The following is a 70096-nucleotide window of genomic DNA, read 5'->3' as shown; positions in this document are numbered from 1 at the left end:
GCTTAGGTTTGTAGCAAAGTTCCCACATAGCCCTTGCTACCATGACACTCTTCCCCTCTGGGAGCATCCCACCAGAGTGGGGCTTCACTGGAGCATGGCAGCCACATTCATGTCACCATCAGGTAAAGTCCAGGGTGTCGTGTCACTCTCAGTGCTACAGGTTTTGACGAATACATAATGGCACACATTTACTACCACAGTATCAACGGGTATTTTGTGGCCCTAAAATAAATACCCTCATTTCTTCCCTCTGCCAATTGCCCAAAAGCCATTGGTCTTTGCACCATCTACATAGTTCTGCTCTTTCCAGAATATCAGAGCTAGACTCCCAGGGTATGGCCTTTCCAGACTGGGTTCTTCCACTCAGTCAAATTTATTTAAATTCCCTGTATGTCTGGCTGGGGGTGTGGCTCAGGGCAGAGAGCTTTCCTAGATATCCTAGGGCCCTGGCTTGTTCCCCAGCATCACACACACACACACAAAGAGAGAGAGAGAGAGAGAGAGAGAGAGAGAGAGAGAGAGAGAGAGAGAGATAGAGAAACACAGAGACATACACAAAAACATGCAGACATACAAATACATATAAAAAACACACAAACACGTGAACACAGACATAGAAACAGGATGAGGTTGTCAGTCACTTGGCATCCAGTTAGGAAGCCAAGAACAATGAATGCTGGGGCTCAACATACTTTCTTAGTCCTTCCCTTTCTATTGACTGTGGGACCCAGCCCATGGGATGGTGACGCCCACATTCAGGGAAGTCTTCCCTCCTCACTTAAGCCACTCTGCAAACCCCCTCACAAACACACCCAGTGTGTGTCCTGAGTCAAGTTGACAGTGGAGGTGAGCCATGACAGCACTGTATATCACCCTACCATCTGCGTGTACATTCACTCACTGCTGAAGGACATCCACTTTCATCCAAGCTCTGTCAGTCATGAAGAAATCAGCTCTGAGTGCCCACAGGCAGGTTTGCCCTCAGACACCAGTGTTCTGCCCATTCCACTCAATACTAGAGGACAGGACAGTACAATGGTTTTCTTCAAAGGCTTTGAGGCTGGACAAGCTTGATACACTGCTGGCAGATGGGAGTGTGCCTAACTGCTTTGCAAAGTGGCTGTGCCGTGTCGCTCTTCCTGTCATACCCAAAAGTTCTTGTGGCTCCCCGTTCTTGCTCACATGTGACACTACCAGGATTTGGGGTTTGGGCTAGTTGGTAATTATTTCTAACTCCACAGTCACATATGTTCCTGAACATGCCATTTGGTGTTGCTGGGGGTGGAATCCAGGACTGAGTACATACCTGACCAGCTCTAGCATTAAGCTCATCTCAGCCTTCTGTCAACCTCTGTGTGTTTGAAAATATTAGAATAAAGTGTTTGGAAAACAGCCCATTTTGCTGAGAAGAGTTAGGGTGAACAGGGAAACTGAGCTGCCAGTGAAGGGCGAGTGGCCCCTCCAGGAGGAAGCACTTTTGTTTACAGAGGGAATAAGAAGTGGGTGCTGGCCCGGTGACTGTTCTTGTCAGTAAGGGGCAGGTTGCTGCTCTTAGGGATGTTGACTAAATAGAAAGTTCCATAATGCAAAGGTGAGACTTCCTTCTCGACTTTTCTCACATCCTTTTCTGAAGAGACACTGGCAAATGAGGATGCATCAGTCAGGATAAACTAAGTTTTGCTGCAATAACAAAAGATCCCCACGTATCAGTGACTTCTCTCTCCTGCTCCCTTTCCCCAGGCTAGAGGTTAGGCTACAACTTTGATACATGTCAGCTGTATTCTGGGGTCCAAGGTAATAATACTTTTATTTAGAAAATCCTACTCTAAAGCTGAAGGAGCCAGGGAGAGGACTGGACCACTCAGGACGCTAAAGCAAGATCACCATGGGTTATACATAGAAAGACTGTTTTAATCAATCAATCAATCAATCAGTACAGAGGAAGACAAAGGGATTGACAAAACACAGATTGTAGCAACTTTCTAAAGGGGCCTAAAAGCCTGACAATTCTTCTACATAAATTCCAATGGCTAAAACAAGTCCCTTGCTACACCTTGACTCAGATGCACAAGTGCCCCATCATTTGGCTATGAGAGTGCTACATCCTGTGACCAATGATGACTAGTCCTGTAAGACTCCAGGGAGCCTTAGCTTACCGGAGACCCCCTGAGTGAACCACATGGAGCCAGAATTAATGCAAAAAGCAAGAGGAATTTATTGGTCCAATACACTGGGGTTGTCCCAGACCGGAAGGAGAGGCAGCAACCACCAGCACCAGTTCAGGAGTTTTTATATGGTTTCCAGGGGCAGAAAGGAGCATCAGCAACTAGACCACAATATGATTGGCAGAGCAGTGCACCCCTTAAACTGATTGGTCTTTAGGGAATGAGGTGACAAGGACTTCCCTTGTCTGAAGGTGTGCAACAGTCCATCGTCCTACAGAATGTGTCCCCACCCACAGGTCGGTTCTGTCCTGTCTGAGAAATGTTAATTAGCCTCTCCCTTTTGGAGGGGCAACTGTTTCATGGCCTTCCCAAAGTTCCTAAGCTGACCTTTTCAGTCCCACCCTGGGGAACTATCATAATGGTTGGCGATCTGGGAACAGTGAGAAGACTGGGTCAGGGCATGCCTGAAGACGGGACAGCACAATGGTTCTCTTCAAATGTTTTGAGGCTGGACAAGGCCTGTTCTGTGCCAACCTGGAGGCAGCCAGCCTGAGAACCTTACCACAGAGTGGAGGCTGCTGACCATAGGACTGTCCATAGCGATAGAGCACGTGTGAACTCTGGCTACCTCTCTGGGTCCTACAAAGACCAGTACAAGAAGACATCTCTATATTTCAGCATTCCCCTTTTCTGCTTGAAAACAAAGGATAGCAGTGAGCTCGTATCCAGAAGGATGGGAGCGGCTGTCTCCTGGGTGTTCACTGAGTGGTAGTGTTGTGGATAGAGCCCTAGGACAAAGAGAACTAGATAGGCCTCATCCAGGCACTGGTGTCTGTAAGAGAACAGGGTTCCCACCAAACACATTTTCTGAGAGGGACCACGGAATAGAAAACCCCAGCCTCCTAAATCTGCCCAGGGCCCTGAGATCTTGAATTCTGGCCAAGGCTATTACTGACCAGGGACTGACCTGGGACCCTGGGCAAGGGGCCTTGGCCTGTGTCTTAGAGTGTTTCCAAGTGAGAGCATTGAGCACTGGCCCTTGCCATGAGAAGGCATTCCAGTGACGCCACCTCCTACTGTGCCTGATGTCTGCAGAGAGGAGCTGCCACATCCATGGCTGCTTTGCTTCCCAGGGTTATCAGTGACAACCTTGTCATGAAGTCATCCAAAGTAACAGAGTCTTTGCAGGCTCCCAGCCTGTGTACTGACCAGCATGGAGCTCATCCTAGCCCCATTAGCTACTAGTCTGAAAGACAATGACCCTAAAACTAAGCAGACTTCTGGAAGCAGTGCCCAAGGAAGAGCTGCAGGTCCTAGTGGACCTCAGCTGCTATCCCTCACCCACTGGCTCCAGCTACAGATCTCTAAGCCTTCATTCTGAGCTCAAGAGTTTCAATCTTAGGACCATGCATGACCTTACTGTCACCCGCAATAAAGATGGTATGACCTGGAGCCCTGGGTTGCCCAACCAGCAACTCCCAGGACCTTCCACAAGCACACAACAGGAAATATGACAGCAACGTGGCTGGGACTGTTATCTCTAATGCAAGAGGGAGGTACCCCGCTGAGTTCCCTAGGTATGCTGGCATCATGAGGAAGTCCCATGAGGAGAGAAGATGGCTGAAACTTGGGGAAGGGGGAAGAGAATTTGATAGGTAGAGTCCAGTAGCATACTAGAAAACAAGCCAAGTGTCTCAGGGCAGATCTTGGAAGGCCTTGAATGCTGTTTAGATGGAGTTTAAAGGTTAAGCTGTAGGTCAAGGAACCTAAGGGGGTCTTGAACAGAGAGAGATGACAAGCTAGCCCATTTTGACTTGTGTGGTGCTAGGAATGGATCTACTATATGAATTCTTGGTTCTCCTGCCTCTGCTTTCTCAGAACCGCACACACAGGCATGAGCCACCATGAAAGGGTTTGGAAGCCTAGATTTCCTGAGTCCCTTTATAGACCCCTGTGCCCCAAGCAAAAGCACAAGTGGAACCTTCTATTTTCCACTGGCATGAAGTGTCATCAATTAATTCACACCTGTAGGCCATTCTTGTCATCTCCCACGCCTGTGTGCAGTGAAATTTACATGAAAACACTTGTGCCTGAACAAGGCCCACCCCTGTCCTCATCACTTTGGTAGAGACAAAGAATACACCTTGTTCCAGGCCACACCATGTGCAAGAGGCTCACAGAGCCCAAAGCCCCTTATACAGATCTGGGGCTGCCATGGGTGGATGAGAAACCCTGCTGAAGCCAGCACACCCTGAGTCAACACCAGCTCTCCTGGCAAGCACTGCACAATGTCACTCTAATTAGGAGACAGCATATGGAGGCCGCCAAGGCACTCACAGCAAACCCCTTCCCTCCCTGTCCCAGCTCAGCCTTTTGCAGAATGTGGTCAGCCATTGACCTCCAATAAGGTTATGTGAGGAGGAGGGGATGACAGGCCTGATGCCAAGAGCTGACCAGTCAGAGGCCATAGACCAAGAAGCCACTCACGTCTACACATTTCTGAGCATCCACAAGCCTTGACCTGCTTCCCCGGGGCCAAAGCCCCTACGCTTCACCCTACCCTTCAGAGCTGACTCAAGAGCTCTGGCTGGCCCAGCCTGGAGCCAGACCTCAGCAGACAGGCACGCAGAAAGCTCAGTCTTCCAAGCCTTCCCAGGCCCAGCCAGCCCTGCCTTAGGAGTACACAGTCAGGGCCTATGCCTGCTTAACTTCACTGGAATCCTGACTGCTCACTGCCATTCCAGTGGTCTTTGCATTTTTTAAAGGACACACCTCTGCCTACCTCCTTGCTCCTGCAGACTTTGAGACCCTGGACATGTCTATGGCTTTCCTTGTGCTGGAGCAAGGCATATGCCGGTTTGCTACCCACCCACCCTGCAAACCTTCCAGTGTGCCACTTGTGTGAGTTGGCTTTTCCTCTGCCCCAGCCCCTTGAATGCACATGCATCCTTAAAATTATCAGGTACGCCCATGTTTACTCAACCCTGTTCATCAGCACACGTTGGGCTACAGAGTCAGACATCTTTAACATGAGAGGGGCTGTCACTCAGCTCCCAGGCTGCCAGCACCATCCGTGGCACTCCGATTGGGGTGATGGGTTCCACGGCTCTGCAAACCCAGGCTGCCAACACTTTCCTTCAGTCCTCTGACTCTTGAAACCTGAAAGGGTAGAAAGTGGTCCTTCTGTCTCGGATTACAAGGAAACCAGAGTTTCTTCTCATCAGCATGTCGGTGACAGGGGCATGCATGAGTAGAATTATGTCCCCTCCCCAAATTGATTTGTTGGAGTTCTTTTAAAACATCCCCCACATGCGTCAGGATACTATTGCGAAGGGTTTGTAAATGGTGGTTGAGGAAGGAGGTAGAGAGGTGGCTCAGCATGCGCACTGCTCTTGCAGAGGATGTCAGTCATTCACTCTCCAATACCCGTGTTGGGTGGTTCATAACTGCCTTAACTCCAGATCCAGGGATCTGACACCCTCTTTTTGGCCTCTGAGGGCACCCATACATACATACATACATACATACATACATACATGGCATGCATACAGACACACACATACACACACACACACACACACACACACACACACTAAAAGTTAAACAATGACTGTGTTGAGTTACAGTGAGATCATTTGAATGGGCCTGAAATGAACAGGCCTAGAATCCTGCTGAGCAGAGAGACAAGAACTCAGGCACAGGCATAGGACAGACCTTAGGAAACCATGGATAGACAAGAGGGGCTACACATGAAACCAACCTGACCACCACCACCACCACCACCACCCCCACCACCCCCACCACCACCACCTTCAACACAACAGAGTCTCACTCTTCCCACTTCCGAAATTGTGAGAAATAAATGTCTGCAGAGTGAGCTGCTTGGCCTGTGGTGCTTTGTTCTGGTGATCCCGGAAAGCAACAATATTCAAGACTCATAATGACCAGAGAGGCAGGAGTGCCAACCAATCAGGAGTTTGTGATGGTTGATGCTGCCAACTTAACAGAAACTACAGCCAGCTAGAAGAGAAACCTCGGTTTCTATATTTGGTTAACTGAGCTGAGAAGATCCTCTCTAAATGCAGTGGTCATCCCATGGATTGAGGGCTTGTATCAGATAGAAACGAGACAGTGAGCAGAGCACCAACGTCGATCTCCTGCTTCCTGCCTTCTGATGCAGTGTGGCCAGTGGCCTTCCCTTCCTTGCCGTGACAGACTATGTCCCCTCTGATTGTTACACAAAGCAAACCCTTTCTCCCATAAGCTAACACCACAGCAATCAGAAAAGTAACTAATGCCGTGATAAAGAATCCACTTACCTGTGTCCACTGCGGCGACATCAGCACCATCTGGGTCCCCGGGTCCCACAGCCAAATGCAATGGTCAGGGTAAGTTTACACCCTCTTATGCCTCATGACAAGAGGCTAAGGGAGTTTCCATAGAGAGCATGAACTGTAACAATAAGGTTTTCAATGTACCAGCCATCAGGGAAGAATCTGAACATGCAACAGCTAATGTAGCTAGCTATGTTGGCCGACCCCACCCAGTGCTAAGGAGCTTGCTGCCGGACCACTTAGGGCCCTTCCCTAGCTGGCCCCCTATCATTGTGATAAGGGTTATGACCAAAAACAACTTAGGGAGGAAAGGGTTTATTCCAATTTACAGCTTATAGTCCATCGTCAAGGGAAGGCAGAACAGGAACTGAGACAGAGGCCACAGAGGCACATAGCTTATTCCACAGTGTGCTCATCTTACACAAGACCACTTGCCCAGAGGTGACACCAGCCACTGTGAGATGGGTTCACCCACATTAATCATTAATCAAGAATAACCACCAAACCCAGACACTATTGTGGATGCCAACAAGAGCTTGCTGACAGGAGCCTGATATAGCTGTCTCCTGCGAGGCTATGCCAGTGCCTGACAAATACAGAGGTGGATGCTCACAGCCAACCATTGGACTGAGCACAGGGTCCCCAATGGAGGAGCTAGAGAAAGTACCCAAGGAGCTGAAGGGGTTTGCAACCCCATAGGAGGAACAACAATATGAACTAACCAGTACCCCCAGAGCTCTCTGGGACTAAACCACCAATCAACGAACACACATGGTGGGACTCATGGCTCTAACTGCATATGTAGCAGAGGATGACCTAGTTGGTCATCAGTAGAAGGAGAGGCCCTTGGTCCTGTGAAGGCTCTATGCCCCCAGTATAGGGGAATGCCAGGGCCAGGAATGGGAGTGGATGGGTTAAAGAGCAGGGGGAGGAGGGATGGGATAGGAGATTTTTGGAGGGGAAATTAGAAAAGGGGATGACATTTGAAATGTAAATAAAGAAAATATCTAAGGGGGAAAAAAAGAAAATAAAATGCCCTACATGCTTGCCTACAGACCAATCTAATGGAGGCATTCTCTGATTGAGGGTTCTGCTTCCAGTACAATTAACCCCTTGCAACCTGACATGCAAACATATCATTATTAAACCAAAACTTTTCCTTTTTCTTTTTTCATCCCCAAGATCTCAACTAAATATCAGAATAAACATTGCTCAACTTTAAAAGTCCCATGGACTTTTAAACACTTAGGCCTTTTTAAACACTAAAAATTCAGCCTCTTTAAATTATCCAACATCTTTAAAAATCCCAAGTCTCTCAGCTTTGAGTTCCTGTGAAATTAAAGACAAGTCATATACTTCTTATTCCAAGATGGAGAAGAGGGACACAGTCACAAGCAAAGCAAAGCAAAGTCTGATTGTGTGCCTGATTCACAGTGCAATTTCTGGGCCCCGCTTCCTCATTATCTTCTGGGCTCTAAAGGGCTTGAGCAATCATACTTCTCTGGCTCTGCCACTACAATACACACAGTTTATCTTGTAGGCTCAGGCCGGCTCCACTCCACACCTGCTGCTGTTCTTGCATCTCTAAGATTCTTTGGTCTCCCCTGCAACCGAGTCTCCACTTTCACCAATGCTTCCTTAAGCCATCTCCTGGGGCTCTGACCCTTCCACATATTAAGCCCCAGCCTCTCTCCATGACCCCTTCAATCCTGGGGCTTCCACTGTGACTGAAGCTGCACCTTCACTCTGGCCTCTCCCGGCCTTTCATAGCTGCTCTTCATGACCTTCTAGCCTTCTATCCTTCTATCCTTCAGCCCTTATGCTGCCAAAACCAGCACCAACCTGAGAGACTTACGTATTACCAAGCTCAGCTGCCAGCTTGAGACATAGCCTTGGCTCCCTCTGGACCTCAGCTCCTATTTACAGACTCTAAGGAAGTACTTTCCAGATGGCTAATTCGGTGATGTTGGTCTCAATTAATCACAGTTAATTTCTTGGCCCCAGCTAACCAGCACTCATTGTCTCGGTAAAACCGAGGTTTCAGTACTGGTCTCTTGTTAATCACAGTTGATTCTCCCAGGTCTCAACTGGTCAGAACTGCAGACATATGTTTGTGGTTTTTTGGTTGGTTGGTTGGTTGGTTGGTTTTGTTTTGTTTTGGTTTTGGCAGAGTATCTCCCTTTTAAAATTATTAATTAGTGTGCATTGTGTTTTGTCTGTGTGAGAGTGCCAGATCCCATGGATCTGGAGTCACAGACAGTTGTGAGCTGCCACATGGGTGCTGAGAATTGAACTCAGGTCCTTTGGAAAAGCAGTCAGTGCTCTTAATAGTTGAGCATCTCTCCAGCTCTTTTGTAGCCCTGGCTGATTTAGAACTTGCTAGACCAGTCTGGCCTTAAACTCACAAATCTGCCTGCCTCTGCCCTCAAGTGCTGAGATTAAGGGCATGTGGCACCATTCCCAGCCCAGAAACCACATATTCTTAATAGAAAATATCACGTGAATGGCCCCAGTAGAATCTGCAGGACTCTGAAAGTTCGTAAGCCAAGACACCGTCATTGGCTCTCAGCACTCTTATCTCCCAAGCTCCTACAAAACATCCCATTAAGTTTGGAGCACTAATGGATTTTCCAGCCCAAAGTTCTAAACATTTCTCCAGCCCTTCCCAAAACATTGTGGTTAGGTCTGTCATAGCAATAGCCTACAGACTGATACCAATTTCTGTCCTGTTCTGCTTCCTAGGACTTTGATAAAGACGATAACTAAAAAACAACTTGGGGAGGGGTGGGTTTGCTTTACCTTAGAGCTTCCAGGCTGCCATGAAGGGAAGCCAGGGCAGGGGCTCATGGGAGGAACAGAAGTAGAGGCGATGGAGTAAACACGCTTACTGCTTTGTTTCCATGGCTTGTTCAGCTTGCTGTTTTTATGCAACCCTGGAGCTCAGGGCTGGTAATGCCCGTGGTGGGCCAGGCCCTGCCACCGCAACCATTAAGAAAATACCCACACACACTTGTCTACAGGCCAATATAATAGGACATTTTGTTACCTCTTTCCTAAATGACCCTAGCTTGTATTGTTGACAAGAACAAACAAACAAAACAAAACAAAAAAATCCTAACCACTACAGGGTCTGTCGTTTTTACGTTATTGGTTTAGTTTCATAGTATCAAGGGTTGAACCCATAACTTGTGCCTGCTAGGCAAATACTCTACTACTGTGCTATAGGACCCCCATTTATACTTCTTTAACAAATGTCCTGTTTGTGATGGGTTGAAGGCATGTCCCCAGACTCATGCCCACCTGGAGCCTGACTCTATCTAGCAATGGGGTTTTTACAGATATAATTGGTCAACTGAAGATCAGGTTACAGTGGACTATCATAGGACTCTTAGGGGAGATGGGGACAACATTTGAATATCAAACATACTGATAATATTACTATAATGTTTTGAAAGCCATTGAAGTTTGCTGTGTGTGTTTTGTTTTTTGCTTGTCTGTTTTTTGTCATTGGTTTTGTTTATTTGTTGCTGTTTAGCAGTGTTAGGAATTGAACCCAGCCAGGGCCTCATCCTTATGTGACCAAGACTCTACCCCTGGGCCACAGCCACAGCTCTTGAAATTTGTAGTTTATATGGCAGGCATCCTATATAACAATATATTTTGTCTTGCTTTGTTCTGATTTTTGAGACAGAGTTTTGTGTGGCCCAGGCTAGTCTTAAACTTCTAAGGTGTCAAGAATAGCCTTGAACTCCTGACCTCCTGGTCACCACCTCTCAAGTGTTAGGATTACAGGTTATGTGCTACCATATTCAGCTCAAGGTTTTTACAAATATTTTATGTTTATGTATGTGTGTGTGTGTGTGTGTGTGTGTGTTTGTACATAGTGTGTATGCAGGAGCCTACAAAGATGGCCTACCTGCTGAGCTGCACTCTCCTGGGTTACCTCCTCTCTGTGACCTCCATCTCCTTGCCTATAGGAAGGAGAGAGCACATAATTTCTTAGGCCTTCACCAGCTCCTCAGCTATGCAGCTCATGGGGTTCAGGCCTTTGAGCCACATCCCTGGTCCTGAGAACCCATGCTAGGTGCTACCCCAGTGGAAGAGATAACCCTGGGAGGGAAAAGTTCTAGGTTCAGCAGAAGTTCAGGGAAGCCTTTTCTGTCATAGTGAGAAACAGAAGCCAGCTGAGTTTCCAGCAACCTAAGAGCTGTCTGAATTATGACTGCAGCTGGGCCTACTCCACTGGGGCTATAAACAGGAGCACTGTGGGGAGACACTGCTGCTGTGTTGGCCGGAAGGTAGCACCTGGAGATGAGTGGGATGGGGGCTGTGATCACAAACACATGGCTAGTGGGGACCTGGGATGCTTGGAGAAATGTCAGGGCTGAGAGTATGTCCCCTCTATCATTCAGAGAGCCATTTGTGTTCACCATCATAACAGTATAACAGTGTCTGGATGTGCATATAGGTTGGAGAGCCCCCCTCTCAGTGTGTGATCTGTGGGCACAGGTTACCTGCAGGTTGTCACTGTCCCAAGGGGCAGGAAGAATTGAGACTGAGAGCCACTGGGCTAAGCCCAGGCTGTCTCTAATGTGGGGTCCCTAGGGGGTAGAGCTTACTTGGGGTAACTTCCAGGAACCTTGGTGAGCTGGGGTTGTGTATCCCTGCATGTCCACACTGCAGAGGATCCTCAGCCAGCTTAAGAGGAGCTGATCTGGATCCTGGAGAAACCAAAGCTCCCTCTGTGAACCATGACCTAGACACAGACCCCATTCTCTCCTGCTCTCTAGCCCTCCTGTGAGGCAGAAAATTGGTGAAGGCTGCAGAAGTTGGAGAGGGGTCATATTATGCTCTAGCTGGATTCTTCCAGACTTTTCTTGGAGGTAGAGCAGTAGCCTCAAAGGGCCAGCAGTATCCTTTCCTCTGGCTGTGCCAGGCCTGGCCCAACTTGGCTCAACTCTCTCCTCCTGTGCTTCGGCAAACCCCAAATTCAGCTGCACAGGAACCTCAGGCCTCCTATCACCACCGTAGCTTCCCCACCAGTCCACCTAGGCATCCTGAGCATAGGTAGGGATGTATCTCTCTGAGCTTTCTGGTTCTTCATCTGCATTCCATCCTTGGTGGAGGCCAAAAGGAGGAAAGCCCACTCTTCTAACTTACGCACAGGGAAGACTCTCTAGAGGAGGCCATGGCAGAGAGAAGGAGGATGGAGAAAGAAGGAGGGCTGGTTTACATCTGGGCTCTGGCGTGAGAACCCCAGGCTGTCTAGCAACTTCCTGTCCTTACACCCAGCTGTCCTCAGCTACATCTGGTCAGCTGCTGGTGAGTTCTAGAGTAGGGAACTATGACCAGGGAAGACCTCAGACAACAGCTGAGAGTGACCCAGGCTCCAGACTTCAGTTGAGTTTTACTAGGTGGCAATTGCCTCAGTAGCTACGGTCCTTGGGCTGGGGTGGAGGGGTGTGGAGAGAGAGACAGACCAGGATGGCAGAGAAGTGTCACAGAAGGGATAAAGGAGTGAGTCTCCTGAAGTGGGACAAGGATCTTTCTCACCTTCAAAACCTTGGTCCATCCCGTGCTGCTTGGCCCAGCCCAGAGCAAATAAGACGAGTCTCGTCTACAGATGAAAATACCATTTGTAGATCTTGTTTTGGATAAAGCTCTATGCAGACTGGTTGTAGTATCAGGCATAGCAGAGACAGGACAGAATACTAAGAAGGACACACCAACGGAAGTCCATGCAGAATGTTGGCTCTGGCCTCAGACCCTAGAAACGGGATTCCAAGGGCTGGAGCTTCAGCAAAGGCCTCAGCTTCAGATGGACCTAAAAGGGGCCTGGAATGGGAAGGGCAGAGGAAAAAAAAACAATCAAAACAAAACTCCAGGCAGATGCCAGGTGTGGTGGCATGGGCAGGGAGATGGCAAGTCTGAGGATACAAAGCAAGACCCAAACAGAAGAGAAGGAGAATAGGAAGAGAGGATGGGAGTGGGGACAAGAAAGGGGAGAGGGAGGGGGAAGGGAAAGCAGAAGGATGGATGTCACAGAAGCCTAGAGCAGATATCAAACCATTTCCAGCGCAGAGGGCTGTGACAGACGTAGGAAAGCATCCATTTGCCCCACATAGAAAGGGTACCAATGGCCCAAAGAAAGAATTCTGCCCAAGTCCAGCTTGGTGAACTGATGGGTTTACTTGCGTTGCTCACAAGGACTGTGGGTGAGTCACAGCTACACCACGAGAAGCCTCATCCAACTCTGTTACTTTTACCTCATCCACTGGCAACTGGGGTCTCAGAACCCTCCGTGAGAAAATGGGAATAGGCCTCACCTCCCAAGGCCTTGTCCAGGTGAGCAGGAGGCCCTGGTCATGTTCAACACAGAGGAAATTGCTGCAGTACAGCTGGCTAGGTGCCAGGTACCTAGGGGACCCTCCTTGTTTCTTCTTTCCTGTAATTCTGCAAGGGCTGCCACCTCATCTCACTGTGAGGAGGAAACTGCAGCTTTATTGCCCTAGTCACTTCTGGGTACCTTAGATTTCTGTATGTTGGGGTACCCTAATTACTGCAACAGACTCCCCAAACCTCTGCAACCAAGAACAGGTGAGTGCATATTCCCTCGCAGTCCAGACCGGGTCCAAGCAGTTAGTTACCCAGGAATCCAGGATCCACTTCCCTGGTGCTGTTGTTTTAAGCCTGTGGCCTTTAAGGACCCAGAGCAAGGGAAATGAGGGGGACTGTGCGTGCAAGACTTTTTTCTGTCAGGTAGAAGGGGCATGTGTCTTGCTGGTCCCTCTTTACCTGCTGACTCATTCCTAGAGGAAGGCAACACAGGAAGGGACCCCCACAGTGCCAGGACCTGAGCCTAAAGCTACTTCTGGTCTGCATAGGAGGACTGGGCAGAGACTGCTAGGCTTGCGCCTGGCCTTCATCATGTGGGCAGTAAGGAGCTGTAATCAGGCTATAATCTAGGAAGTGCCTGGGGCAAGGCTGGGCTGCAAGGAGATAAGGCTGCAGGGGAGGACATTGGGGAGGTAGGACAAGGGCTCCCAGGCTGTCCCTGTGACTCCACAGAGTACCTACAGCCTGCTGCAGAGCTCATCCTCTTCCATCCTGTCCATCCCAAGAGCTCCACCCTCACCTTCTCTGCAGGAGCACTAGGAAGGACCTCAGCCCACCCAGGGAATAGCTGAGGGAGCCACTGGCCCAAAGGACAGTGGACCACTGTAATTCAATTGGCAGTGTCTGGAAGCCACCGGGGCAGAAGACCAATAACACCATTTGCTCATGGAAGGCACAGAGGACATCACCGAAGCCCTGCAGGAACAATTAGCTCAGGAAGTGTGGCCTAGAGAGAAGCCACTGCCCAGCAGCCATCACCATCAGTCTCCTCGGGGAAGGGCCCTGTAGACTGAGACCCAGTAAGGACATTAGCAGAGCCATTTGAGAGACTAGGAGGCTGTCAGCTTCCTAAATCAGAAACACACCCAGAAACTGGAGAATCCAGATCCAAGAGCTCATGTGTTGCTTTTGGAGTCACGTCTATGCCATCAGGATTCTCATATATTAAGAACGTGATTGGGGAGGCTGAACAAGGATCTCGTGGTAGAACCTGTACTTAGCATGCACAAGCCCCAGGCTCCTCTATTCAATCCCTAGCATCACCCCCCCACCACCCCCCCCCAAAAAAAAAAAAAAAAGCAGCCTGATAGGTCTTCACAAGACTCAGCGTACTAGCACCATACAGAGGTGCATCCCACTGCTGGGTATATTCCCAGAATTAAAACAGGACAGCAAATGACTGCCACCATAGCCAACTGGTGGGGATTCAGATGCCCACCTGTGGAGGGAAGAGAAGGGGCTGCCATGTGACCAGATGACTCTCACAGAAGGAGCTGAATTTGCAGTTCCTACAAGGGGGATGAACCTGGAGGACAATAATGCTAAGTGAGAGAAACCAGACCCAAATGGCCACTTCCATTAAATCTTCCTGCGAGGTAAATCCAGAGACAGAAAGTGGATTCAAGGCTGCTGGAGATGGGGGCGGGGGGGGAAGTGTAGAAGCTTTGTGAGAGCATCTTCTGGTGCTGAAAGCATTTCAGAGTGAGCCAGTAGAGGAGGTTGCACAATTTGGGACAGCACCATCCACTGGCTGTGCATGTGCCTGTGTGTGTGTGTGTGTGTGTGTGTGTATGCATGTGTGAGTGCCTCTCTGTGTGTGCATGTGTGATATGTGTATGTGATTGCCTCTGTGTGTGTGATATATGCATGTGTGTGTGAGAGAGAGATGTGCATGTATATGTGTGTGTGCACATGTGTGTGTGATATATGCATGTATGTGAGAAAGATGTGAGTGTGTGCATGTGCCTCTGTGTGCGCATGTGTGCGAGAGAGAGGGAGAGGGAGATATGATGCGTTCACACCTGTGCTGGTACTTGTAAACACACACCATTGAGTATGTTCCTCTCCTGGTCTCCACCTTGTTATTTGAAACAAGGTCTCTTCCAGAATGTGAAGCTCACAGTTTCAACAAGGCTGACTGGCCAGTGAGCTCCCAGGATCCACTGGACTGCACCCAACCAGAGCTGCATTGCAGACACACCCACAGCCACACCAGGCTTTTATGTGGGTGCTTGGGGTCTGAACTTGGATTCTTACACTTGCACGGCAAACGCTTTCCCCACTGAGTTATTTCTCCAGTGCAAATTATATATTTTAAATGGTTAATTTCATGTTATGTTAATTTATGCCAATAGAAAATACATTTCCTTACCAACAGCTCCTAGGATGGTAAACTACCACAAATCAATAATGTGAGAACACAATTTTTAAAAATGGGTTAAAGATTTGGCCAGGTCCTAACCCAGGAAAGTGCAAATTAAAACTCACTGGATGGTTCTTGTTTTTAAAAATAAACAGAGAATAGCTTTCAACAGCTGCTCACTGCTGGAGAGAATGCAGTGTTAGCACAGCTGCCCAGCCTTGTGGCCCACATCTGTAATCCTAGCACTGTGGAAGCTAGTGCCGGAGGACTGCCACAAATCAGGAGCCAGCCGAGGCTCCGCACCAAGGCTGCCTCAGAAACACAACAGAGGGCTGGAGAGATGGCTCAGTGGTCAAGACCGCTTACTGCTCTTGCAGAGGACCTGAATTTTGTTTCCCAGCAACCATACTGAGAGGCTCACAACCACCTAGAACTGAAGTTGGCAGGGGAGGGGACAGACGCCTCTGGCCTCCATAGGCACCTGCACGCACACATACCTAACCACACACATACACTGTGGAGGTTTGAAAAAGAATGACCGCCATAGGATTTTATATTTACATGCTTAAGGAGTGACACTATTTGAAAGGATTAGGAGGTGTGGCCTTATTGGAAGTGTGTCACTGGGGGGTGGACTTTGAGGTTTCAAGGGCCCAACCCAGGCCCAATGTCTCACTCTCTTCCTGCTGCTGTGGATCCAGCTGTAGAACTCTCAGCTACATCTCCGACACCATGTCTGTATTCTACTACGCTTCTGGTCATGACAAGAATGGGCTAAACCTTTAACACTGTAAGCAAGCCCCAGTTAAATGCTTTCTTTCATAAGAGTTGCTGTAGTCATGGTATCATGCACATAATTGAAGACAAAAGAAAATCTTTTAAAACTGAATATGTTTTAAAAAGTAAGAAGTACTGTTGGTGTGGGAAATGGAAACAGTGGCTGCTCAAAAATTAAAAATAAAGCAAGGAGCAGTGGTGCACACCTGTAAGCACATTAGAGGGACGGATCTGGAATCCAAGCCCATCCTTGGCTACACCGTGAGTTCAAAGTCAGCCTGGGCTATATGAGACCTTGTCTAAGTAAATAAAACTTAACATAGAAAAAAATTGAAGCAAAATATGAATCAGCAATTTCACTTTTTGGTATTTGCTCATAAAACAGGATGGAGGGTCAGTGAAAGGTCCTTAGGGAATTAGGTAAAGAGCAAACAACCAAGTGTGGGCTTCTTGGGAGAGTTAGTGAGATGTCTTAGCAGTTAGCATATATACCGCTTTGCTGGCTTTCAAGTTCCATCTAAAAAGTTGCTAAGAAATTTGTTTTCCTCTTTCTCTCCTTTAAAAAGTCATTTTTATCCAGGCAATCATGGCACACACCTTTGATTCCAAAACTCAGGAGGCAGAGGCAGGGAGATCTCTGAGTTCAAATCCAGCCTAGTCAACAGAGTGAGTTCCAGGACAGCCAAAGCTACACAGAGAGACCCTGTCTTGGAAAAAAAATTTTTTAATTACGTACATGTGTTGGGGCATATGTTCGGGATCAGGTGCCCATGGAGGCCAGAAGAGTGCACCAGATCCTCTGAGGGTAGTGGTGGTGAGCCTGCATGTGGGTGCTGGAAACTGAGCAGGGGTCTTCTGCAAAAGCATTAGTACTCCTAACTGCTGAGCCATCTCTACAGCTCTCCTTCCATTTTGATAAATGACACTGTAGGGTGACTCTGGGAATTTACAATCTGGCAATATAAAAGCAGGAGCCAGCAGGGTTGTGTGAGGGAGTAGGTTAGCCTTGTACTATAAATGCTGTGTCTGTGAGATTGCTAGAAAACCATGGGCTTTCAGCTAGGAACAGATGAAGGGCACATGCACTTAGACCTCATGTGTGACTCATGCTGTTTTTAATGTGCTTATTTGAAATACCTCTATATAAATGGAATCCGGTCCCAATGTTAGCTGATGCTGTGAACTGAGCCTTTCAGCTGGTGAGAGGCTTAAGTCAGATCAAAGACAGGGGCCTCGTTCCCATAGCCCATCCTATCTTTCTATCCCACCCCACCACCTTCACAGCAGCATGGTTCAAGTCAGAAGGCAGAATCAGTTCTTTCAGTGGGCTAATGAACAGGGAAACAAACATGCAAGAGAACGTTATTCCAACATTGAAAAGAAAGCATGGTCATAGTGCAGACGAACCACCCAGTGAAATAAGCTGATTACGAGAAAACAAATGCTGTATGACTCTACTTACATCGAGTTCCTGAAGTAGTGGGGATGGTGGGGATGGAAGGGAAGGGAGCCAGTATTTGATGGCTAACATTTCAGTTTTGCAAATAGAAAGGCGTCTGAAGATGACACATTGCCAGGCAGCGATGGTACACACCTTTAATCCCAGCACCCAGGTGCAGATCTCTGAGTTTGAGGCCAGTCTGTTCTATAGAGTGAGTTCCAGGCCAGCCAGGGCTACACAGAATTATCTTGAAGAACAAAACAGAGCCCAGAAAAAAGGATGGTACATTAGTATGTTTAATATTGTTGACTATTTAAATATTTTAAGATAGAGGGATTTGTAGCCTGGGGACGGATATAGATTGATTCTTAGAGCTCAGCTAATCTAGCCATACCATTAGCTCTGGGTTCAGTGGGAGATCAGGTCTCAAAGGTGGAGAGCCATGCATGACATAGACCACTGGCCTCTCTATATGAACACGCACATGTGCAAATGAACACATACATACATATGCATGTGACTACATACATACACACGGAAATAGTTAAGGTATTGTTGTTTTACAATGAAAATAATTGAAAAGTATCTTCCCTGCCACAAAAGATATTAAACCTACCTCCAAACTAGATAATGGCAAAAGGAACGGTTAACACAGAGAAGGACGAGGAGCTACTAAAACTCATACCCTGCCAAGGAAGTGTTAATTGAGAAAATAATTCTGGAAAACCAGAAATATCTACTAAAAGTAAACACCCAGCTGTTTTATGACTGAGTAATTCCACGTCTGTGCATTTACCCAGAAGAACTAAGATGTGTGTCTCTAAAAGGTATATCAACAGGCATAAAGACTGACTTTAATCATAGTTGCCCCAAGCCAGAAGTAATACAAATGCCCATCAATAGAGGATGGAAAAATTGTGGTATGTCTATACAATGAAATACTACTCAGCAATGAACAACAATGAATTAATACTGATACAATATGAGTAACTCATCCAGTTAGAATAGTGAAAGAGCCAGACGTGGTGGCGCACGCCTTTAATCCCAGTAGGCAGGCGGATTTCTGAGTTTGAAGCCAGCCTGGTCTACAGCCTGAGTTCCAGGACAGCCAGGGTTACACAGAGAAACCTTGTCTCAGAAAAGAAAAGAAAGCCAGGCGTGATGGCGCACACCTTTAATCCCAGCACTCGGGAGGCAGAGGCAGGCGGATTTCTGAGTTCAAGGCCAACCTGGTCTACAAAGTGAGTTCCAGGACAGCCAGGGCTATACAGAGAAACCCTGTCTCGAAAAACAAAACAAAACAAAAAAAAAAAAGAAAAGAAAAGAAAGAAAGAAAAGAAAAAGAATAGTGAAAGAAAGGAAACCATATTCAAAGAGTATGTTTGTATTTTTGTGTCTAAAGTTCTACAACAGGCAAAAGTAATCAGAGGTGAGAGATGTCAGAATGGCGTTCCCTCTATGAACATATTAGTGAGTTTTGTTCTGTGATAAATACCATGACCCAAAGTAACTTAAGAATTTGTCTTAAGGTTCAAGAGGACTAGATGTCCAGAATGGTGGGGAAGGCACGGAAGTGGGAGCAAGAAGCAGAAAGAGCAAACCAAGACTGAAGCCATACATTCTCAAAGCCTTGTGGGCATACTTCCTCCAGCAAGGCCCCTTGCCCTGAAAGTTCCATAACCTTGCCAAAGAGCACGACCCATAGGTGACCACGAGTTCAGACACACGTGCCTGAGGGGGCATTTCTCATTCACACCACCACAATGGGAAATTAACTCAGAAGGGAATTAGGGCCTTTCTGGGTAAGGACACCCTTACCTAAGGGGCACCTGGCTTTGGGTGGTGGTCAGACAGGTGAACAACCATGAGTGTGAGCCTATGTAAGCCTCAGTGATCACTTGGGTGGTCTCTCTGAGTGCAGGGTAGAAAGGGATTTGTGGGATTTCAGCCAGATGATTGATATATATATTTTTTTTTTCAAACTAGCCTATAGTTCATCCAGCAAGCATCCTCCTTCTGACAGACTTGGCTGGTTAGTCTGAACCCCAAGGATAGAGCCAGCATGAGGGTCAGGCAAAAGGGACTTTTGAGGAGCATCCCCACCACTGCCTTGCCCCAGATGAAGAGGCCCAGGCCCAGAGCTCACCCGAGCAGCAGGCGGTTTGCAGAACATCCTCTGTGAAGAAGCGACTCTGATGTTTATGACTTTCAATCGGAAAGGCTTTTGTTGTGAGCACTTGGGCCTCAGCTTGTGGCACTCTTTAAGGCTATGGCTTTCCCAGCAAGTGGGTCCTGGCTGGCAAAAGTCACTACGTGGAGGCCTTTGGTTCTGGTCTAGTTTGTCTCTGCTTCCTGGTCCATAGCACATGAGCAAGCCTCGGCTGTGTGCCCGTCTCCAATTCGTCACACTCTGAACAAAAACAAACTCTTCTCACTTTGAGTTGTTCCTGTCTGGTTATTTTGTCACAGTAAAACAAAAGTACCAAATACAGTAGTTCATCTTTATATTGTCAACCTGACTATAGCCATAGCCAGCCAGGACTATAGAGAGATCCTGTCTCCAAAAAGAAGAAAATGGAGGGGGAGGAGGAAGGAAGGAAGAAGAAATAAGGAGGAAGAAGGTGGGAGAAAGGAAGGGCAGAGAAGAGAGAGAGGGGAGAAAATGGTGATTCTACCCAGCATTCCCCTCTCTCTGGTTCATGACTTGCCATAACGTATGTATGTTATAGCACTACTCTGTTCTACCATGTCCTCCTCACCATGACAGACATAAACTTCCCTAAGTTACTTCTGTCAAAATGTGGGCACTGCTGCATACAAGTAACTAATACAGGGATGCTGTGTCTCTTCGAAGTCCTAGTGGGACCCAGAAAGACAGAAGAGGGTCCCTCTGACACCACACGGATGGGTAAGGCCAGCCACCTTAGAGGACATAGGAAGAAAGCTGAGTGCTTAGCATAGCGCCTGGCTTACCAGGTCACAGACTCTGGGGTATTAGAACCAACAAAGACCAGGGGTACGGGAAGCACCTGAGGCCCTGATGTGTATACCCTCATCACCTGAGATACAGGAGTTTCATGAAAGGCCTTAGGTAACTGGAGAGCCAGCTGCTTTCTTCCAAGTGGGCAGAAAGACCTACAAAGACAAGGGGCCGTGTGGCTAGCCAGAGCAGGCCAGGCCTCTGCCCCTTGACCTCCTAGCTTGGCCACTGGCCCTGATCAGCCTCCATACCTGCAGCCTCTAGAGAGGGATAGGGCTCATATCTGAGGCCATCATTACTCTGGGCCCTGAGAAGGGTTGACAGGCAGGTAGCAGCCCCACCCTGCCCAAGGTATCACCAAGCCAAGATTGTCCTCAGTAGCAAGGAGGGAGAGGGAGAGCAGAGAGTAAGACCTGGAGTCTGTGGGTCCCTACCCTCCCTAGTGTCCCTGGCTTGGAAGAGGCTTCTGTCCATGAGTCTTGGCTGTTAAAAATAACTGGCCCCTTCATCATCCCGACAGCAGCACTTCTGGGACAATGTGTTCCGAGGCCTGGGCTGCTCTCTAGGGACTGTGTAACGGGCAAGAAGATCTAGGGACACTCAGCAGAAGGCAGACCCCACCAGGCTTCCCAGCCACACCTCTACCCTCTTTCTTGCTCTTCCTGGGTGCTGTGTCAGCAGCAGGAGCCCTGGGTTCCTGGGGCTACCAGGGGACAGTGCTGCTGTAGAATTTGTAGGATTTTCTTAATGACCTGGAACCTGAGAAAGAAGACACATGGCCTCTTCCGCATGGTCCCCAAACTGGCCTAAACTGGAACCACAGGGACATTACAGAGGGTCTCTCAGATGCAGCACTGAAGGTTAAGAGGCAGAGAGGGGCTAGTTTTAAATCCTAGCACTGCCTTGACTCCAGTGTGAATTTGAGGAAGTGACTTAACCTTCCTGCTCCCCAGGTCCCACACTGGTGGAACTGATAGGTGGTCAGGGCCCAGCAGGCTAGATTGTTCCACATGCTGCTAAATGCACTGTCTGAGGCTGGGTGAGCACGCTGTAAACAGTGTTGCTATGATGACAGCACCATGGTTATGGAGATCAGCGATGGGATGGAATTTCAAATCCTGCCTCCTCGATTGGCCAGCTGTGTGGCTTCGAGTGAGTTGTTTGACCTTTCTGATCCCTAATTTCCTAGCCTGCAAAAATGGAATTTTGCCATTCACCTCCTGCAGCCTTGGCAGGCTTCCTCAGTCAGTGCCCTTAAGGAACAGAGTCAGCACCAGGGAACTGTGCAAGGCCCGTTGGGATCATCAGAGCTGAGGCTACGTGGGGTTGTGACGGTGCGTCAACTGCCATAAGGGCAGCGGCTTGGGCCACATTTCTTCAGGCCTTTCTGCCTTCCCGGTCACACATGGATGTGTATATGTATGCGCATATACATGTGTATACATGCACATGTGTGTGTATCCCATAATAGCTGGAGGCCCTCCCATTCCTACCACCCACTTTCCTGTTACCCTGCTGTGCCCATGAATGGGAAACAGAGGCAACAGAGCAAGAGAGAATCTGGCTCAGAGTCCAGAGAGATGAGGAAGAGGAAGGTGGGGGAGGGGAGGGTTCTGGACACAGTGAGAAAAGATAGACGTGACTAAGCTTCCCTGAGAAATGAGGAAGACGGGAATGACCCATTCGAGAGACCCAATAGGAAGAAGGGTCTGCTAGGGAACCCTGAGGGGATGCAGGGACAGTGATGGAGTCTGGGGAGCCAGAGGCAACCTGATTCCCCTGCAAAGCAGGGCTTTTATCTGAGGATGGGTAATGTGTCGTCATGACAACAGCTGTCACATGTAGGGTAATGACTGGTGAATAATACAGGGAAGAGGTGGCAAGACTGGAGCTAACCAGAGCCCAGGGGTGGGGTTTGGAGACAGCCCGCTTCCCACCTTGCCCCATTTCAGACCCAGCCTCCACTTAGTCAGGACATCCCCAACCCTAGTGTTGCCCTTCTGAGCCACAGCCCCAGGCTGTGCTGTCTTCTCCACATCCTGCCTAGGGATGGCAACTGAGCCAGATGCAGCGTCCAGACAGACATCTCTGAACCAAGCTCCTCATATTCCTTATGGTGGCCCTCAGGGTAAAGGTACCGCAGCCACCTCATGTCTCAAATACTAGCACAAGAGTCACGCTGAGTAACTCCTCTGAGGTCACAGAGCAAGCCAGCTAAAAAATGAGCACAGCTCCAACACTCTGCTCAGCCACAACCCAGTAGCTTCCAGAACTAAGGCTGCTCCCAGGAAAGACTAGAGACAGGCTGGCCTTGAACCCATGCACCAACAGCAAGGAGTCAGAGATCAAACTTTCTGGTGAAAAGAACAAAAGCTAAGAATGTTTCACACTGGCTATCAGCCACGGTACCATTCTGTCCTTTGAGACCTTTGCTTCTATTGCAACTCACTCAATCAGGAGTGTATATGTAGTTGGACTTTTTTGGTCTGTTTATTAGGTTCTTTTTCCTACCTCCCTGCACCACCCCTATTCCCTTCCAACCTCCAACACTAGGTAGGAGAGAAAGGTTAGAAGCATCAATATCATTAGACTACTTCCTGCTGATTAGGGGCATCGAGTTCCCTCGGGCAAGTTTGATCTTTATCAGAATATCTCCCAACCATCAAGCAAGCAGCAACAACCAGCGGTAACCTCCCCACCTCTTCGGGCATTGGCATTTTATACCCTCTGAAGAGTCCCCAGAATTTCAAACATAAACTATCCTCAGCTTGGCAGAATCATGACCCTACCATAGCATGAGACAAATCATAGTCAGCTGCTGTGGATGATCTGAAGCAGCCCCATGTCCCACACCTGAGACTGAAACAAACATACTCTCACTACACATACATGTGGAGTAACTATGGACCAAAGCTTAGATTACTGGGGTCTTTTAAGTCTGTGAGTTTGGGACCGTGGAGGTCCTAGCTGCCTTCCAGCTTGGGTAGCTCCAGGCCTAAGCTGTGGAATCCATAGACATCCTTTGCTCCTCCATCCTCTGGGTTATTGGTCTCCCATGCAAATAGCCTCAGGGACACTGGCATGGGGTGGCCAGGTCAAAGGGCAGTGAAATGTTGACTACTCCAAGAAGTGCTGAGGCCAGCAGGGTGGGGTAAAAGCAGCAGAGACCAGACACGGCCTCTACAGGAGGCCATGTCTGTGAGTGAATCCCAGTCTCCGGATGGATGAGGTTCTGCAGGCCACAGGCCTGAATCCCATGCCTAGAGCTCAGAACTCTGCCTGACTGGCGTCAGGGTGACGGCCAAGAGAAGCTCTTCACACCCGGAGGCCCATCCCTAGGGAGCTTCCTTAAGGATGGGGCTCAGACCCCTGTGACTCCCTAAAATTATCCTGGGAAGGTTGCCAGCAGTGGGGCGGGCCCAGTGGAAGGAGGAAAGAGCCTGGGTGGGGGCTTCTAAACATATGAGAGAGAGACAGAGACAGAGAGACAGAGGAGAGACAGAGATTGTGATTACTAAGCTAAAACTGTATTTAGGAAGACAGGGGTGAGGAAATACAAGGCTTCTTGAGTTCACCAATAGGTGTTGTTAAACATGAAGAGGAAAGGAGAGAAGATAGGGAGTTGGCAACAGACCTCTCTCTCAGCTGGTCGCCTTCAGTCCTGTTCCCCTCTTGTTCCCTGCTGCTGAAGGTGACAAGGAGGAGCTCTGCTCATGCCAAAGGCTCTCTCATATCTCCAGACCAGCCGCAGTCAGACGACTGAAGACAATAGGAGCTGGCTTGCGCTGAGATGTCCTGCCCACACTTCTTCACTGAGGACCCAGGGCAGCCAGTAACCCCGACCTTTCTCCAGGGGTCTCTACTCAGTGGAGGCTCACTAAGCACTGAGACAGAAGGCCAGAAAGCAGGGCACAGGGAAAGGGGGCTCTCTAGTTGCAGATGACCTGGGGATGGGCTAGGGAAAACTGAGGTGCTGAGGAAGAAGACAGAGTAAAAGAAGCTGGGGTTTCATGGCCAGAGCCTGGCATGCAGCTAAGGAGAGTAAGCAGTAGGCACGCTCACTATGATAGTCATCTACTGTGTGCCCACAGATCTGTGCCAATTGCTGCTGACCAGATGCCTGACCCCTCCTCTAGGGTGATGTGTGCAGAGACTGCCACTAACAGCATCAAGCACATGGAGATTTAAGCCAAACATGGGAGCATGTGGCCTGAGCCAAGTCCCTGAACACCAACGCCCTCTACTGTGGGTATTTCCAAAAGGTGCCAAAGGATCCAAGGTAAGGTCTTGGGAACCGGATCTCTCTCACCTTCCCTGATGAATTATTCTCTTCTCCATATATATATGTATGGAGAAGAGAATATATATATATATATATATATATATATATATATGAACATGAGAGAGAGAGAGAAAGAGAGAGAGAGAGAGAGAGAGAGAGAGAGAGAGAGAGAGAGAGAGAAGGATATACCTCAGATAATTCCCCAGGGACTGTGCCTGTAGGAAGACTGAGAACACCAAAGATCCCACAAAACTCAATGACTTGCACTAGACCACAGAACAACAGTCTAAGAGATATGGGGTCAGGAAAGAAGATAAACAAACAAGCTTGCTGGCTGCCTTTGCAGAGACACTCTCCTCCCTCCCCAGCTCCTCTTCCTGTCTGCCTCCATAGTCCATCCCATCCAAGAGCCCCCTCCCAACACATTCTTCCCTACTTCCGGGAGACAAGAGCTCCTGACATCCCAACATACTTTTAATCTGCTGCTTCTGGAGCTGAGCCACTGCTAAGCCTCACCCTGCCCTGTCTCCTGCTCCTAGAGGGAGCAAGCCCCACTCTAAGAGCCTGGCTACCATGTCCCCAGCTCCACCACCAGACTCTCCTGCCTCCAACACCATCTTCCTGTCACTCTCCCTCCCACCTGAAGCTCACATCCTACAAGTACCCACTCGGCCCTGCCTTCCTCCAAGTGTGCCCCACTGAGGCAGAGCTCCAAAGCCTTGGCACTGCTGATACCCCATACCTCTACTGTTGGGGCACAAGGGAATGTTGGCTCCCTCCGTGGTACATTAGGCCAGTATCAAGCTGAGTACACTGGGGGCCCTCAGGCACAAAGGGATCCAGGCCTCCATGTAGATACAATTCCTGACTAATCAAATGGCTCTGAGCCAGCTGTTTGCGCTGTAACTACGGGCAGGAGGAGGACTGGGGGACACAGGTCTTCAGCAAGCCGCCACCAGCCCCAAGCTGCACAGTGCACCACAGCAGCAGGAAGCTGAGCTGTGCAGAGACTTGGGTGCTCACCCTCTGCTTGACCCACTCAGCAGACATGACGTTTGCTTCTTGCTCAAATCCATCTCTGGAGGCTTCACCTGTTCCCCATCCCTGGGAGGAATTTTCACAAATATGGCTTCTTCTCAGGGTTTCCTATGGAAGTGTTGGGAGAAGAACTGAAGGCCCTGAAGGGTATGGGAACCCCACAGGAAGACCAACAGAGTCAACTAACCTGGATGTCTGGGAGCTCTCAGAGACTGAGCCACTAACCAAAGAACACACACAGGGGCTGGAATGAGGCCCCAGCACATATGCAGCAGATATGCAGCTCCGTCCCCGCATGGGCCCCTAACAACTGGAGCAGAGGCTCTAAAGCTGTAGCATGACTGTGGTATCTTTTCCCCAACAGGGATACCTTGTCTGGCCTCAGTGGGACAGAATGTACCTAATCTGGCAGACTTGATGTGCCAAGGTTGGGGGATACCCAGGAACCCCCCACCCTCTCAGAGGAGAAAGAAAGAGGGGGAGTGTCTCATTGTGGGGGGGGGCAGGAGAAAGACAGTGCTTGAGATGTAAATAAATAAAAAACAAATATGGCTTCCTCCATCTCACCACCCTTACAGGGATATTTTGGCACTCCAAGAGACAGTCTGAGGAACATCCCTCAAAACTCACACAGTAAACAGGATTACAAATATTCTCGGAGCACATTGCTGAGGATACTGGATTTTGAGGATGAGGACCTGAGGACTGGCCCGTGGCTAGGGATCCCCAGATAGAGGAGGGAACGCTGTTAGGATTCCCCCTTTGGAGGAGATCAAAGCTCACCTAGACGACGCAGATGGTCAGACCCTCAGAAGCTGATTGTGCATGAGGTCTGGTGCCTCTGCAGCCATCCTTACCTCGTGTCTAGCTTCCTGAGAGGATGAGATGGCCAAAGGTTTCCCTTCTCAACTCTGGCCCAGGTCTAGGATTGCAGACCCAAGAGCTCCACCTTCATAAGTGCCCACCCTGCTGCCTGCCTTGTTCTGGGCTGCCAGCCCTTCCCCAGACTGCCTGCCCGGTCTTCTGCCTCAAACCTCTGCTTCCTCTTATGGCTTTCTCGTGATCTTGGGGATATCTGGTAGATCCTTGCTGCAGCAGTAATGTAGGGATCCTAAAAGCTCTGGGGGTCAATTCCCCTCACTGCTCCAACTGGCTTGTTCATACCACAATGGACTTGACTTCCCTTTCTCCAATGCCCATGAGGTGAGGTTGGGGTTCCCCACAGAACTCGGGGACAAGCCAGTTTTATCTTTCACTCCATCACTCATTTGCAAGAGGTCTGCCTGGATCTTAATGCAGTTTTGTCTGTGTTCACAGAGAAAGTTTGGTGATCTATTACTGATGTCTATCATGGGCCTGGTATGGGGTCAGGGGACAGAGACATTGATGGAGCACATTAGATCTTTCTCTAAGAACCTTCTGATCCCTCACATTGGAGAGAACCTGCTGGAATTGTATGTGGGGGTGGGGAGGCTTTGGAGTCACAGAATCAATGGTGAGGGATGACAGATGGGACAGATGGACATGGAATATTCTGGAAGAGTCATCTCCCAGGACACAGAATCTATCCTCCTCTCATCAGGCTGCTGAGCAAAGGATTCTGTCATCTCACCTTGCAGAGGATCTGGGGTTCCAGAGTAGCACGGTGACTCTGCCGTTTGCATCCCCATACCCTATAAGGACATCCTATAGCTCTTTGCGATTGCTTCGCTCCCATCTCCAATCTGAAGGTATCCAGTGCCAACCCACTTTAAATGAGGGAACTGAGACTCCGAGGGATTTAACTGTTTCTCTGAGTGAACAGCCAGTGAACAGCAGAGCCAGGTTTGTGACCAAAGCCTGTTTTTGTTCCATGTTGTCATCAAAATAGTCTCAACCATACCCCATCTCTTCCAGTCTCCTCTCTCTCCCGCTGGTCTACACCTTGACTCTCTGTGGCCAGTCCTTGGCCTGGTCCATCTCAAACTCTGTGAGGACAGCTCTTATACCTCTAGCTGGAGATCAGATGGATCTCCCAGAAGACTCTCCCAAGGAAACTGTAGGGAACACAAACCAAAACAGAGAACAAAATACAAACTCTACATCCAAGACACGTCCCCAGAGAGTCCTCAGCATCTGGATGACAAATGCCAGGATAGCTCCAGTTTGCTGGACCATTCCCAGGTCCCCTAACTCCTCACTAAACGTCTACACTGGGGCTGAGGGGACCGGGCTGGCACCTATGGCTAGGTTAACTGCACAGCCTAGTTCTGTGGGCCCCTTTGTTGCCAAGGCTTGGTGAGCCCAGCCCATGCTTAGGAGACATAGCCTGACCTGGTCATTCTAAGATATGACCTGTGAGAGTGCAAGTTCCCACCAGCAAGGTCCCTCAGCTCACTTCCTGCCTTGCCCCTCTCCCATGACTACACAAGCTCTCCTTTGGCCATACTTCAGACAGAGTGTCAAGCTCAGACAGGTAGCCAGGTCCCCCTGTCTTCAGTTCCCCTTCCTCTCGCCCTTCCCTATGGCTCCTGAGGCAGTTCCAGGATGTTATCTGAAGTTTGTTCTAGTCCTGGCCCTTCATCAGTCAAAAAAGAAGCCTAGAGAGGGGAAGGAATTTACCTCAAGTCACCTAGCTATTTATTTGGTAGTCCTGCCTCTGGACTCCACAAGGACTTCTGAGACAACTAGGGAGCCTTTCAAAAGCTGAGTAACTGTGGCACACGACTTTAATCCCAGCTTAGGAGGCAGAGGCAGGTGGCTCTCTGAATTCAAGGACAGCCTGGACTACAGAGTGAGTTCCAGGACAGCCACAGCTATACAGAGAAACTTTGTCTCAGAAAAGAAAGGAAAAAAAAAAATCAGTAGTTAGGTGTCCCTGCAGCCTGAGCCACCAGGCCAGCAGAGGAAGAAGGGCTCCAGCTGGAACAGCTGTGTCAGAGACACCTGACAGAGAGCACTCTGGGAGGGACCCAGTGGAGCCTGCAACCTATGACCATGTTGGGCCACCCTCCACCCCTGTGCTGGGAGGAAGGCTGGGTTTAACCCTTGCCTTCCCCTCCCCCCAACTGTCCAGGGAATCCAAGTGGCAAGCCCAGCCAGCCTCTCACGCTCCCTCCCTCACAGCTGCAGCTGGGATGGGCTGGGAAAGGGACACAGGGACACCTGGGTCCCCTTAGTCACAGCCCAGAACTTTTCCCTCCTGAAGTGGCCCCAGGTCCTCATGGGAATGGGGGGTGGGGTGGGGTGGGGTGGGGTGGAGTGGAGGTGGGGTGTGTGTCATTCTATGGAAACCTGCAGCTTTGAGATTGGAGAGGCCCACCCCTTTGCTCCAAAGTGGGCCTGTCCCTTTATCAAGGAAACCAAACACACACACTCACACACACAGAGGCCTGCCCCCACAACTCCCCCTCCAGCGTCCTGCTCTAGAGCCCAGAGCCCCAGAGGGAGGCAGAAAGGACAGAAATAGCCCCAACTTTCCAGGGAGAGTAGCACTCTTTTGGTCTCTACACTGTTCCTGTTCCCTCACAGCCACCACAGGTCCATGGAGCCTGCAGGGCCAGGACCATCCCTCTGGGTAAGGAAGAAGCCTGAGGGTCCAAAGGAGGCAGGAAGGCTGAGTAGGGGGTGCAATCTTCAAAAACAGGGTCAGGAAAAGAAGGAAGAGAAGGGAGGGGGGTGGGGGCACTGGGGCTAGGATCCCAGGGCCAGAGGGGGATGGTGATGGGTCTCTCCCTTGGAAATCACTGCTAATCGATAGGTAGCCACAAGGCCAAGCCAAGGGCAGAAGCCTTTGGCCCAGAGCCTGGGCAGGGTGTGAGAAGATCAGAGCCCACAAGCTGTGGAGGGTGCACGCAGACACCGGCTCCTTCTAGTGCTGGCCTCCTGACAGCATCTTTCCCCAGACGATGGAAGAGGGACGGATGCAGAGCACAAAGAATCCCAGAAGCTAATTTTAGCCTAGTGTGCCCCACCTCCCCTGCTGACAGTGAGCAGGGACTGAAGGGTGGGAGTTTGCACCCCCGCCTGGGCTCCTGCTTCAATGGGGGTGCCACAGGCAGGGTCTACCCGCAAACCACAAAGGTGACACAGACAGAGTGACCCTATAGCTCACCCAGGGGACGGGCTCTGGGGGCTGCTGAGGACAGAGGCTGGGATCATAGGTTGTGCAAGTCCCTGTCTCTACTCTGGTGGGCATCAGCAGGTTCTCCATCTTCCTCAGCCCCGTCACCTATGGCACGGGGATAATAATAATGCCACCATCTCCGGCAAAGCGTGTTAAGTCCTGGCCCCCTACAGCTCCGAGCTGTCTTCATTTCTCTCGCTCCTGCATACCTCAGAGGACTGCAAACAGATCTGTCACTCTAGGCCTGGTGCTCAGTTCTTCTCTGAGGTACAAAAGCGAGGCAAACAGCCTGATCCTGGCAGGATTCAAGCCTTGAGAACAACTGATTAACACAGTTGAGTCATTTGAAGAATCCCCATGACTGGACCTTGCAGAGAGTTGGGAGGAGGAGGAGGGCAGAGAGGAAGCCACAGGCTGGAGAACTGTGGGACCATTGGGGCAATCAATCGTCCATAGGCAGGCAAAGACACAGAGGCCCAGAGAAGGGTGAAGCCTTTCTCAAAGAAGCTCAGAACTAGCAGAGGCAAGACACAAACCCTGGGCAACCCACCTCCCCACTGAGATTTCATGGAAACACAAGCCCCACACCAACCCCGCCACCCACAGTGACCAGGTCCTGAGAGCAGATTTCCCCGTCTCAGTAGGGAAGCCAAAGGTTGTCCTGTATCAGCTCTAGCTGCGCCAGAAGCTCCTCCCAGCCAGCAGCTGCCCCACTTACAGGCTGGTCCTCAGGTGACTTTCCTTGCACACATGTGCCCAATGGAAGCCACACAGGGCTTGGGCCTGATTACTGACAAGACTTCCCTTGTTTCCAGAGCCTCCTGTTCTGAGCAGGTGGTCCAGGATGCTCTAAATAGGAATTCTCAAGAGCTCTGAATTCTCCATAGCATGGACTGACTTAAGCCGCACCCCGTTCCGCAGTGGAATTAACCTAGGCATACATTCTCACAAAGCAGGGGCAGCTGGAGGGGGACCTGCTTCTTTAACTGTCCTCTAAGGTGGGACTACCCTTCTGTCATAGAAAGGGATCTTTTGAAGGCCCATGCTCTCAGTTCTCCTTTACCAGGCAAACTGCAGAGGCCCCTGGTTGGGACTCTGACCACTAGCCATGCCTCCACTTTATTTGCAAACATTTCCGCCTCATATCTGCACCTCCTTACCAACCTAGGGGTCCTCAGTTGGGCTCAGAGAGATCAGGGATGGGAGATAAAGGAATGGGAAAAGAGATGAAGAGCAGAGAGATGGAAACTGGAGCCAGCACCCACTCCCTCCATTGGCTGTGTGGGCCTGGGTGAGTCCAGAGAACCAAGGTAGCAAACAGAGGTGTGCCTAGCCCAGGACCCGGCAGACAGTGGTTGCCAGCAGACCTTTCCTAAACACAGGCCCATGACTCCTTGACTCTGCATGCATAACAACCCCTTCAGTAAGACGTTGCAGTACACATGTTCTTGCAGAGAACCCAAGTTTGATTCCTTGCACCCACCCATAACAACAACAATGATGACAATGACAACAACAACCACAAATCTGTAATTCCAGTTCCAAGGTATGCAATGCTCTCTTCTGACCTCCGTGCCCCTCCCCCAACATGTATGTGGTACACAGACATTCATACAGGCAAGACACCCATACACTTAAACAAAACAAAACTGGTAGGCTGGGCTACCTGGATGCTAGATCCAGCTCTTGCCATTATGTGTGTCTATGTAATTCCTCCTGAGGCAAGTGAGCTTCCCTTTCTGGGTCCTCAGAACTGAGCCCTCAACAGAGTTGCCAAAAGCAGAAAATCTGAAGCACAGTTATTACCTCTTAGGTGTTTGGTGTCAGTGGCAGACATGAACAATCCATCCTAGCACTGCTGCCTACTAAATCCAACTGGCTCCCAGCCTCAGAGGCTCCATCCTGTCAACACTACTGAAGGAAGGCTGTCATCATAGGAGAGAGAGCAAATCCTTCAGCCTGGATGTGATCGCTGCGTGGTTCCTGGCTTCAGTTGGGTGACCTGTGTCTCAGTTTCCTCCCTTGTAAAGTGACCTCATATAGAAAGAGTATGTGGATTGAATGACAGTAGGATCTAAATTGGCTTGCACTAGAACTGTTGAAGTCCGACTCCACCTCCATTCCCAGAGATCAGTGGGATCCACTCCCAGGCCCTTGTAGCCCCTTAACTGACAGAAAGATATGTGATCCAGCAGGGCAATCAGGGGCTTGACCTGTGGTCACTGCACCTTCCTGAGTTTTATTTCCCTGAGGATAAGGTAGGTGAGTGCCTGTATGAGGCTCTAGAGACCTTAGAGCTGGTTGCCCTGCTGGGCAGGAGCTGGGGGCAGGGCAGGGCTTTCTTGTTAGATTAGTAACAGATGCCATGTCCACTGATAGCTGTGGACACACTGGCATTTTTAGTGATTGGCCCTAGCAGATGCATGGGCCTAAAGAAATTAACAGAGTTGATGAAAGTATAGATTTTGAGGATGTGGGAACGGAACATCCCTGTATCCTAGATCACTCACTGCTCCTCCCTCCGTCCTTTCCAGCCTGGCATCTGCCAGGGGCCTTGACCCTGATGCTTCCCTCCTGCCGCCAGCCTGATGGCTCTTCCCTTGCTCATGGAGCCAGGTCAGCCCAGCTTGGAGCCCAGGGGCTGCCTCTTCTGCCCTCTCTGTGTCATCAGAGCAGAGCTCGTTCCTTTTCTCACTCACAGGAGACTTGGGGCTTCAGGGCACCTCACAGGCTCCCAGTTTGGAGAGCTGGATGTTGGTTTGGGATAGCTGAAACAAAGCCTTCCTATCCGCTCCCCTGGCCCTAGCCAAACACAGCTGCTGTGTATCCACCACTCCACAGTGGCCTGCCTCCCACTGCCTCCAGCAGCACCTCCCCTACCCCACTGGTGACCACGCAGCAGGGGAGTTCAAAGATGTCTCCCAGATCATCAACTCTACGTGGCCTTCCTCTGCCCCCAAACACTTCTCTGTCTTGCCTCTTGGTGCATTCCTGCTCCAAGACCAGACCCATCACAAACGCCACTTCTGCAGGGAAGTCTTCTTGCCTCTCCCTTAGAGGTCAGCTGGTCCTAGTGGCCTGAGCTGAGTAAAAATGCTGCCTGTGAGGATGAAAAATGCAGACAGGTGGGGCAGAGGGGAGAGCGAGCAAGCCCTGGGAGGGAGTCATTAGGCTCATTAGGCTGACGCTCACGGAATGCCAGGAGTTACCTAACTTCTCCAGTCAACCTTTAGACACAGGACTCAGCTTGCTTATTAAAAAATAGCCTTTATTGATAAAATAGCTCAGAGTCTTAGAAACACCTATATGTCACAACAGGGGGCTTGGGTCCCATGAAGCATACACAAGATCAGCCAGCAGATGGTTACAAATCTGCCCCGCTGCCAGGCAGTGGTAGTGTACGCCTTTAATCCCAGCACTCAGGAGGCAGAGGCAGGCAGATCTCTGTGAGTTCGAGGCCAGCCTGGTCTACAGAGTGAGTTCCAGAGTAACCAGAGTCACACAGAGAAACCCTGTCTCAAAAACAAAACAAAACAAAAACAAAAACAAAAACAAAAAAACCAAACCAACCCCTCAGCCACACCTCAAATCAATGTCCTAGCCTCGAAACTGCAACCAACCAAGGACCAAACTATTCATCCTCTCCAAGAGGAATTGATTTAGGACCCATCATTGACTTTACCCGAGAAAACTCCCTTAGCACCTTCAAAATCTGATAAACCCACCCTGGGCTAATAGCCTGTGTAGCTTGTAGCCTGCATGGCTCAATCTACCCCTTCCCTGAGGCTAAGAGGTCTATTGCCCAAAGCTGAAGTCAGGCTGCTTGTGGGGAAGGCCCAGACGCATCCCCAGTCACTCTGAGGAGCAATTTCTAAGTCGGGGAGACAACCAGGAGGTAGAGACACCCTAGTGCACAGCTGTATCGCCGTGAGGGTTCGTAACAGCCAATGAGACATCCTTCTGAGCTGGGGTCTCCTTCTGTCTCCAAAGGTGTTCCATGGGGCTCAGAGAGTTGTCTGGGACCCCACAGAGGGTGGCTATCCCAGGAGTCTACAGGGCCCTGGCTGCCTGTTCTAGCCCCAGCACCCCACCTGAGGATCTCATCTCAGACTGCTTCCTTGATGTAAGTATTTTTAGCTTAGGAAAACGATTTGCCTGCTCAATGACAAAGAGCTTATCCCCTAATGGGGTTGGGGCCAAGCCACTGAAAACTCTGTCGGTGTTACAGGTAACAGATGGAGAAGCTGACAACAGCATAATAACTCAAACCTTTTCAGGCACAAGAAAGCATTCTCAAAGAAATTCCGGAATTTGAAAGAGTGACTCTGTGCACCTCAACCCACTTCCAGTTTGGGGTAGGAATTCACACACCCCAAGCACAGAACAAAAGTCTACAGGAAGGCTCACAGTGGTAAACACACAGGAAAGGGATTTTTATATCACCAGATAATCACATTTGCTGGCTCTCTAGCGCATTTCCCCCACGGAGCTCAAAGCTCTCTGCAAAGCCTTTCATCTCCCTGCCGCAAGTAGGCGGCAGGCAATTGTCACCCTGCTCTCTGCGAGGTTGAATGCCAGTGATCAGGACCTTAGTGAGGCCGAGGCCAGGATTCTAGACCTCTCCACTGAGGCATCCACATGCCCATTTGCCTCCCAGAGGGATGCTGAGTGAGAAAACAACCCATGCTTCTAGCCTTAAAGACGCTACAAAGCTTAAAAACAAAACAAAACAAACAAAAAACCCAGTAACCAGCACTAGCCCATAACCAGCCACCCCAACAGCCAAGGAGAACCACAGGTGCTCAGCATGGCTGAATCCTCTTCCTTTTGTCCTCTTTCTCAGCACCAGGTCCTCCTGGGAAATGTAGAAGATGGGCTTCCGGCTCTTTGAAAGGCATGAGGAGGATCAAGGCTGGGGATATAACTCGGTTGGTTGGATGTTTCCCTAGCATGCTTGAAGCCCTGACTTCATTCCCCAGCATCAGGTAAACCAGGTATGGTGGTGAGCATTGTTACTTCTCATGCTGGAGAGGTAAGGGCAGGACAAGCGGAATCTTAAGATCAGCCTCAGGCTGCATAGCAAGTCTGAGACTGGTCTGGGCTACATGAGACCCTGTCTCAAAAAAAAAAAAAAAAATGAAATGAACAATAAAAGAAAAGAAAAAAGAAGAATATGATGAGAAAGAAAGAAAACCACCACAAGTGGCCTGCCAAGGCACAGGGGGTCTCCAGGAAAGGGAAGCCTGCCTGTTGGCTGACAGGTGGCTGGGAGGGAGGTATTCTAATCAGCCTTGGCCACATTGGAGAAGGTCCAAGCTACCCTTCCTGAAGAGAGAGCAGGGAAGAGCTATCCCACAGTACAGTCAGCAAGGGAAGGTTTCAAATGGGCCCCTGGGAACAGCACATTTGTCCTTTCCCCTTCAGGGGTCTGAGGATGAGGTCTGCAAATGGGCCCCAGGGAGATGGCCATATAGACTGCGGAGGTGGCAGACTACCACCGGGTGGTCCTGGCACCAACCCTGCCTGGCACAGGCCCGGAGCAGGCAGGCTCACCAGCCAGTCTGGGTCCACTGCCGGCAAAGGATCCTTCGAAAGGCACGGCGGAAGTCCTGGTTGAAGATGGTGTAGATGACAGGATTCAAAGAGCTGTTGCAGTAGCCAATCCAGAAGAAGAACTGGAAGAGGCCGTGGGGTACCTTGCAGTGCTGTGGGCAGATGGCCCCCAGGCTGTAGCTGAAGAAGAAAGGAAACCAACAGACCACAAAAACACCAATGACCACCGCCAGCACAAAGGTGAACCTCTTCTCCCGGCTCAGCTGTGTCCGACGGCGCCACCACTGCCCACTGGCCACACCCACATTCTTGCTCAGAAGCACCTGGCCACGTAGCGTGGCCAGCACCCGGGAAGTCTGAGGCTGCTGCAAGGGTGGGTTGAATACTGAGGCAGGAGAAGCTGGCAGTGTTTGGGGTTCACATTCTTCCACCTCCTCTTCATCCTCTTCAGCTCCCTCCTCTGCAGTTGCCCCACTAGTCCCCTTCTTCTGGTCCTGGCCTGATCTGGGCAGGGCAGACCAATTGGGTGGCAAAGCCCTGGCTTCGGGATCTTCAGGGGTCTCCCCCTCCTCCTTCTCCCTTGGAGGCTTGGGGTGTCCATTAGCCTCTCCGACAGAAGATAGAGGAGAGACCAGAGTGGGCACTTTAGCCGAGGCTGGAGCTCCCCCCGCAGCGGGACGGGGCTTCTTGGACTCACCCTCCCCAGAGCCCCTCTTAGCTCCGAGACCTCTGCAGTGGCTGCGTTTGGCAATTACGTAGATTCGCAGGTAGACGAGAATCATGATGAGGCAGGGAGCAAAAAAAGATCCGATGCTGGAAGCCAAGATGTACCAGGCCTCTTGGTTGAGCTCACACTGGGGGAGCCCGTGGGGCTCTGGGCGCTGGTCGCCCTTGTAGATGAGGGGCGGTAGAGAAATGACGGCTGCAATGAGCCACACAGTGAGGATGATGCATTTGATGCGGCGGGGAGTGCGCTTGGAGTTGTACTCCAATGCTCGGCTCACTGCCCAGTATCTGTCCAGACTGATGGCACACAGGTGCACGATGGAAGAGGTACAGAAGAGCACGTCTAGCGCCAGGTAGACCTCGCACCACGCACGCCAGAAGTACCAATAGCCCAGCAGCTCGTTGGCCAGAGAGAAAGGGATGATAAGAGTAGCCACTAGGATGTCGGCTGCTGCCAGTGACACCAGGAAGAGGTTTTGTGGTGCACGGAGCGAGCGGCTGGTCAACACAGCCAGAATTACCAGCGCATTGCCGAAAATGGTGAAGAGGATGAGAAAGGTGATGGCCGATGCGATGGCGGCAGTGGCCTGCACCGAGTAGGGCTCCTGGTGGACCATGGCGGGGCTGGACATGTCCAGAGGGAACGATGCTGGCCAAACTCACAGTACGCCGGAGATAGCGCCACCCTGGCTCCGCTACTGTTGGGGGCCGTCCCCCCAGGCGGTGCAGATGGCTCTGGAGCACCGTAGCGTGACCGAAAGTGGCCTAGGAGGTCCGGGGACACCCAGGACCATCTATCGCTCTCTTACGTCCTCTGCCACTGGTGCCTGGCGTCCCTGCAGTCCGCCCCAGAGAAGTTTTCCAAGTTGTCTCACTGCCGTCCCGGGACCAGAAGAAAGTCGCGCCGTCGTGCCGCACAGCTGCAGAACGTACAGAACCGACTGGGGAAGCGCAGTCTGCGCTCGGTAAAGGCGCTCTCTCCCGGAGCCGCGCCTGCAGTCAGCCCGCCGCGCAGGGGCGTGAGGAGGAGAGGCAGCACCGCGGGAGGAGGGAGGAGACTGGGGGCGGGAGCTGGAGGAGGGAAGGAGGCGGGGCGGGCGATCCGACCAGGGTGGGTGGAAGGTGCGCTTTGCGGGGCATGGACCTGCAACGCGCATCCTTTACTCGCCCCGGGCCCCAATGTCTTTCTCCTTCCCGCCGCTGCGCGGCCGAATCTGGAGAACAGGGAGTCTGGGGTCGTCGGCGTTCTGGGAAGAGTACGTAGCGAAGAAAATCGGTGCGTGCGGAGAGCTGAGACCCGGAGCTGGTCTGTCCCAAGGGTCCACTTGCCTTCTGTCTGCGAGTCTAGGACAAAGCACCCAGATCTAGAGCGATAGACCAGAGCTCTTGTCGCCTGCAGCAGCCCGACAGAAAAGGGTGTAGGAGAGTGTTGAGCTCTTAAGCATAATAAGCCACACCTCCATCCAGCATCCCAGCAACCGAAAACCTTAGGGGTCGGACCAAAGTGGGGAGAGAGTTCCGAACCCACTTTCCTAATGCTTCCCCACCCAAACACAACTCGGTCTAGGTCAGACTTGCGAGGTGCAAGGAGTGAGTCTCTGTGCTGCGAGCGCCCTCTGCTGCCATCTGAGTGCAAGAGGCTAGGGACCGATGTCCTCTCAGGTCCCAGACACACACACACACACACACACACACACACACACACACACACACACACACACACACACCCAAACTACTCCTTGGTGAGAAGCGACTAGTGGACTTCAACCACCCTATTGCTGCTTCTTTTTTCTCCATTAAAGGCAAAAAAGTTAAAGTAGAAAGGGGAAACTGGAGAGATGGATCCGTGGTTAAGAGTGCCTCTTGCAGAGAACCTGAGTTCGGTTCCCAGCAGCCACAACAGGTAGCTCAAAACTGTAACACCCGTTTCAGGGATGGTATGCCTCTGGCCTCCACCTACACTCCCCTGCACATAGCCACACAGAGACCCATACTTTAAAACAAATCTTAAAGAGGGAAACAGCTTGGACTCAAAGCAAAGGTTTGGAGAGGAGCCTCTTGACCAACGGAAAAGGAGGTCCCTCCTCCAGAGCAGTGTGAGGAGATCTCTCCATAGCTCAGAAAAAGTCAATGTGGGTGGCTCGGGTGTAGGAAGGAGCCCACCTTGGCCACCCCAGATGTTCATGCAGCCTATCCGGTGGGAGAACAAGCTTGATTGCTGAGCGCTTGCTCTTGCAGAGGACCCGATTTCACTTTCAAACCCCTTTCCATCTGCTCACAACAGAATGTAATTCTAGTTCCAGCATATCGGACGACCTCACTTGACTCCACAGGCACCAAGCGCACAGGTGAAACATATAAATACAGGCAGGAAAAAACGATCATACACAAAAGAATAATAAATCTTTAAAAAAAAAAAAAAACAACTTTGAACTAGGCCCTCTCCACCCCCAGCCTCAAGGAGGTTTCTCCACAGCTTGTGTGGAAAGAACCAGGCCTTGTATTTACAGCTCCTAATTCTGAAGGGCACTACATAAATACATATAAATGAATCCCTAAAGATGGAATCCACTCCCAAACCTCGCCTCAAGTCAGTGAGTCTACTGGACTTGTCATGGCCACCACTGTGAGATCTCAAATGTGACCTTTGGGTCCCCACAGACCAGTCTTTCCCCAACTCAGGCTTAAACAGTCTCCAGATCACCATGCCTAGCCACATGGGGACACTTTGAGCAACGCCTCCTCACCTCAGGCCGCGCTGCAGCTAGCTCTCTAGTTAGGTGGGACTGCCACAACCAGAGAGAGTGGTGCCACGTAGACCAGGCTCAAAAAGGACAGCCATTCACCTGCCCCTTTGAGGCTGTAGTCTTGAGACAGATCTTACAGACCATCACGTTGGACAGGGCTTGAGTCCACAGCCACAGGTGATGAAGAAGTCCTGGTAACCCCATTTACTGAGAAAGGGCTGAGGGTGGTCATGGGAGCTTGAGAGGTAGCCACTGAGACAAGTTCCTACTTGTCCCAAGCAACCTCCGGCCACACTCAAACTGAGAGAAGACTTCACAGATAATCAACGTCAGATGGGATATTTTATGGCCCATTCTCCTTAAAGGGCTAGGTCTCCAGGATCCTGCAGGAAGAGCAGCCAAGGTTGCCCCTAATCCCACCTTACTCCCAGCCCCACTGACAAACATTCACCTTGTTCTTCCCTGAAGGGGTAACTCTACATCTACCAAGTGTCAGGACATACTTAGGAGAGGTGCTCTCCTATCCCACAGCTAGGAAGGCAGCAGGAGCTGTCCCAGAACCCAGGAGTGTCCCAGTCTGTGTATCATTAGTCCTCCCCAGGGTTTGTTCAGCCAGAGACTCTCCATCTCAGTGGGCTCAGCTCACGCTCCAAACTCCATATGCCCTTTGACACTCCAGTGTGGTCCAAGGACTTGTTGAATTACATCCCCACCTCCATCAGGACACCTCCTCTTTATTGCTGAGAACTGCCATGGTTGTTGGTGGGTGAGGGATGGTAGACGCCTATCAGTGAATGGCAGACTCACTGTGCTCAGAGCCATTGTGCCCTCACTGTCCCAGAGTGCCATCTCTGGAAAGACTGGGAATAGGGGCAAGGTGATTTTGCATATAGGTGACATCATCTTTTTCTAAAGAAGAGCAAGCTAGCATAGAATCTAAGGAAATGTGTGACATCTAAGAGCTGAGAGAGGCACTGAGTCTCCTGGTGGGGACCAAGCAGCTCCTAGAGCTGCCCTCCCTGACCTCAAGATCCCTCTGGGACTGACCCCATCCTCTTGTCGAACTACTTAGCCTCCTTTCCAAGGGACCCTTACTTCTAGAACACTACGTTATGGTTCTCAACCTTCCTAATGCTTCCACCCTTTAATACAGTTCCTCGGGTTGTGGTGACCCACAACCATAAAATTTTCATTGCTACTTTATAACTGTAATTTTGCTACTGTTAGGAATCATGATGTAAATATCTGATATGCAGGATATCTGATATACCATTCCTATGAAGTTGTTCAACCTCACCCCTACCCCAGCAAAGGAGTTACAACCCACAGGTTGAGAACCACTGCTCTATGTGGTCAACCTTCCTCATCTCCATTCCTCCAGCTACTCCCACACACAGACACTGCTCCCCTCTCACAGACACTGCCCCCACTACCCTTAGGCTACATTCAGCCCCCTGGTCCCCCACACACTCTCTTTGATCCCCTTGGGGTTAGGAATGCATCTACAGTCTGCCCTTCCAGAGCCCACATCATGAGTCACCGAGAACCAGGTCCCTGTTTGTGTCCTCTTTCTCAGTGAGCCAGGAGTGTGGGTCACTTCCTAAGTTGGCAATACTTTAAGGTGCCATTCCTCCTCAGCATCCTGTTCTGTCAAAGTCTAATTCAGAGGATCTCAGTGAATGTGGCCCTACTCAGCCCAGAAGGCAGTGCCTTGAGACACCTTTAACAGTCACAGCATGGTGAAGCTGCTACTGACATCTAGCATGCACAGGTGAGCCACCATAGTGAAGGGCTGTAAAAAGGACTGATGGCATTGAGATCTAGAACACACAATGCACTGTCTGCTCCTAGAGCCCTCCTTTCCTGCATCTAAGTTCTTCAGGAGTTTCCACCCAATGATGGCACCCCGCCCCCTCCAATGCTAGGGCATGTCTGCTGTCCTAAGCCCCAGAGCCTTTGTGCTTACTCCTTTATTGACCCACACATGTGATCTCTTACAGCTGACTCAGACCTAACATTTCCATGTCCTCCATCCCTACCTCTTCCCAGGTTCAGCTTTCAAGGTTGCTGTCCACCTGACTTTCCCCAAGTCATCCCTCAAACCCCAAAATATGCCCAAAATTTTGTCAACTCTACAATGCCCTTCACTCTCACTTTCATGACCATGGCCAAGTCTCTGCTTCTAATCTATTTCCCATGGAATTTATACAATGTCTTTGTTTGGTGGTGGTGGTGGTTTTTGGGGTTTTTTTTGTTTTTTTGGTTGGTTGGTTGGTTGGTTGGAGTGTTTAAGACAGGGTTTCTTTGTATATAACCTGGTCTGTTCGGACCTCACTCTGTAGACCATGCCGGCCTCAAACTCAGAGGTCCACCTGCTTCTGCCTTCCAAGTATCAGAATTAAAGGCGTGCACTAGAGAAAATGTCTTAAGCCTGTGTTACTCCAGGCTGTTCTTAGAAAACTCTCCCCCGGTCTATCCCTGCCTGTCTCACCCTAATACACTGGCCAGAAACCTTCTCCTTCCTGCCCCAGGACCTTTGCACTGGTAGCTCCAACCCTAGCATTTTCACAGGTAACCACAGGCCTGTGCATGCATTCTTACAGGGACCCATCCTAACCAGCAGGCTGCAAGTGATCCCCCGTTCCTGTCATTTATCAATCCAACATGCCTACCTTGTTAGAATTATCTATTCCTTTCCTTGCCTTATTCATGTTAAACCTGGTGCCTAATGGGCATTCATAAGTGCCTGTTGAATCAATCCAGCAGTGAGCAACGAACACCACATAGCTGTGTTAGGGGAGTTTGGGGAGGTGGCTAAGCCACTCTGGTCAGCCTGCAGGCTAATGAGCTTCAAGACCTGGAGCACCAGCTGCTCTACTGTAGAATGTGGCTTATTAAACATTCCAGCACCCAGAGTATCATGGAGACTAGGCTTTCACAGGAACACATGGATTCCCCAGGGCAGAGGTAACAGGAAAACGTTGTCACCCACAAACAAAGGAGCCACCAGATTCAGTCAGCACATTCTTCTTCTGAAACTGGAGTTTAAGACTGAGAGCCACATCTTCAGAACAGAGTCTGTTTCCCAAGATTGAATGAGGGGGGCAGTTCTGGATGTATCAGTCTCAGCAAGGGCTCATGCCCAGGGACACTGTTGCTTTCCTTGATCTTGGATATAGAAGGATCATATATAGGATATATATAGTCTCATGATAGCCTTGGGGGAGTGGGGTCTCAGAGCCTAGAGTAGATCCCCTCTTCTGATCTGGTAGGACCCCTGGAGACCCCAGTTCAGTGCCAGATGCCTAGTATGGATAAAGAGATGTCACAAGGCATCATATATTTGGTCTGCTCTCTCCTACTGGACTGCTGTCCTTCTGAGAACACTTCCAGAAGCCCACTTTACTAACATCACAGCCAGAAGCCACCTCCTTCTATATCCAAGATCAAGGAAAGGAACAGCACCCCTGGGCATGAGCCTTTCCTGAGCCTGACACCCAGAACTACCCCCCTCATTCGATCTCGGGAAATACTGTTCTGAAGCTCAAACTAGACTGAGGGTAGAGGCTGCTGGGTCCTCATGGCCGCTGAAGCAATCCCAGCGTGTGACCTCCTCAGGAAATAGCAAAGGCTAAGTTCTCACAACCTTCAGGCACCACACTGTTCCATGTCTGCTTCCTACTCTGCCACTTTGAACAAGTCTCCATGGGTCCAGAAGCCTGGCCTTGTAGAGAAGAGGGTGTGACTCCCTGGGAGCCCTCATGGGCACTTAAATACAGGCAGCACAGCATATTACATGAAGCAAACACCCAACTTTATTTCTGCCTTTTCCCACATGAAGTACCCTTCCTCGCTGGTTCTGGTTCCCCTTCTATCCCAAGCAGGGCTCCCCTGGCCTCCCAACAGGCTCCTGGAGAATTGAGGGCTCCTGGCTCAGACCCTACCACCTACATGCTTTGTTCTTAGAAGAAACCTCATAGATCAAGGGGTGTGGCATAGCTGAAGGACAAGTAGTGTGACATTTGCTCTCAGGGGCTTCTAGTTGAGCACCTTGTGGACAAAACAGTGATCTGACGGGCACGAAGACTCAAGGCTGCTGCCCAGGGACTGGTGGTCTTGCCAAGGCCTCCACCATGCAGAGCTGATAAGGAGCCATCTCTTGCTAGTCCAGCTTAGCAGGAGAACAAAGTGTGCTCTCTGCCTCCTGGAGAACAGGACTTAATCCCAGGGCTTCAGAACATCTTTAGAGCCAGGCATCCTGGAGAGCTGGATATTCAGGTTCCAGCCACAGGGCTTCCCACTGAGGTCCATGCCCAAGGCAGCACTCGAGTCCATGCCGGGAGCTAGTCCTCAGTTGAAGAACTTCCAGAGGCAACCAAGGCTGGAACCTTGCTCTTGATGGCCACTCCCAGGATCCTGTCTCCATGCCATGCATCTTCCAGGGCTAAGGCTCAAGCCAAGAAAAGCCCCTAGAGCCTCTCTACCCCTAGGAACTCTGCAGGGTGGGGGTGTTGTGGGAAAAGAGACCAAGGAAGTGACCCAGGCCTCCAAGAGTAGCCAGTGCAGGGGTTAGAAGACAGGGATGATGCCCAGAGGGGCCAAAGACTAGATTGACCTAGCTGTTCTAAATAGAATACACCCTCTCCACTTGGGGACAGAAGTCTAAAGGCTCAGCCTCTGGGCACCTCTCTAATGTTACTTCCAGGTGCACAGCCTCCTGGAAGCGGAGCTAGCCTTTCAAAGGCATCTTGGATAGGTGCTGGCTTGTCTCTGGCTTCTGGAAATAGAGCAGGAGGTACAGTGGGGGCCTGGGTTAGCTGGAACTGCTCTAGAGACATGCTGTCTGCACCTGCTCCGGGCCCCGATTTTGAGGCAGCGGCTATCATCTGAGGTGGTTTTGCCAAGGCTCCCACACTGAATGTGCTCTGAGGAGGATGCTCCCATCTTTGCTGGCTGTCACCAAGCCCGGCAATACCCTGACCTCCAGTCCTGGAGCCACTAGGGGCAGAGCTTCCAGATTCTTCTGACAGTGCCTCGAGAAGTCTTTGTAGATGTGATATAGAGGCAGGAGTGAGGCTTTTTCCATCACTCTGGGCCTCAAACCCTAGAGCAGGAAGAGAGCAGACGTTAGGTCTTAGAACTGCAAAAGAAAGCTATTGCGTGGCCTTTCGCTTTACTTAAGGGGCTATGGAGCCAAACTCGCAGAGGTCTCCGGCAGCCCACAAGGTCTGTGCTAAGGCACAAACTATTACATTTCTACTGCATGGCAGTATAACTGTTGGGTGTGACGATCTGTGCCTGTATCTCAGTACTGGAGAGGTTGAAGCTGGAGAATTGCAAGTTTGTGGTCAGCCTAGGTTACACAGAGAGACCAGGTCTCGAAGACAAATTGGAGCAGCCAGGACAACCGAGGTGCATTATTTTTTCCTCATTTGGCCCCTCGGGTCACCACGAAAAGATCCTGCCGGCCTTCCTACCAACACCCCAGCAGGGCTTCTGTTAGCCTAACTGACCATATAGCTTCTCCTACCACATCTGTCTTCAGGCCCAGCACACACCTCCCACCTACACATCTTGAACATCTTCTGGAACCATTTCTGTTCAAGCCAAGGGAGGACATCGGAATTTCCTAAGCGCTCTCTGGTCTGTTCACTACCAGGAGGGGGGGACCTCTTTGCTTTCTCTTTGCTGCCACACCTAGACTTGACTGGTATAACTTTGTACGACCCCACTGCTGCCTCATGGTCTCATCATTTCTGCCCACACACCTCCATCATCAGTGTCCGGTAACCCATCAATGCTGTCTCCTTTAACCAGTGACCCTCCTCCTGCCCAATTCTGCTGGTCTCACAGCCATGCCCCCTCTCTGAACTATATCAGCACCAGAAACCACAGGAGTCAAAGCCTCCATTTCTAGCCATTTGTCATCAAGCAGTGACATCTCTACCCTCTACTGGTTTTGCTGTCCACCTAAGCTGCCATCATCCCTCCACAGGGACCACACCCGCAACCACCTTCTGTCCCAATTCCCTGCCACTCCTCAAGTCCCCAGCACCATCCCATGTCCTGCCCTCTCTACCAGGTTCAGGTACTTTGTAGGCCATGCCCCCCCACTACTATGTTAGCAGCTTCCCCTCAGTGTGTGGAGCAGGGGCCATAGGCGGTCTTCAGATCAACACATGGACCCAGGTCCACTCCTGAGGTCTTCCTTCCTATTACGTCCATGTCTGACCCTCGCTCCCACCTTTCTAACTGGCCCTCCTTTCTCCTCCAGGACCTGCCCCCTTCTCCACTGTGTCATCATTTCAACACCCAAACACGCCAGTCTGTCCCCATGGTGGCAGCCCCCCCTTGGACCAGTTCCTCCCAATTCCAGTTCTCTGCTCTCTGTGATCGTCAGAGCTCCAGGCTGACCTACAGTGTCTCACATCTCATTCTCTAGTTTTAACAAAATGTTTGTAATATTTGATTAACTACAAGTATACATATGTATCAGGGAAGGTGACATTAAAAATGATACTTAAGCCAGGTGTGGTGGCACATGCCTCTAATTTCAGCACTGAAAAAGGTGGGCTGATCTCCAGGTTAGAGGCTAGTTTCGTCTATATTTTGAGTTCCAGGGCAGCCACCACTACATAGTGAGACCCTGTCTCAGAATCAAAGGGAAAGCGGGTTTCTGTTCAAAGAACTATCTAGGAAGCAAAACTCAAGTGCACAGAATGTCAAGAAATGTTTCCAAATGATGTAAGGAACAAAGAGATACAATTAATATATTTTTAAACTCTTATAACTCAGCAAGGAAAACCCAATCCAACTGAGAATGAGGCAAAGAATCTGTGAGGACATTTGTCTAAAACCAAAAAGGTAGAGAGGGGACCTGCCATCTCATAAAGAGGCTAGAGGCGGCTAGCCGTTAGAGAAATGCAAACCAGAGTGGTAGTAGATACTTCTATATCCACTGGGGATACTCATAATCAAAAGCATGGACTACAAACCTCAGCAATTATGCAGAAAAGTCAGCATCACCCTACATAGGTAATGGAGTTTTAAGTGGATCAACTGCTTTGGAAGACAGCCGAGTACAGAATCACCATGGGGCCCAGAAACGTTATGGCTGGGACAGATACCGACATAGTATATTCATAATGGTCCCAAACCAGAAATAACTCAAATGTCCATCAAGTGGTGAAGAAGTTGAGTGTCATTCAGCAGAAAGGGAATGACGTGCTCACAGGTTCAACAACAGATGAATAGCAAAGGTTCTGTGGAGGGCAGTGAGCCAGACACAAAACGCACGTGGCTGCATTTATATGAAATGTCTAGACAAGGCAAATCCATAGAGGCAGAAGGTAGATTACTGATTATCTAGGACTGCTAGGGAAAGGGGGTGGGACTCAGGTGTAGATGACCTAGAAATAAAATCTGGGTCACAGGCACACACAGCAGCTTCACTGGGTGTCACACGGTCTTCCAGAAGGGTTGCAGCCATTTAGGGTCCCATTGGTGGGGTACAATCATCCTTTGCCCTGTACCCTTTGTGGGTATTTGATATCACTGAGATAGTAGACTTCTGCTAATTTAGGGAGAGTGAGTGGTGGTGCGATTGCTTCTCATTTGATTTCTTCCGAGTTGCTTATTAACCACCTCATGCATTTTTCTATCTGTACTTTGACTTTCTGTTTACAGCCCTTTCATAATACTACTAGTTATGTTCAGAAACAGCTCTACTTTATAACTCATATTTTAGATTTACTTGTGATGTCTTTATTCATATGAGTACACTGTCGCTGTTTTCAGACACACCAGATCTCATTACAGATGGTTGTGAGTCACTATGTAGTTACTGGGAATTGAACCCAGGACCTCTGGAAGAGCAGCTGGTGCTCTTAATGGCTTAGCCATCTCTCCAGCCTTTGTGGTGTCTCTTAACAACGCTTATTATGGTTACTGTTGGATTTATTAATCTTTCTAGTTGTTAGGGTTATTTGTGAAGAAATTCTTCCTCATCCCAATATTAGAGACATCTTGCTAGTTTCTTGCTAAACTTTTTACAGTTTCTCCACGCACATACAAGTCTTTTATGCAGTATGGAATGTAATAACGTGTGACAGTAGGTGCCTAGGTACCATCTCAGAACCAGGCAGAGCAGTGGCTCTCAGCCTTCCTAATGCTGCTGTGCCCTTTAATACAGTTCCTCATGTATTAAACCAACCTCCAACCATAAATTATTTTCACTGCCACTTTGTAACTAATCTTGCTACTGTTACAAATTAAAATGTAAATATCTGATATGCAATTCCTGTAGAAGGGTTGTTGGAGCCCCAAAGGGGTTGAAACCCACAGGCTGAGAACCACTAAGTCACCTTTTCATAATCAAGCCCCCGCCCCCAGAGTTCTCACATTTGATTTTTTTTTTTTTTGAGACAGGGTTTCATTACATAGCTCTGGCTATCCTGGAACTCACTATGTAGACCAGACTTTTGTCTCCAGCTTACAGAGAGCCACCTGCGTCTGCCTCTCCAGTGCTGGATTGGATTAGAGCTGTGCACCACTGTGCTTGCTAGTTTTCTATTGAGTAGAGTCCATTTCAGAACTTTCCTCTCTGTTCCCACAGGCACTTATGTGTGTCTACAGCCATCCTCTGCACTTAAAGCCATGTATTCGGAATGCAGACAGGTTTTTATACATTTGTGTACTTTACATACACTTAAGGACGTCTTATAAACTCATAACTGGCTAGGGAAGTCTTTCTACAGCCCCTTTTTTGTTGTTGCTGGTTTTGAAGGCAGAATCACTGCCTTGTAACCTTGGCTAACCTTGAATTAATATAGCCTAGGTTAGCCATGAGTTAGACCTAGGCTAGACCTATGCCTTGGATCACAGGTCTGCATTGCCATACCAGGCCCTGCCACTGCTTTACATCAGGAAAGTCTTGGCTGTTGTCTTTCATCTTGCTTAAGTTGCTCTGCCAGTATTATCAAATTCATTATGATTTTTAGTGTGAATTTCTAAAGATTTATTTTGGTTTTAAATATATGGAGGGGTATATGCAGGCCTGCTGGAGACCCTGGGGTCACAGGTAGTAGTGAGCTGCCCAACATGGGTGCCGGAAACCAAATTCAGTCATGCTTGCCCTTAACCACTGAGCTATCTTTCCAGGCCCCTGAGTGTAAATTCATTGGATCTATAGATCAGACTGGGAAATGTTAAGACTTTAAACACTGTCTTCCTATCTATAGCTAGGACGAACACTTCTTTAAGTGTTTCTGATACAAGCAGGCCAGGTAGGCCTCAAACTTGTGACTGGCCCTCCCCTTCACTTCCAAGGACTAGGATCACAGATGCTTGGCAACTTTTAAAATAAGTATTTCCCCCTGGAGAGTTTTTGGGTAGCTTCTATCTCTTGTTCTTTGTGCTCTCATTTTAAAGTTATTTTTGAAGGTTTACAGAAATATAATTCTTATTATCAGTCAAGTATACTGATATTTTAACATTATCCCAGTCTTAATTTGTTCATTGATTTTTGCCTGTTTCAGTATCATAATCTATGATTAGTGTCCATTGCTTCCTTTGGTTTTTGTTGGTTTTTGAAACAGGGTTTCTCTGTGTAGCCCTGGCTGTCCTGGAACTCACTCTGTAGACCAGGCTGGCCTTGAACTCAGAAATCCACCTGCCTCTGCCTCCCAAGTGCTGGGACTAAAGGCATGCACGACTGCCACTGGGCAAATTTTTGCTTCCTTTCTAAATACCAAAAACTTTGTGTCTTTTCTTGCTTTACAATGGCAACAGCCAAGTGTCACAGGATGTTAGATCACACTGTGAACCCTGAGATTGTGTTATTTACTGGAAAAAAAGTCTACTTCTAGTTGTGGTGTGCCTCACCCTTAGCACACACCTTTAATTCCTATGGCTGGAACACAGACATGTCCTAAGAAGGAAGCACCCATGTTTGAAAGTGATGTCTGAGTAGCAGACAGACTGACAAATCAGAGAAAGATCTGAAAGAATAGGATGTGCCCAACTCTGATGAGAAGAGAGAAGAAAGGGAAGCCACTTAGAAGAGAGCAACGCACACACAGAGAGGGAGAGAGTTGGGGGAGGCAGGAGGCAGTTTAACTGGGAGAGTGTTCTACAGAGACAGTTGAACAGATTGGTTGTTCTCTGAACAAGTCAGAGAATGAGAAGGAGCCTAAAGATTAGAACAGATTGTGAAGGTTAGTATGAGGCCAAACAGAGCAATTCAGTCAGAGGCTGAGAGGGGAGCCAGAATGAATCAGTCGGCTTGGAACAGCTGAGTTGAACCAGTCTGCAGCAGTTCAGAAAGAATTAGAAAGTGCAAGCTTATTCAGCAGTAAGTCTAAGAAGCTGAAAACATTCTAGGCCCTGTTTAGATTGTTCTGAGGCTAGAAGCTTCCAGGAATAGGGACTAGGTTAGCAGACTGAGGCAGTAAGCTTTGGAGATGACAATTACATCAGGCGGATAAAAGGTACTTTTACAGCTAAGACCTCCATTTCAACACTGAATAAATGGATAATAGTGGGAAAACTTCTCTTGGCCATAAGATTTCATATTTTGTCATTAAAATTATTTCTACTCTAAGTTTTGATAGATGTGTATTATCTGGGTTATTTCTCTTTGCTAAGAGGTTTTAGTCTTTAGTGGGTATTAAGCCTTTTCAAATATATTTCCAAATTCAATTGTGATGAGTCATTAGTGACCCAACCCACCTCTCCTTGCCATCCCTCATCATCCCTTACATCTTTACCCTCGAACTTCAGTACCATTCCCTAGGTTAAGTCACTTACCTCTCCCGTGGGAGTCCGGGACACTCCGGCTGCAGTTATACAGCCTGCAGACCCGGGTGATATCTGAGGTACTCAGGTTCCATCGCTGGCCAATGTGAACACTGGAGGTCCAGAGTGGTATGATGGTGGGCTGCCCACGCCAGCTGAAGGCAAACCTGGAACCCAGAGGTGGGACCTGTGTTAGATCGCAGTAGAGGGGCTGGCTAGGAGAGTAGTGCAAGGGTATGGGGAATGGGAGGCAAGGGGATAGGGGGCAAAGGGGAGGGAGAGTCAAGGAGGAGGAGGAAGGGGCTGAGAGGGCAAGGAAGAGGGGCAGGAGGAGAAAGGCATGGGAAAGGGGGGGTATGGGGGAAGGGGGTGTCCTCACCTCCCATAATGCATCACAGATGAGTAGTCATAGGGAACTAACATATTGGTACTCCGTGACTTGATGAAGTTGATTTCAAAGCCTTAAAGCACAGACACACACACCTTTGTAGATATATAACAAATAGACAGGTAGGGAAGACCAGGCAAGGAAAGGGAAGTGGGGAGACTTCTGAAAATTCACAGCCTATGAGTGGAAGAGTCTGGTTCCCCTGACTGAACCTTCTTTTTTAGTTAACCTCGTTTTCTATATACCTTTGCTACCCTACTCTACTTGACCCTGGAAGTAATCCCTGTGCCAGGGGTGCCTCGTACCAGGGGTGCCTCGTGGCCATGCACACAACCATAACCTCCCACGAGCTCGCTCCAGCTCTTCCTCCTTCACAGCTCACTTTTCATGACACTAAACTTTGCAAACCTGCAGCATCCACAAAGCTGTGGCCGTGGATGCTGTGCCTTAGACACTGGTACCCTGTCTACTCTACTCCTTGAGCTAGCTCCTAAGATGTGCTGTCCTCTCCATCCAGGATTCTGGTGCCTGACCCCCTGATGCCCAGACCATCTTCATCCTCCCATCTTAGAGCACAAAGCTGCAGATCTGCATCCCAGCAGTCCAGTCACCCTGGCTGCCCTGAATGCACTCTTTCCCCTCCAGGCCAGTGAGGAATGGAAGGCTGCTACCTCCTCAGGGCTGCTGGTCCTTACATCTTTGTTGCCCAGCCCTCCCTGCCCCCCAGACTCAGCAGGCTGGGTCCACACTACTCTTCCCCAAAGTCAGCAGCAGCCTCTTTAATCGGAGTCCCACAGAATACCAATTTTTTTCTTTTCAAAGACCCTTTATTATTAAATGTAATTTTTGGATAGGCAATATAATCCCTTAACTCAAAAACCAAGTTATTGAGCTGGGCATGGTGGCATACACCTTTAATCCCAGCACTTGGGAGGCAGAGGCAGGCNCAGATTTCTGAGTTCAAGGCCAGCCTGGTCTACAGAGTGAGTTCCAGGACAGCCAGGGCTACACAGAGAAACCCTGTCTCGAATAAAAACAAAAAAACAAAAAACAAAGTTATCTAGCTGGGCATAGTGCTATACACACCTTTAATCTCAGCACTTGGAAGACAGAGGCAGGAGGATTTCTGTGAGTTCAAAGCCAGCCTATTCTGCAGAGTAAGTTCCAGGACATCTACTGCTACACAGTGAGACCTTGTCTCAAGAAAACAAGATAACCAAGTATCTAGTGTGCACAATGCCCCAAGTGCAAGCCCCAGTGCTGTGGAAATATAACACACATATATTAAAGATAATATACACCAATATTAAAGATAGTTGTGAGTCTCCTACACCACCTGATTCTCCGAATTTCTACCTCTCAATCCTTACAGAATTACTGTGATTAAGTTTATGCCTCCGCAGAGTTTATGCACGTCAGTTTATGCCAACAGATCTCACTTTTCATATTTTCCTCATTATGATAGCTGAGCGTTTTTGTTGGCACTAGGCTGGAAACCCAGTTACAAACCAGACAAGTGCCATGCCTCTTTGCTTTGTCCTTAGCCCTAGGTGGGTCGTGGTTTTGAGCCAATCTGATTGTTAGAAAACACTAACCTCAAGAGCTGCTCAACTCTAATTTATGCTTTTACCTTAATTAATTCCCCCTTTTAAATGGGCATGTCTATTTGTTCTCTTTCATTTTATGGATATAAGTATTGACAACCTCGACACATCCCCTGAATCTACCCTTAGCCAGAGACTATTGATTTAAAAATAGTGCCTTACGATTATTTAAAGACAGAGTCTATGTATCCTAGACTTCACACTCGGGATCCACTTCCTCAGCCTCTGGAGTGCTGGGACTACATAGTTTTCTCTTCCTTTCCTCTCTTTTGAAAAATCCCTGCAATTCCTTCAAACCCCAAAACTAAAAGGATTTTGTCCCACGTGAGAGCAGTTTTGGTGGTTGGTCGGTCATTGCCTTCTGCTCTGTCATGATCAGGATTATCTGCACCGTATTTTTCAAATCTAGTTTCTCACAGCCTGTCATCGGATGAGTGCTTACAAGCACCCAAGGAGCACTTGGAAAGGTCATAGTCACCCCCAGCCCTACCCAACCAATCCTGTCCTTTTGTCATGGTCTACCTAGTTACCTCAAAGCATGGTCTCTGGGGTAAGTTTCACACTTTTCATCTGGCCAACCCCAGAGCATCAGAAGCAGCACCACTGATGGGGCAGTTTCCCCACTGGCGGGAGGCCTCTGCACCCCCAGACACTGTGGATTCTGTCCCTTCACAAGCGCCCCTCTTGCCCAAGGCAGTTCTCACCGCTGAGCCCTGAGCCCCACCTATATAGGCTTACACTGCACTCTGATCCCTGTACTGTGCCCAGAACGCATGCTCCTCTTTGGCATTAGGGCTCCTCCTTCTGTCAGCCTTTGCTCTGCCGCTTCCAGGGTATTCTCTGAGCCATCTGTCCACTGAAGTCCATCTTGTGCACCTCAGCCTTTCAGCACTGCCCCTTCCCTGACCCATGCATCTGAGCTGCCCTCTGAATTTCTGTCTTGGCTCAGTGTTCCCAACTGACACATATCACCTGCCCCAATAGCATCTGCAGTGTGGGGGACAGCTGAGTCAGTGGGCCAAGAGTCAAAGGACACTGCCAACCTCACATTCAGATGACTGACAATGGCAGAGGGAGGTGAGACACAAAGATAATAATTGATGTCCTTTTTTTTTTTTTTTTTGAGTACAGCTATGGAGGCCCAGAGCAACAGCCACAGAGGACCACTCTCAAATACCAGAGGGGCACAAATCCCACTTGCCTTGTGAAAAGGAGACAGACCGTGTGGGGAACGAACTCTTCAAGGGGAGGTGAGCCAACTCAACTCCAGCTCTGACCTGAGGCCTGCGTCCCTCGGGGGTCCTCTGGGCCCAGCCTAGTCAGCTGACTTACCTGGGAGGATCTCGTTCCAGTTGACTCGGATGTAGCGGTCCCGATCTGCACGTGAATGCTCATGCCAGAAGCCAAGTACGTGCATGAGCTCATGTAGGACAATGCCCCGGCCCTTCCGGAGACAAGTGGGTGCCAGGGACACCACCTGCATCCCTCCGCTGCGTCCCACACCAGAGAAACACCTGTAAGACCATGAGAGTGAGCTGGCATAGAGGTGAGCTGGCTGGGTGTATGGGCTGGTTGTGTGTGTGAACTTGACACAGGCTGGAATTATCACAGAGAAAGGAACCTCCCTTGAGGAAATGTCTCCATGAGATCCAGCTGTAAGGCATTTTCTCAACTGGTGATCAAGCCAGGAGGGTCCATTGTGGGTGGTGCCATCCCTGGGCTTGTAGTCTTGGTTTACTATAAGAAAGCAAGCTAAGCGAGCCAGGGGAAGCCAGTAAGTAACATCCCTCCATGGCCCCTGCATCAGCTCCTGCTTCCTGACCTGCTCGAGTTCCAGTCCTGACTTCCTTTGGTGATGAACAGCAATGTGGAAGTGTAAGCTGAATAAACCCTCTTCTCCCCCAAATTGCTTCTTGGTCATGATGTTTTGTGCAAGAATAGAAACCCTGACTAAGACACTGGACATCAGGACAGACACTGCTTGTGCTCTAGGAGCTGGGATGGACCAGTGCAAGACTGCCTGTCTTACTCCCAGACTTTCTGTCCCATCTCCCAAGTCCCTTGACTGCTTGGCCTGTGGAGAAGCCTCAGCACTAACCAAGCTGCCAAAAGGTGGCACCAGACACTCATGTGCAACACAAGCAGGTCATTACATGAATAGACCTATGTCATAAGCCTGAGTCACAGCTTCTGTCCACACCTCATCAGGCCCCAATGAAGGTAGGATATAGGCATCACCACTACCCCGTCTCAGAAAGAAGGCAGAGAGGTTAAATTAGGGAACTCATCTAGATTCAAAATGGCACACGAGTGACAGAACCAGGACCCAACATTTGCTCAGATTCATACCACAAGACCTCCAGAGGCGAGGGCTTTGTAGAGGAAGATCCTGTGCCCAATGGCCATCCCTTACCTTTGGCCCAGAAGGTCCAGATCATGGATGACCATTCTGGGTAGGCTGGGGTTGAACCCAAGAAAACAGGCCCAAAAATAAGCTTAGATTTGTGCACGCTAAGGGATAAACAGAGAGTGAGCATGCACATGCACACGCACATGCACGCACACATACCACTTCCATCCATCAGGAGCACTTACCCCGCCATAGGAAGAATGGAAACAAAGTCTCTCTGACCATGGTAGGCAACAAACCGGATGCATGTGAAACGTTCAAACTCAGCAAAGGCCTCCATAATGACCCGGCGGCTGGGTTCATCTGGGAAAGACACACCGTGGCTGACCCCCTGCAGAGGTCCCATAGCTCTTGAGGAGCTTTGAAGTCCACGTGGGGGCTGAGACCAGGACATTAAGCTCACCTCCCAACACAGTATTCAGAGAGGACAATGCTGAAGAGGATGCCTGAGCTGCAGAAAAGACCCTAGCTGTGGGACTACGTGACTCAGAGAGGATGAGAGTTCCATCAGCTCCTCCAGGATTTCAATACTCCCTTTCCTGCCACAGCTCAGGATGCCCTGGGGATAGGAGCTCTGCACAACACTATTGGTGTAAGAGAGGGGGTGTGGTTCTACAGAAGGAGATGCCCAATGCATAGATGCTGCAGAAGTCCTGATGTATAGGGAAGGAGGGTGGAAGGCTACCTCTGCTCTCACTCACCATACTTTCTGGAAAGCAGGAAGGGGATCTCCACAAAGCCACCAACGCCCTTGGGCCATTTATTATTGGTCACTGACAACAATCGGAAGGGGCTCTGAGGAGAAAGGGCAGCTCAGAGTTAAATGGAGGACACGGGCCACCTAAGCTGTCTAGTTCTCCAGGGTGCCATGCCTAAGTCTGCCAGGACTCTAAAGATGTGAGCAGCAGGACACGGAGGCCTTGGGAGTGAGGAAACCACTAGAAGGGAGATGGAAGCATGGGGAGGATGGGCCAGCTGTGAGAACTCAGATGACAGAGGTCACAGCATGTTCTATCAAGTAGATAAAAGCACCTAAGGCTGGTACCCAGGAGGCCTGGCTCAGGAGGACTCTGCCCTTTCCACGCACCTCCATGAACAGGAATATGGCAAAGCTTCCCCTAACAAGAATGGGAAGGGTTACTGGGGCGTGGTGGCGCACACCTTTTATCCTAGCATTTGGGAGGCAGAAGCAGGTGGATTTCCAAGTTCGAGGCCAGACTGGTCTACAGAGTAGGTTCTAGGACAGCCAGAGCTATACAGAGAAATCCTGTCTCAAAAAAAAAAAAAAAAAAAAAGAATGGGAAGGGTCCTATGTGGAGTGGCAGCCTCACAGTGCTTCTCTACGATCTCCCACTAGCGGGAACTCTACAGTGTAGGCTTCATGGCTATCAGAAGGCCCTGTCCCTCTGGCGGTCAACATTTGATTCTGCTCTATGCGTTTCAAATGCCAGGCACCTGTGTTCACTTCTCCACTGGATAACCTAAGCTCTCCAGCCTGTGGACTCTAGCCCAGCCTCAGGGGCCATCAATCACCTCTGAACACACAGGAGAGTCTTGCTTTCCACTTCTACTGTCACATTCAGCAGCCCTCTGCCACCTACGATGGCACTACCTCTCCTGAACAGTGTGTCTTCTCTCTGAAATAAGTCATTTCCATTCCTACCAGCCTCCTCCCTTCTGACTCAGCCCTCCATCCACAGGCAAGATGGTCTCTCCACGTTACTTCTTATTCTGGTTTCCCTAAGGGGGATCTTGACAGCCACCCAGGTCTCACACACAAACACAAGTCAATCTGGGCTCATGTCTCTGTTTTTGTTTTTCTGGTTTTCAAGATAGGGTTTCTCTGTGTAGCCCTGGCTGTCCTGGAACTCATTATATAGATCAGGAGGCCTGAAACTCAGAGATCTGCCTGCCTCTGCCTCCCAAGTGCTGGGATTAAAGGCCTGTGCCACCATGTCTCAAGCCTTGTGCTTCCTAAGCACTCTCCCTGGGCAAGGTGACAAGAGGAGTCAGAGTTTGAATTTCCTCTTCCAGGAAGCCCTCTTGGGCAGACTGAGTAGTCATTTCAGCTGTCACCATTATCACATTCATGACCTTGAAAGTGGTACCTAACCAGCCATACAAACCAAAGATAGACCCCCCCAACTGTCAAGCACTCATGACAGCCAGAAGAGGGTTTTGAGCGCTGTCATAGCCTTGAAGATGCTCACACCCCACGTGTGTACTCACTGGCCGGATAATGTCCCCTTCTACCAGGAAGCTGCTTTCTGGGGTCTCCTCTGAGATGAGCCCTGGGAGGGAAAGGAAGAAGGAGGGATGTGTGTGAGCCTTGACTTCCAGAACACAGGCTGGGATGGACCCAGCAATGCCAGTGTCTATATCTTCTACTTGGAGACTAAACTTTTGTGAACACCAAGGCTGTGTGGCTTTGGAGAAGTACAGCAGCCCCTGCTGGGTCCCAGCCTGCAAATGTGTGTGTGTGAGGTTCTCGGCCTGTTCTCATCCTTCTCCTGGTTAAATGCAGTCCATGACTCCGTCAGCATGTGTGAGCCAACTCCCACTCCAGGCCCCTGCTCTCAGGATGCAGGTCCTCCTCCTATCCAGGCTCCCTCCAGCCCAAGCCACACTCCCCAGAACATGTCCTGGTCTCTCCTGCCTTACCTTGCTCCCACCCACCACCTAGCTTCTATTATCCATAATCTGAACCCTTGAGGTAGCTAGGAGCTGAAATTACAAGTCACAACCACAGAAGGGAGTTGAGGATGGTGAATACTTCTTGTCTCAGTCTGCTTTGGTTCTCATCTTCCTGTCAGGGAGCCTCCTGCAGCTGACTGCTGGGAAGAGAAATCTTGGGACCCATGAGGCAGTGAGGGAAGCCACAGAAGGCTTGAAAGGAATGAATACAGGAGCACTCCCGGATCCCATTCATAACTTCTGACCACGGATGGTGGCACAGACTAGACCCACCCTCTTGTGAGTCCTCTTAGGTAGGAGAGGTCACCTCAGGATTATCTGATCAAGGTTGCATCCTGAAATCTAAAAGGCCACTCTCCGGGATCTGGTACAGTTGTGTGGCCTTATCCCTCAGAGCTGTCATTCACAGCTGCAGCTGGTGGTGTTTACGAACAAGACATCAGCTAGGCAGGGACAGCTGTTAGCAACTACCGTGAGCCAGAGCATGGGAAAGTCTTCTCTGTGACTTTGAGAGAGTGTGCCAGGGAAGCCATATGACCGACCAAGGACTGGGTCCATCTGAGCTTCTAACCAGAGAAAGAAGGGAGCAGTAGTCACCATCTACACTAAGGCAAGGTTACCTCTGTTCTGCCAACATTTCAGCCCATGATGACTCCAAGATCTGAATTCATTTTCATTGACACCAACTTCAGCCCAATGCGCCTGTGTTCCTCAGGTCCGAGATCCCCAGACAGAGATGCCCTGAGCCACAGACTTCTTTGTTCCTTAATAACCCACCCCACTTGGCTAGGTCACGCTTACACACCGCTACTTACAGAGTGACTGACATGTTCTCAAATATCTACTGATGATTTTGCTCAAGTCCCAAGCTGAGAGAACACCAGTGTTCTTATCAGATCATTTTAAAGACATTTACAGTATCTCATATAGAAAATAATAACCAGCAAAAAAATACAGAAAAACAGACAAACATTTCCTCATGAAACTTGATTTCCCTGCATGCATGGGGACATTTCCTCTCAATCTTTTCCCCATGTCCACATTCAGCATGGCTTTTGGAGTATGGCCCCATATTCTCACCTTGGTTAATTGCGGGGATATCCTTGTCCTGAGATACTGGGCTTCCCTCAGGAGTGAAGCCTTCTGGGACACTGGTACTGCAGACTCCAGAACATCTGGATGCTGAGGGTGCTCCCATGCTCAAACCTGGCTCTGGAAGACAAGTGCAGACATATAGATGCTCCAGAGACTCCACTGTGAGCCGGGACAGCAGGCAGCAAAACCCAGCCCCTTCCAGGAGAGGCCACCCAGGATGCATTCCTGAAGCCTGCCTGGCTATCTCACTCATCATCCCTGGTGACAAGGCCTAGACGCCTTCAGTGAAGGATATCCCTTTAAGGGACTAACACTTGGCTCAAAAAGGCTAGGGCAGCCAATATGAGACAGAAAAGAGGCACAGTAGACTTTAAATCTTGAGGCAGCACCAGAATCAAGACTGGCCTCAGACCCTACTTTTGAACATTTCTCTCCACTCAGGCTTAGCCTGAGTGCCTGCTGCCCCAGCCAGGCTAGAACCTGGCTTACCTTAAAACAAGTAGGTATATGGTATGACACTTGGCAATCTGCCGTTAGGTGGGCCCTCTCTACTCCTACAAGTATCAGGAGGCCTCCTCCTTGGTTCCCAGGGGCTCACTCATAGGTACAACCCTACAATGCCATGTTGGAGCTGTGAAACTAAGTTAAGATTATCTTAAGCCACAGCTGCAGCCTCTGGCCTCTTCCCAATGTCCCAGAGACTGGAGCCAGCTTACCTAGCAAGGAGAGCACAGTTAACATCCAAGGCCACAGGCTTCCCATGGTACCCGTGGTGGGTCCTCACTGCCCTCTCAGCAAGCAACACACAGAACTGCGGCAGGGAAAGGACTCCTTAACTCAGGGACTCTACCACCCACCCCCTTTAATAGGGGCTTCTCCAGCCCACACCTGCAGCCTCCCAACCACCTCCACCTGCAGTTCCTCCCAACAACTATCACCTGAAGACCTGCCCAGTCTTACCAGAGGACTCTACCCCCGTCCCCAGCCTGAGCCTTCTGGACCATAGTCCCATCCATCTTTGCTGAAGTGGGTAAAAAGTGGGCAGGGGACACAAAACAAATCCTCAGGATACCCTTGAGCAGTGTAGCTTCCCTGAGATTCCCCCTCCTGCCACCAGAGGGCAGAGAAGCATTGCAACCTCATGGATTTCATGACTTGGATTGAGATCCAGTCACTAAAAGGGGGCTTTCCTTTTCCTGTCCCACCCACTACCGGAGGGTTCAGACCCAGAAAATCTGCTGGGAAACTCAAGGCACCTCTCCCTATGTGGTCACCATACCTGTATAATCTCTCCCCTCCCCCTTCTCCCCCTCCCCCGTCCCTTCTACCCTCTATGTATACGAGAAAGGGTCTCATTAAGAAGCTTTGGCTGTCCTGGAACTCACTATGTATAACAGGCTGGCCTCAAACTCAGAGAGATCTGCGTGCTGCCTGTCTCTGCCTCCTGAGTGCTGGGATTAAAGGCATGTGCCACTATGCCCAGCTATAAGCTTTTATTTCAGAAGCCATATAGGAAAGTACACAGTTACACAGGCACAAGTTGCAAGACTCTGAGAAACTTCACACTGAACACCAGCATCATCAGCACCCAGAGATGCCTCCCACTGCAGAGGGGACACTTTTGAACTCTTAGATGCTCATATGACTGTGATCCTCCCAATGCCACTGCCCACTGACATGATCAGCCAGGGCCCCTTCCCATTTCACTAATTCGAAATACAAAGCTCCCAGACTTTCTTCCTTTACATCCTGCCATCCAGAGACCCGGCCTGGATGGACAGCCTGGAACACACCAAGTCCACCCCATGTTCAGTGAAGGAAAGCCAGAGCTCCACAAGGGCCTGTTGGCATTCCTGCTGAGCCTGGGGCAAGCATCTCTCAAGAAGTAGAAGCCAGAGCCAGATGGAGGGGCTATAATAAAAGCAGATGCTGCTGATGCCTGAGCAGAGTCTAGACTGGTTTCCATGAATCCGATGGATATGCTAATTAGGTCGACCAGCAGACTCATTCCTTCACAGTGCTTATATATGTCAAAGCTTGTCAAGTACCTTAAACACTCCATTTTTTTTCCCATTAAAAAAAGAAGACGCCTGGCATGGTGGTGCACCCCTTTAATCCCAGCACTCGGGAGGCAGAGGCAGGATGATTTCTGAGTTCGAGGCCAGCTTGGTCTACAAAGTGAGTTCCAGTACAGCCAGGGCTACACAGAGAAACCCTGTCTCGAAAAAACAAAAAAGAAGGAGGAGGAGGAGGAGGAGGAGGAGGACATGAGTTGTCATGGTGGTTCACACCTGAAATCCCGTAGAACTGAGAGAAATTAGCCTGGGCTACATAGTGAGGGCCCATCTCAAAAATATATTTAAAACAATGACCTAACTACTTAAATGTGCTTAGTAAAATTATTATCATCACATTAGTGGAAAATCTCATACACAGTACTTGGGAGGCAAAGGTAGGTGGATCTCTTGTGAGTTTGAGGTCAAATTGGTCTACATATTCAGTTCCAGACAAATTAAGGCCACATAGTAAGGCTGTCTTAAAAAAAGAAAGGAAGGAAGTGAGGGAGGAAAGGAAAGAAAGAAAGGCCATTTGCTAGGAGGGTAAGATGTTAGAAACACAGAAGGGCAAGGAATAGGTGTAATGGGGCCACCTGCAACCAGTCATGCTATGTATAAGATGATGAAATGTTAATGACTCTGGGGCGCAGGTGTCCACCCCTGAGCTGGGCATCAAGTCCACAGGTCCCAATAGAAACTGGTAGGGTTGCCTGCCTCATGGCCTGGTACAGGCGGGTACCATTACAATATACAGATATGAGATGAATAGTGGGGAACATAGAAAAACTAAGCAGTGTGTGTGTGCTACGGAGAAAGGCGACACTGGAGATGTGACTGATGGTGGTGACGGATGAGAGGGGGCTGGTGGACATGCTGTCATTGCCCAGGAAGGTTGGCAGAATGGCAACCTGGAGCTTATGTTGATGCAGACTCAGCTCCCCAAACCTTCTGCCTGGCCTTGAAATCCCGCTAGCTCTGGGCAACCATGGAAGCCCAAGATGAAGAAAGGTGTTTTTTTTTTCTGGATTAGACCACCTTAAAGGTCCAGGAAGTCATGTTGGCATCTATAGTCCATGTTGCTGCCCCAGGATGGAGCCGCAAGTCTGTGCCTCTGACTAATGACTTGATGTCCCTGGGCTTTGCTGCCTGGGGTGGGTGGGGAGGGGGGCTCAGATGGAAGCATCTTGTTGTGAGCGGCATTTGTAGCCACCTGAGGCCATGTTGTAGCACCTGCCCAGGGGCAGCTGCTGTGAGCCATGAATAGGTTAGTGGCCCTGATACAGCCAGCCCACTTGATGCCTGTGGTTACCACTAAAGCAGGCTGCCTGAAAACACGTTAAAGTCTGTGGGTGTGGGTGTGGGGGAGCTGGCCCCGCCCCTCACTGGCTCTTCCTCAGTTGATGGCTTCTGGTATGGAGAAAGGCTGAGAAAGACCCCTCCTCCCTGTGGGCCGTTAAGAATTCAACCATGTTCCAGTGAATATATGGACAAAACAAAATGGACTTACCTGTTCCTTTTGGGGGGCAGAACGTCCTGGGGGAGGGGAGGGAGCAGATGTGGGAAAACTGGGAGGTGAGCACAATCAGGGTGCTTGATGTGAGATTTCCAAATAATCCATTTAAAAAAAAAAAAAAACTGATACAATTCTTGAGGAAGGCTCAGAACAACCCTAGCACTTGAGTGCTTTACCCAGAGCAGAGAAAATGGGCGCCAGGGGTAGGTTTTGCACCCTTCATCCAGGGAGCCAGTGCCCTCTGATCTAAATGCCCTCCTCAGTCAACACATACCTGCACACCACACACTGGGTAAATGTGGGGTTTGATCAGGGATGCACAGAGCTGCTGTGAGGCTGAGGCCGACCTCAGCCTTCCTAACCCTCCCAGTTCAACCACAGGCTAGAACCTGTATGGGAAAGAGCCCAGGCCAGGCCAGCCCAGGCCAAGGCAGACCATTCAGCCATCGCAGGCACAGACTTGAGACCAGACAATGTGGTACTGCTCTTTTTTAAACAAAACACTGTTTTTATTGACACGACCTCAATGTTCTATATAAATATAAAGTGCTGTTTCCAATGCCCCTCCCTGGCCCACAGGGCCGGGAGGAAGTTGGGGAGAGAGCGTTAAATGTCAGTTGAATACAAATAACTTTTCAGCACCAATTACAGCGAGATGCCCACACACTCACACACAAAAGTCAGATGTCGGTAACATGACACACACAGTCACTTCCTGGCTCCCCTGGGAGCACAAGGCTTAAGCTTTGGGTCAAGGGCTGCACACCCCTAGACATGGTTTCTGCTTGTCACAGCTTGTTTTCTGAGCCCTTGGGTGACCAAGGGCTTTAATATAGTAAATTAATTAAATTAATTTCTGCAAGTCGAAGGAGGGAGAGCAAATAAGGGCCAGCCCTTACGCCCCCTCAGAAGAGCACCATATCAGAGCAGTGGTCATCCTGGATTTCCTGTCATCCTGGATTTCCTAGCACCCCAGTGGGACGGCAAGGTGAGGAGGGAGGAGCTGGACCACAGCAGCTTCCCCCAGGAGTCAGTCAAAGCCAGAGCTGGGGGTGGGGCCAGGCTGGGCTTTGCCTCAGTGACACAGCACCTGGGTCTCCAGCTGTAGCAGCTGCCCCATGAAACTGAAGTTGGGGGAGATGACTCCCCGACGTTGCTTAACAAAGTCAAAGGCCTCGTCCAGCCGTACCCGGTGGCTCTGAATCAGGTATGCCAGGCATATGGTGGCTGAGCGAGAGATGCCAGCTTGGCAGTGCACCAGCACCCGGCCCCCACTATTCTTCACCGAGTCTGAAAAAGAAATGGGGAGCGGAGAGTCAGACAGGAAGGTGGACAGAGGAATCAGGTGCCCGTACCTTCTTCCCTACAGTTCCCATAGACCCCTGGGCTGAGGCTCCCCTACCTATGAAGCTGATAGCCTCCTGGAACCAGGCACTTATCTCCACCATCTGGTTATCTTCTACTGGAATGCTCTTGTAACAGAAAAGACCCTCAAAGTGGTTGGGGCAGCTGGCAGAGACATTGAGAACCGCTGTGATGCCGCAGGCCTGCAGGCCCTGAAGATCTGAGGAGTGGTTGCAGCTGCCCAAGTACAGGTAGGGCAAGATTTCCACAGGACCACCCTGGAGGAGGAAGGGAACGGTGGTGAGACCTCACTCAGCCTTGTACTGAAAGGCTTGATCGAGACATCCTGGATTGGCTAGAAACAAGAGAAGCTCTAGGCTTTCTGACCAAGGACAGAATTAAAAGTCTTGAGGCCACAAGGGGACATATGTTCAGACACTTTGTGCCACATATGCCTTAAAGTTTGTATGAGGATATACACGTTCACACCATTTGCAGGTCACACAAACACTCTCCACATCGGGGAATGTATATTGGAACACACCCTGTCTTTCCCCACTGGCATTCCTTTAGAATGCACAATGAAGACAACTAATTCGAATATCAACTCACCTGGTCATAGATCGGAACCCTCGGGTCAGAGTTGCTATTTTCGGCCCCAGCAGGAGGCAGGGCCTGGGCAGGAGCTTCAGAGCACAGATCCGGACAGTACTTCTGGAAGCTTTCGAAACCGCCTGTGGGAAAGACAAGAAAGAAAGGGTATGATTAGCCAAGAGATCGGGCACAGGGCACAGAACGTGGAACAATGGGGCTAAGGGCGCGGGGCGCGGAACGTGGGACAAGGGGCGAAGGGCACGGGCTCACCTCGCAAGAAGCACACGGTCGTGGGTCCCGCGCGCATCTCGTGCTGCAGTGCGGCTAGCAGCAGGTGAGCCGGGCCGTCGGGCGGGAGCTCGGCCACAGACGCGCTACTTTCATCCAGCACCACGGCGCGGGCCAGCTCCCCGCGGCCCAGGCGCGCCCGGAGTGTGCGGTCGGGCAACAGACAGGCGAGGGCAGCGGCGGGGGTGCCGCGCGCACGCCGCCGCAGCAGCGCGTTCCAGGGCACCGGTCGCGCGGCGCGCACGTGGCTCCGGCAGAAGGCCAGGAACGGGCGGCAGTCGAGCAGCAGCGTGCGCTCGGCCTCCCGCGGCTCCCGCAGCAGCGCGCCCAGCGCCGCGCACTCTAGCTCGCACGCCGTCTCCAGCCCCATGGCGATCGGCATCGCAAAGCCTCCTGCTTCCCGCGGTCCTCTCCCTCGGCTCCGGCGGCGCGGTGTCTATGTGGCGGGAGCTGACGGTTCTGGGGGCTCTTCGTCGCGCCCGGGCTTAAATACTCGAGGGCTGGCCCCTCGGGTCACCATACAAGGGAAGAGCAGGAAGGCGCCGGTGCCCGCCCCCGCGGCTTCACGTGGCATTCTGGCTGGGCCGCCCCCGGGGCTCCCGGAGCCGACAGGGGGGTGGGTGGGGCGGGGCATCAGGGGGAGGGACACGCGGGGGAAGAAACTGGGAACCAGACCGTGACAAGTGTCGGCCTGGAGTCTAGAGGCCCCACCCACGTCTCCCCAGTGTATATGCCCCAGTGCTCCCCACTCTGCCAGGCTTCAAGCCACTAAGTGCTTAGAAACTCAGCTCTCAGCTGCACGGAGCCTTTGAGTTACTCCGGTCTTCAGCTTCCTCACTTTTCCCATTTTCTCCCAGGGTTTTCATTCTAGGAATTTCGATAGCAAAAATGGACAAATTACCTGTTGCTACCAATGATGATACACTATTAGGAAAGACACCAACCGTCAGGAAATTGTCCTCTTCTCCTATGTCAGGCCCAGGCCCAGGCCCAGGCCCAGGTGGAGGAGTCCTGGAAAGCCAAAGCCCGGGGGTGGGGGCGGGGTGGGAGGGGCTTTAATGGGGAAGGGGCGCAGGGACCTGTGACGAGTTTCCTCATATGACTGGGGCAGTTTCTTTCCCCAGGGGCCCAGGAAAACCCCCAAGAGCCTAAAAAGAAGTAGTTCTCATGTCACAGGCCAGGGCTAAAGAGGAACTCTGTTGACGATGCTGGGCTCTCCCGGGGCATAGCCAGGCCTGGCGGGAATTTCAGGGGAAGAAGGTCTATTCACAGAACCTGTTCCCTTCCGACCCCTTAGGAGCTGCAAACCCCTCTGGGACAGGCCCTGGTCCCACACCAAACTGTAAGAATGGAAAACTGGGTAACTCACAGCCATTCTGTGCTCCCCCACTCGAGTGCCTGCCCCCCCCCCCGGATGTGGTGAAGCCCAGCTGCACGTGGGCCCCCAGGGACACTCCTGCTGTTGGGGGCAAGAAAGTTGGTAGGTGGCTGAACTGAAGCAGGCACAGTGGGTGGGGACAGTGTTCAGAACCCAGCCTCCCAAATCTTTATTCCCCTGAGCCAATCCTCTGCCTTTAGTAAGACCCTTCCAGCTTCCCTGCAGATCCTTTGCTTCTTGGAGGCCTGTGGCTTGAACCTGTGTGGACCCCTAACATAAGGTATGGTAGGTATATAGGTGCTCGAGCAAAATATTATGCCTTTCCTCTTGATTTGGGGAACTTGGGTCTTGTGGGGGATACAGAATGCCAGGGTGAGCTACAAGGACTCCTGGACCAGGAATCATGGACTTGTGTCTCAGTGGCATGGTCATGCAAGTTGGTTCCAGGGCTATGAGGCTGTGCCACAGCCTGGGTCCCTTCCCACCAAGCCTGTCTGGAGGCTGATACAGCACAACTGGCAGCCCAGCCAGGGAGTCTGGACCATAGATCCCTGAAGCTGATAGGGGGCTCTTATCCTTGGCATCAGCCTCACAGATGACTTAATGGCTGATTCCAGGGACAAATTACAGAGCATGGAGGGGGACCATCATGTCTAGTCTTGCTGAACAGAGTCACCTGCCATGCCTGGAGCCACAGCCTTCCAGCTGTGGAGAAGAGGGGAGGCCCTGCTTGCTGAGGTCCCTGCAGCAGGAGTGAAATCAGCTTAGCTTTGTGGGAAACTCCAGCCCCTGACTCCAGTGCTGAACTGAGCTGCTGGGTCCCCTGGCAGGGTGAGAGTGTGCCCCTCAGAGTCTGCTGGGTGCCTTAGTCTTTGCATATGAGCCAGTGTGGATCTGTCACACATACACCCCAAAGCCACTGTCCTTGGCATGGTACCCTTTTCAGCTCTGACAAACACAGATGAACTCAAAGAAGCCAAACTGAACCATAAAAGAGGAGCTTGCCTTTATCTTCTGCTGGAGTCCCAAAGCAGGGGGAAACCCCCACCTTCAACACCTGATGAAAGTCCAGGCTGGGGTAGAAGAGCCCACATCCCTCCCCAGCTCCTGTTCTGACTAAAGACACCCCCCCATGCCGCCACCAATGAGTCATCTGTAGGTTGTCTGCTACCCCTTGCTACCTCCTCAGGACCCTGTTTGTCCAGAACCATTCGCTGGGAGCCTGCCAAGAGGAGACAGGACTCTGGACTGGGGATAACATGAGATGGGGCCCCGGTCAGGATGGCTGCTGGCACAGGCTGCCAAGTGCCTCTTCAACTAGACACTAAGTGACCACACGGTTGGTTTCTGTTTAAGGTTGTTCATGGCCTGGCTGTTACAGAACAGACCTAACAAGTGAGTTTGAGGCTCAGGTTTTATTTATTTTTCTTTCTTCAATTAAGCCCGTGTGGGACTCATTTGGGAGAAGTGATGATTCCCTGTGTTGTTCTTTTCTGTAACCATTTATTTGGATGGCTGCTTAGACGTCACTGGCCTTCTGCCTTTGGGATTCCGGTTTGTCTGCTCAGTCTGCTTGCAGCATGGGTTTCCCTTCCACTGTCAGATGCTCCAGGCTCTACCCTGACCCTCTTTCCCTTCCTCCCCAGTCCAAGGCCAGCCTCAAGCGGATGGCCCCGGGTAGAAAGGAGATGTGAGTGACTGGGCAGAGAGACCTGAGCCAGGAGAGTCATAAAGGTGAGAGTGACCGTGGAGATTAGTGACAGGCCACCCACCCCCAGCCCTGCCTGAAGAGTGAGTGAGTCAGGAGTGACGTCGGCTTTCCGGTGCCAGGCCTCCCACCAGGATGCTATGCTGCAGCCACCCCCATAGGCTCCTGTCGGGTGAAGACCTGAACCCCAGGCCCTGAGCTCAGCTGCCATCACAGTCTTGCCAGAAGGTCACATGGCCATTCAATCTCCTGCTGGGGAAGGTGACTCAGGAAGACCCAGAGATCATGCTGGTCAGACTGTAGACGGGGATGTGGTAGAAGGGACTGGCATGTCCCACATGTCTGTCAGATTAGTTTACGGGGGCAGAGAGATGTAGGCAGCTCTACCAAGGAGGCTCCCCTGGATCTTCCCTCATGCTGAATGTGGGTGAGAGGGGCCGGCCACCTGAGCTCTGGGTCCCTCTTGTGCCCATGTGGTCCTCTGATGTGCAGAGGCAGCATTCTGAATAGGGCACTGAAGAACTCCAAAGCACACAGTGAGGAAGTTCTACGCTTTTCAAATCCCTTCCAGTGATCCGACTCTGTCCACTTGTGGCTGGCTGGCTTTGGGGCCCCGGTGACCTCCACTCTCCCTCCTCTTCACTAATGCTCAGGTCCCTCACCCCTGCACTCATTCAGTGACTCAGTCCTGAGAACTTGAGTGCCAGTCCTGCTTTGGGGGCGGGGATCTAGCAGTAAACCCCTAGTGACGCATGCCTTCAAGGAGCTGACCTCATCCCAGAAATACCTGCCTTCACGACCATGTTGTATTGGTGGCCGGTGACACTATCCATTAGAGTAATGGTTATCTTTTTCCTGTTAAAATAAATGCTAGGGTTGTAAAAGAAAATCAAGTCAACTTGGGAAAGCTATTAGGTAAGACCCAGACGGTTCCCAAACACTTTGTAAGCAATGATGATGCAGGTAGGAGACGCCAGAGTGGGAACACCTTGCCCTGGAGGGCGCTGTCACAGCCCCTTCCAGCTTTGTGCGTTGTGTGATTCTGGGGATCTGGCTCTCCCCATGGCTATGGTCTCCTGTAAAAACAAGAGCATGAGTCACAGGGGAAGGGGGAGCACAGTGGACAATGGTGAGCACCCTCATGGTCAGGGCAGAGTCTACACCGTGACCCATGTGTATCCGTGCAAGGACTGGGGTTTTGCCTATGCCCCTGCTTGTGTCTGGACATGGCTGGAGGGGACGCCCCCCAGTACACCCATCATCCCCAGCATATATTGGCCTCTCAAGGCTGGATGACACCCCCACCCTCCCCCATCCCCCAGTTAACTAACCCCACTCCCATGCTGGCAGCCAGAGGTATCTGTGGCTTAGGCACAGTGAAGGAGTGAAGAGCAGGCTGTGGAGGAAAAGCTGCCACCAATGTACAACCTCACAAGCAGCTCATTCTCAAAAATGTCACCAAACTGAGTTCCAGGGTGACAAGAGGACTCCTGGGACTCTGTCATGACCAGAGCTAGGTACACTGTGCTGGCTAGTTTTTTGTTAACTTGATATGAGCTGTCATCAGAATGGAGGGAGCCTCAATGAAGAAAATGCCTCCATGCCTCCGAACGATAGGCTTTAGACAAGCCTGTAGGGCATTCTCCTAATTGGTGATTGATGGGGGAGGGCCCAGACAAGTGTAGGTGGGGAGACCTATCAGCCGGTGGTCCTGGGTTCTATAAAAAAAGCAGACAGAGCAAGCCATAGGGAGCAAGTCAGTAAGCAGCACCCTCCATGGCCTCTGCATCAGCTCTCGCCTTCAGATCCCTGCCCTGCTTTAGTTCCTGCCCTGATTTTCTTTAATGATGGAACAGAGATGTGGAAGCCTAAGCAAAAATAACTCTTTATCTCTAAGTTGCTTTTGGTCGTGGTGTTTCATCACAGCAACAGGAACCCTAACTAGGACAGCCACCCAGCCTATGGGAATACTGAATAGAGCCTGGGTTTTAACCATTAGACTTTCCTGCCTTAAGACAGAGTCTGCAAGGACCTGCCTTTGTCCTGCATTCACCCCCTCCCTGGACACATACCACCCACATGCCCTTCTTCACAATAATGACTACGTTGAATGTGACTTATGAATGTCACAGGCCCTGCCCTGTCCCTATGAGACCTTTCTAAAACTGATCAGAATCCCTACAGGCCAGAAAGAATGCTACATCAAATATGCATGGGTGACCCAAGGTGCTGAGAAACTGTGTAATTTGCTCAAGCCCTTGGAGTCAGCTGACAGCCACACTTGGAACTTAAGTGTTAGGCCCTTCCTACAATGCTCCCAGGATCTGTGCGGGGCCCTAGATCCACTGCCCAGGTCCTAGATCCCACCACATGCCCTGCTCTGCCCACAGCAACTCTTCTCTTTAAGCACTGGCCCCCGAGTTTCCCATCTTGGAGACACTGGCTGTCTCAGGATCGGGAGTGATGTTTCCCAGCCTAATTGCAAATATCTGGAGGCTGCAGACACACAGGCCTCTGCTCCTTGCTAAGAGTCCACTGCACTCCCCACCAAAAACACCACAGTGCCCAGGTCTGGTTTGGGGATCGAGGCATCTCCACTGGCTTCCCACCATTCCCAAGGCTCCAGAAAATAAATGTCCTAAGGTCCTCAGAGCAGAAAGCAAACATTCCAGGCATATCAAGGAGTGCCTATCATCACTTCCATGAAGAGCAGAATGTCCTGGGTCCAAGGGCAAGCTCAGCCATGTCCACTTTGGCGACTTGTCTCAGACCTTCTCACAACCCAGTCAGTACTCATGGCTCACCAGGTATATCTACAGGGTGCTAGGCTTTGTTCTGGGTGCTAACGATGTGACCATGAACGAGATAAACAAGGCTTCTGTCCTCTCTGGGTGACTTTCCATGGGAGCCAGAGACCAGGCTGTAAATATATCATGTCAGAGTGGCAGAAGCTGTGACAAGCAGCTTCTCAGAGGGCATGGAGAGAGCAGAGCCATGATGAGGAGGATTCCACTGAATGTGGCTTTTAGCTATAACTTGAGGGAGGAGGTAGCCCAGAGCAAAGCAATAGCAGAAGGCCAAGCAGAGGGGTTTGGGGAGCAGCTGGCTGGGGGAGCAGCTGGCTGGGGGAGCAGCTGGCTGGGGGAGCAGCTGGCTGGGGGAGCAGCTGGCTGGGGGAGCAGCTGGCTNGGAGCAGCTGGCTGGGGGAGCAGCTGGCTGGGGGAGCAGCTGGCTGGGGGAGCAGCTGGCTGGGGGAGCAGCTGGCTGGGGGAGCAGCTGGCTGGCGGGCCCTTTACTTCCAGTAAGGATCTAACCCTATTGAA

General features: G+C 50.4%; 3 protein-coding genes across 5 annotated transcripts; all 3 read right to left on the bottom strand.

Annotated features, from left to right (window-relative positions):
* Positions 1–33127: 33127 nt before the first annotated feature.
* Positions 33128–37183, bottom strand: Adra2b (adrenoceptor alpha 2B). Its single transcript, XM_021155495.2, has one exon. The coding sequence runs from the start codon at positions 36789–36791 to the stop codon at positions 35430–35432; it is 1362 nt and encodes a 453-aa protein (XP_021011154.1). The 5' UTR covers positions 36792–37183; the 3' UTR covers positions 33128–35429.
* Positions 37184–42701: 5518 nt separating this feature from the next.
* On the bottom strand, positions 42702–61706 carry Astl (astacin like metalloendopeptidase). Of its 3 annotated transcripts, none has more exons than XM_021156181.1 (9): positions 61456–61706; positions 57877–58002; positions 56332–56393; positions 54804–54897; positions 54288–54405; positions 53025–53206; positions 50080–50161; positions 49713–49867; positions 42702–44010 (listed from the first exon to the last, which is right to left on the bottom strand). In XM_021156181.1, the coding sequence occupies exons 2-9, from the start codon at positions 57992–57994 to the stop codon at positions 43577–43579; spliced, it is 1245 nt and encodes a 414-aa protein (XP_021011840.1). In that variant the 5' UTR covers positions 57995–58002; positions 61456–61706; the 3' UTR covers positions 42702–43576. The 3 variants fall into 3 exon arrangements, with proteins under 3 accessions (XP_021011840.1, XP_021011839.1, XP_021011841.1); XM_021156180.1 differs by lacking the exon at positions 61456–61706 and adding an exon at positions 58608–58723; XM_021156182.1 differs by lacking the exons at positions 54804–54897; positions 61456–61706 and adding an exon at positions 58608–58654 and having other exon boundaries at positions 43577–44010; positions 54288–54433.
* A 234-nt stretch (positions 61707–61940) lies between these two features.
* Dusp2 (dual specificity phosphatase 2) lies at positions 61941–64148 on the bottom strand. The gene is made up of 4 exons (XM_021156681.1): positions 63670–64148; positions 63418–63539; positions 62864–63083; positions 61941–62751 (listed from the first exon to the last, which is right to left on the bottom strand). The coding sequence occupies exons 1-4, from the start codon at positions 64067–64069 to the stop codon at positions 62537–62539; spliced, it is 957 nt and encodes a 318-aa protein (XP_021012340.1). The 5' UTR covers positions 64070–64148; the 3' UTR covers positions 61941–62536.
* Between the last annotated feature and the right edge of the window lie 5948 nt (positions 64149–70096).

Source organism: Mus caroli, chromosome 2, assembly GCF_900094665.2.
Source record: "Mus caroli chromosome 2, CAROLI_EIJ_v1.1, whole genome shotgun sequence".
Classification (NCBI taxonomy): domain Eukaryota; kingdom Metazoa; phylum Chordata; class Mammalia; order Rodentia; family Muridae; genus Mus; species Mus caroli.
The sequence above is the reverse complement of the archived record's forward strand: the minus strand, read 5'-3'. Positions and strand labels throughout refer to the sequence as shown.

Excerpts from the sequence above, each read along its gene's own strand:
- Adra2b (XM_021155495.2), bottom strand. The coding sequence starts at position 36,791 with ATGTCCAGCCCCGCCATGGTCCACCAGGAGCCCTACTCGGTGCAGGCC.
- Astl (XM_021156180.1), bottom strand. The coding sequence starts at position 58,653 with ATGGGAAGCCTGTGGCCTTGGATGTTAACTGTGCTCTCCTTGCTAG. Across the intron at positions 54,898-56,331 it reads AAGGGGACATTATCCGGCCA|AGCCCCTTCCGATTGTTGTC; the intron begins GTGAGTACACAC and ends CTTTCTCCTCAG. Across the intron at positions 49,868-50,079 it reads TCTGTGATGCATTATGGGAG|GTTTGCCTTCAGCTGGCGTG; the intron begins GTGAGGACACCC and ends TCTGGGTTCCAG.
- Dusp2 (XM_021156681.1), bottom strand. The coding sequence starts at position 64,069 with ATGCCGATCGCCATGGGGCTGGAGACGGCGTGCGAGCTAGAGTGCGCG. Across the intron at positions 63,540-63,669 it reads GACCGTGTGCTTCTTGCGAG|GCGGTTTCGAAAGCTTCCAG; the intron begins GTGAGCCCGTGC and ends TCTTTCCCACAG. Across the intron at positions 62,752-62,863 it reads GGAGGCTATCAGCTTCATAG|ACTCGGTGAAGAATAGTGGG; the intron begins GTAGGGGAGCCT and ends TTTCTTTTTCAG.